The 62,700-nt window shown below is 43.7% G+C and overlaps 4 protein-coding genes across 4 annotated transcripts; 2 read left to right on the forward strand and 2 right to left on the reverse strand.

Annotated features, from left to right (window-relative positions):
• The first annotated feature begins 19,798 nt into the window (after nucleotides 1–19,798).
• trh (thyrotropin-releasing hormone) lies at nucleotides 19,799–21,172 on the forward strand. Its single transcript, XM_030785060.1, has 2 exons — nucleotides 19,799–19,988; nucleotides 20,589–21,172. Exons 1-2 carry the CDS (start codon nucleotides 19,799–19,801, stop codon nucleotides 21,170–21,172), a joined length of 774 nt encoding a protein of 257 aa, XP_030640920.1.
• Nucleotides 21,173–33,769: 12,597 nt separating this feature from the next.
• Nucleotides 33,770–43,525, forward strand: rbsn (rabenosyn, RAB effector). The gene is made up of 12 exons (XM_030783859.1): nucleotides 33,770–33,866; nucleotides 34,536–34,847; nucleotides 35,557–35,688; nucleotides 36,044–36,144; nucleotides 36,519–36,564; nucleotides 38,441–38,602; nucleotides 38,890–39,152; nucleotides 39,464–39,534; nucleotides 40,023–40,109; nucleotides 40,227–40,329; nucleotides 40,485–40,589; nucleotides 41,212–43,525. The coding sequence occupies exons 2-12, from the start codon at nucleotides 34,685–34,687 to the stop codon at nucleotides 42,325–42,327; spliced, it is 2,349 nt and encodes a 782-aa protein (XP_030639719.1). The 5' UTR covers nucleotides 33,770–33,866; nucleotides 34,536–34,684; the 3' UTR covers nucleotides 42,328–43,525.
• A 490-nt stretch (nucleotides 43,526–44,015) lies between these two features.
• Nucleotides 44,016–46,040, reverse strand: mrps25 (mitochondrial ribosomal protein S25). The gene is made up of 4 exons (XM_030784821.1): nucleotides 45,838–46,040; nucleotides 45,508–45,614; nucleotides 45,318–45,405; nucleotides 44,016–44,214 (listed from the first exon to the last, which is right to left on the reverse strand). Exons 1-4 carry the CDS (start codon nucleotides 45,969–45,971, stop codon nucleotides 44,022–44,024), a joined length of 522 nt encoding a protein of 173 aa, XP_030640681.1. The 5' UTR covers nucleotides 45,972–46,040; the 3' UTR covers nucleotides 44,016–44,021.
• A 4,682-nt stretch (nucleotides 46,041–50,722) lies between these two features.
• Nucleotides 50,723–59,405, reverse strand: nr2c2 (nuclear receptor subfamily 2, group C, member 2). Its single transcript, XM_030784447.1, has 14 exons — nucleotides 59,315–59,405; nucleotides 58,913–59,014; nucleotides 57,492–57,692; nucleotides 57,256–57,361; nucleotides 56,834–57,013; nucleotides 56,386–56,533; nucleotides 56,107–56,197; nucleotides 53,403–53,533; nucleotides 53,074–53,248; nucleotides 52,677–52,798; nucleotides 52,216–52,355; nucleotides 51,597–51,734; nucleotides 50,987–51,092; nucleotides 50,723–50,900 (listed from the first exon to the last, which is right to left on the reverse strand). Exons 1-14 carry the CDS (start codon nucleotides 59,372–59,374, stop codon nucleotides 50,726–50,728), a joined length of 1,875 nt encoding a protein of 624 aa, XP_030640307.1. The 5' UTR covers nucleotides 59,375–59,405; the 3' UTR covers nucleotides 50,723–50,725.
• Between the last annotated feature and the right edge of the window lie 3,295 nt (nucleotides 59,406–62,700).

Here is a 62,700-nt window from a genome sequence, read left to right on the forward strand (position 1 = left end):
AAAAGCGCTTTTATTCAGTAACACCAAACAGGTTATTTATTCAAACTCATGTCAACATTGTCTTACTTTAGACACTGCTGTTGTGTGTCTCCAGACTGTGGTCTGATTTCTCTTTTCCTCTTAAAAGGCTTACACCAAACATAGCAGCAGTTAACTAGCACAGACACTGGTTTTCATTCATACCATTCCATTCTCTATCTCTCCCCTCAAGTGAGTGTCAGAAGGACCAGGGATAAGTACTGGTTCCTCTGGGTTTTTCTTTACAATGGTCTTTTTAAGGAAGGTGTAGTGTGTGTGTGTATGTGTGTGTGTGTGTGTGTGTGTGTGTATGAGACGTCAGAAGACATGGCAGGAGAACAAGAAGACATGACCTTCAGAGATGACGGCATGCAGACATCATCTCTATCCTCTGTCTACTCTCTGTCATCAGTTTCCCTGCTATCAACCTCCTCATCACAAATATCACGACTAATCTATCAACCTCCTCATCGCACATATCACTACTAATCTATTTATGCAGCATAGTGAGGAAACAGATCCATAACTCATTGTTCTCTCAGGCACACACACACAAACGCGCACACACACACACACACACACACACACACACACACACACACAAACACATCCTCCCTCTCTGATGAAGCTTATCTCAAGCATGCTTTTGGACTCTGACTATGGGACATATTGTTGGCTTGGGTTAGTGCTTTTGTTGAAGCACAATCGCCTGAATTTTACCGTAGAGATCGGATGTTAAAATACAGTTCTGCCAGCAGAATGAGGTGTCTAATGAAAAGAATTGGATCTCTGTGGAACACTGCATAAATTATGTCCATGTTTGGTATATCACAAACAAATCTAAATTAATATAGACAGTTTTGTGAGAACAGGTGAGAGCTCTATTTTTCATAGAAATTTTCCATTCATTTATTCATGTAATTAGTCCCAAGCTGTGTCTACTGGCCAGCTGTAGGGACATTAACAAGAAAAAGCATTTTTGTAGAGGAGTGAACGACAGAGAGAAAGAGAGAGAGAGACAGAGTGAGCTGAAGGGTGTATGACAGTTGCATTATGTGAAAATGAAGAGAGGAATGGGTGAATGAAGAGAGGAGTGAGTGAATATTGAAAAAATTGAGAGAGAACAGAAACAAGAGTTAATTAGCAATGCAGCAGAGGAGGAGTGCTAAGTAATGGATAGAATTCCTTAGTGGGACACAGAGAGACAAGAAAAGAGCAAGAGAAAAACAGCAGCGGTGGTAAGGAAGGAGAAGTGGTGGAGTGGGGAGCAGGTGTCCAGCTGTAGGAGCCATCAGGGGCTCCACAGAGACATGTATTTTTAGAGAGAAACACAGGAGGAGCCTACCGGAGGGATGTTTTTGTAATAAAGGAGGTGTGTGGAAGTGCTGGAGGAAAACTAGGCAAGAAAGGTGTGTGCATGTGTGTGTTTTTTTAGAGATGGGCACACACTCGTCCTGCACTAAGGAAGTGTTTAGAAGCTCTGAGCATTTGTGTGAGTCTCTCTCTTTCCCTCTCTCTCTCTCTCTCTCTCTCCCTCCCTGTCTCACACACACACACACACACACACACACACACACACACACACACACTTTAATAACCCTCTGTGATCTCTCTCTTTCATTTCTCCCTCCCTAGTGTTGCAGTCTTCCCCACATACTCACACTTTCTTTTTCCTTTTTCTCCTCCAAATTGCATCCAAATTGCCAAAAAATCAGAGAATCACAAATACAATATCATAGTTGTTCCTCTCTTACAGATGAATTCAAGAGCTCCTCAAGTCAGAGAGGGACAGAGAGACAAAGGGAGAGGGAGAGAGAGACGGACAGAAGAAAGAGTGTGAGAGTGAAGAGAGAGAGAGAGAGAGAGAGAGAGAATGAGAGGGGGGGGGCAGTGAGTTCTAGGTGAGGATAAAGCAGAGGATGACTCACAGATCAGCCCTGCTGCTGCTGCCAAACTGAAGCCTTTAACCTCGTTAAAGTAATGATCCAAACACACTCATGCCTAAACCTAAGCCCCTGACAATACAACCATGTATCATTTTAATATTTGGAACAAGGCCGAGATGTGACTATGGAACAGAGACAAATGTATGAATTACAGTGCTCCTGGGACAGATATTGCGTATGTGGAGTGGGGGTGGGGGGGTGGGGGTATTTTTGGGTATTTGTGGGTGTATGTGTGTGTGTGTATGTGTGTGTATGTGTTTGGCTAGTACCATCCATCTGAATGAGTGAGTGAGACACATAGCCCTGAAGAACACCATCAGGAATACCTAAAGGTAGAGTCAGGATCTACCCACCAAGATCTAAATGCCAGTATCTGCTACATCTGCTCAAAGGTTTCTTATGATTGGCAGAGTGTCTGTATGGAAACAACTGTCTGTTTTCTCTTGGGTGGATGACTTTCAGTGAAGGGTCCCTTGATCTCCCCCTGCACATCGGTGCTCACTCATGGCTAAACAGTGTGGTTAGTGTTCTTGACGGGTGAACACAGATACAGACAGTGTGGTCAGTGTTCCTGACAGGTAAACACATATACAGACAGTTTGGTCAGTGTTCCTGACGGGTAAACACATATACAGACAGTTTGGTCAGTGTTCCTGACAGATGAGCACATATACAAGCAGTGTGGTCAGTGTTCCTGATGGGTGAACACATATACAGACAGTGTGATCAGTCTTTCTGATGGGTGAGCACATATACAGACAGTGTGATCAGTCTTTCTGATGGGTGAGCACATATATAGACAGTGTGGTCAGTGTTTCTGGTATGAAAGATGCAGCTCCATTCACTTATGCTGAATGTTATTATTATATCATCACCCTGCTCTACAGTTTCATTTGGTTAGGATATCAGGATGAAGAAATTCCTGAGGATGAATGCTTTAACTGTTCCTCATGACTGTTCTTCATGACTGTTCCCCATGACTGTTCATCAAGACTGTTCCTTGTGACAGATACAGTTGGGGGGGGGGGGGGGGGGGGGGGTAATGTAATTACATATGTATTTATTGCAACTCTAATATGCAAATGTTTATCACATTTTGTGTCATGTTTTAAGATAAATAACAATATGTCATTTTTTTTACATTTGGAAACCTGTGCCTCAAATGCCTGCTTCCCTTTTTCTCTATTTTTTTCATCCCCTCCCTTACTTTTTGAAATTTTCTTGTCCATGGCTTTCGTTGGCCACGTCATTGCTGTGTGCTACTTTTAACTTAGTCTAGAATGTTAACTAACTTGGTTATGACTGGCCAGTGAGCCCAGTCCCGGAACACACACGCAGCACGCTCTCACGCCCTCCCCGAATGACAGGCACACAGAGAGGGCCGGGAAAGAGACAGAAAGGGCCAGTAAAAACTTTAGGGACTTTTTGATGGTCCAGCCTACCAATGCAGCAGCCCACAGGGATCTGTCATGGTATGCCTGATGGCCAGTACCCCACTGTTATGAAGAGTGTGCTAGTCATCACTGACACAGGTACTATAGTCCTGAAGCAGTAGTGGAACATTAGCTTTGACTGATGGGGTAGTCTTCAGAAGTTTTAAGACAATGTAAGATAGTAAAAAAAATATAACCAATAAAATGTAATAAGATTTTTAAAACAATTTTTCAGAAACATAATTCCACAAATTCATGAAATTATTCATTTCCAACATGCAAAGCATATTTCAGGAATAAAAAACAACACATATATTCTGCCCTTATATTCATGGACTGTTGCAGTAGTTATGTGCAGTGTTTGTAACTGAACCATTGTAACTGATATATCTGAACGTGTAAAACATTTATAATTGAAGTAAGATGATATGATTCTGGCTATAATTTTTCTGTATTGTGTAGATGTCAGCACGCGGCAGTGTGGGAAGCCCTGGTGATGGAGATGTAATCTAGTGGATATTTACACTCCAACCGTAATCCAGAAGACCTGTTTCTAATATTCAGACCCTCGCAAAGACACTCACTGGCCAAATTGTGTTAGGTGAGGACTGGAATAATATATTCACCAGGAAGTCAGATCTCCAGAAAGGGGAACTGGTTGGTGCTCAAATGGAATGCATGTCAGAGAGACAGAGTGTGTGTATTTCTCTTTCTCTCTGTGTGTCTCTCTGTCTCTCTCTCTGTCTCTCCCTCTCTCTCTCTTTCTCTCTCTCTGTTGTGGATATTGAGTCATAGAGACTCAGGCTCTCTGTCAGCCCTGTCACATTCAGATATCAGGACATCAACTCTTTACATGGAAGCAGCAAGACAGATGTCTCAGTGTCTCTCATCGCCTGTCCTCTCACAGCCTGCTCCCATGCACACACACACGCACGGGTGCACGCGCGTGCACACACACATACACACATACACAGGTGTCAGGGGAGAATACAGGCGGATCAACAGACTGATTAGTACTGGATGAGACAGAGAGGAAAATCTCTTTTGTTATGAATGTGTAATAGGAGTGGTGTTCATGTGTTACTAACAGAGGAAAGGAAGAGTCAGAGACACAGTCATTTCCACTGTGACCCCTGCAGAAGGAGAGACAGCCAATCAGTCACTGAAATTAAGAACAAACATATGCATCCTGGGCAAATACCAGGTGTGTCACTGGCCGTTTGGGGCTGGTGAGCTGGCACTGTGAAGTACCAAAAAGAAAAAAGTAATCCCAAAGCAGCCGCAAGACACAAGATAACAGCCTGTGTGTAAATATCCCAAAGTCATTGCTGTCCAACCAAAACTAAAACTGACCTTTTCTTTCCATTACATCACATTACTGTAATACAACACACATACACACCTCCCCCACACAGCCATACACACACGTCCATACACACACATACACACACACACACACGAAGACGCACACACACACACACACACGTACACAAATCTGAAAGATTCAAAGAGAAACACACAATGTGAAATAGGATAATAAAAAAAATTTAAAAGGGGGAATTTTAAAACAAAGCCATTAAGGTAAAATCCTTACAGACTAGGGCAGTCAAGTGTGCTAAATTCCGTCACAATGATTTTCCACTCTAAGACCGAGACAGGACCAAGGAAGACGGCAACAGTCAGACAGTGGTCAGGAAGCAGGGAACAGTCAGACAGTGGTCAGGAAGCAGGGAACAGTCAGACAGAGGTCAGGAAGCAGGGAACAGTCAGACAGTGGTCAGGAAGCAGGGAACAGTCAGACAGAGGTCAGGAAGCAGGGAACAGTCAGACAGTGGTCAGGAAGCAGGGGACAGTCAGACAGTGGTCAGGAAGCAGGGAACAGTCAGACAGAGGTCAGGAAGCAGGGAACAGTCAGACAGTGGTCAGGAAGCAGGGAACAGTCAGACAGTGGTCAGGAAGCAGGGAACAGTCAGACAGAGGTCAGGAAGCAGGGAACAGTCAGACAGAGGTCAGGAAGCAGGGAACAGTCAGACAGTGGTCAGGAAGCAGGGAACAGTCAGACAGAGGTCAGGAAGCAGAGAACAGTCAGACAGAGGTCAGGAAGCAGGGAACAGTCAGACAGAAGTCAGGATGGAAGGAGCGGTAAGGTAGAGGTCAGACAGAGAGAAGAATCACGCTGCAGTCTTGTGTTTAGGTTAGTTTAGTCAGGAACTCTTTGGAGGTTTGCTCAAAATCACAGCTTCTCCACATTTTGTCAGTCAGTGAAATGTGAATATTTTAATAATAATCAATAGCTTGTACATGAACCCACCAGACGACAGCTAACGTCATGTTATTGGACACAATGCCGCTGTTCTTACTCCTACAGTATTAAACAGGTTACATACTCTGTCAACACAAGAATAAGAATTAGAGTAATATGTTTATCTTGTCTTGAGGTTATGTTTATTAATACAGAAACAGATTTCAGACAGAGGCTAGTTTCATTCATGTTTGTTCTGCTATACTGAAGTGAGCTGGTACTAATGAGATGTTCCAGCAATACAAAACCAGCAGTGTTGAATTAATTCCTACAGAGTTCATCTGGATCCATTTTCACTCTAAAAGCATTAAACTGGTTCAAATTAAAATGTTAAACTGGATGTAGTTTAACTCTGTTGGAGTTAGTTTAACAGTCCCAGTTTTCTCAGCTTAACACTGAGATAGTACTTACATAGAGAGAGTACGAAAGGTGTGTACAGAGAAATAGCTGAAAATCGGTGACTCTCAGACAGTGAAACTTGTGTTGAGCACCACTCACTGTGGTCCCCCCCACAGAGTTATGCTATGGAGTGAGAAATGGAGTGAGTGATGGAGTATGAGCGATAGAGTGAGTGATGGAGTATTGGTTGGATGAGTGAGTGTGTAGATGTGTGTTTCTGCAAAGAATGATTGAGTCATTGACTCTAAATGCTTGAGCTGACCTTTGATAACAAAACCAAAACACAAATCTCTCTCAGAAAGCAAACCATCACACTTCACTCCTCAAACAGCAGCCTCTGAGCCCATGGAGAGGAGAACAATAACAGAGACAGAAAAAAGATCACCCAGGAGAAAATAGGGGTGTGCATGTGTATGTGAGAAAGAGAGAGCAGGAAAAGAATCAAAGAAGAGAGAAGTCTCCAAAAGGGAGAGATTGAGTGTGTGTGTGTATGTGTGTGCATGCGCGCGCATGTGTGTGTGTGTGGGTGGGTGGGTGACAGAGAGTGTGAGAGACAGAGAGAGGTAGCTATAGAATATAAAAAGAGAGATAGAGACACAGACACGTCTCAGGAGAGCAAAGAGAAAAATAAGAAGAAACCAAATAAAGGCGAAACTGCACCGCTCACATCCCTCAGAGAACATTTGTCTTTGTTTGACTGAGTTGTAAATTATATGAATCACTTTCCTGAGACTCAGTCATGATGTAATTCCTCTCTCACCGATTCCTCTGCGCTCTCTCTCTCTCTCTCTCTCTGTCTCTCTCTCTCTCTCTCTCTCATGTTCAGAGAGGTGATTCATGTTTTAACTCAAATGTCAGGGTTTCCTTCACACTCCCAAAACCAATTTTACAGATGCCTGGGTGAGACTGAAGCACACACATCTAGATGCACACACATACACATCTGAATGAGCAGCCACACACACACACACACACACACACACAAACTCACGCACACCACAAACTATGACTTTATCTTGGCAGGTTGCATGAATTCTGTGGATAAATAAGAAACTGGAGATGGAGAACAGAGTCAGTACTGCAGAGAGTAGCTCCTCACCGTGACTTCTGGCCCAGTCTGACACTGAGGCCTGACGACTCAGTCTGAATCACGGTTCTTGGCTTGGCAATGTTAAATTGATTGGATTCATTAAAGTGATTGATTTGTATTGCAAAGAAACTAAGTTCTCCGTACTCAGGATACACATTCCAGAATGAGTGTGTGTGCATGCGTGTGTGTGCGTGTGCGTGCATGCGTATGTGTGTGTATGTGTGTGTGTGTGTGTGTAAATTTTTCTTCAGTCACTCAGTATGTGTCTTTGTAGCCTTTCATGCAGTAATTGTGTCCTCACCAGTCTGAGGTTTGCATTTTATTAAAATCAGTTTACCTTCTCCTAAGCTCAATACGGCTCTAAATGCTTTCAAAAGATTTGACACTATACTGTAAGGCGGTCTTTTACTCCAAAGTACAGCCAGATGTTCATCCATCTGCCAGGCCTTTTGTCTCTTCCCCTCTTCCTTTCCCTTGCACAGATACGTTCTCTCAGGGAGGCCCCTGACAAAAGGTCACTGATCAATCAGAGCATACAGTGCACAAAGCTGTCTTCAAAACCCAATCATTTCACTTAGAACTACATCAGGTCCATTCACAAAAGACGCTTCTCAATCCTGACAGACAACCGGCCACAATCAGACAGAGAGAGGAGGTATGTGTGTGTGTATATGTGTGTGTGTGTGCGTGTGTGTGTGTGTGTGTGTGTGTGTGCAGGCCATTTTGGTATGGTTGTCACATTTGCAGGGGACAGAATGAATGGACAGTGTTATGCCAAGCGAATGCAGAACAGTGTGTGTGTGTGAGTGTGTGTGTGTGCGTGTGTGTGTGCCCGCGTTTGTGTCTGCAGGAACGGAAGTCTTGACGTACACCAGGCAATCTGCAGAAACTCCTTCATATCTAAGGGACTGTGTGATTGTTCAGATTACAATATGGCCAATCAAAATGCCATATCTCCTGCTATATATCTCATTTTCAGTTCAACAATATACAATCAACAAATACCTCAGTGTATCTCTATAGAGTGTGGTAGTCATCATTAGCATGTCTCTGAAAGTGTCTCTGTCTTTGAAAACTTCAAAACTGTTTAAAAACTGTCACTTTCACAAAACTGATTACAAACACATTCATCAAAACTTCACTAAACTATTAGCTTTATGGAACAGGAAAAAAACTTTGAATAGTTCCCTGTGATGGGGAGTCTATGGCAAGTGTTTAAATCAGATCTGAACTCTTGACCATTCATCTGTTCTGAGCTTGGATGATCATTGACTTTCTAATAGAGAAAATACATATTTAACCCTAAACAACACTGACACCTTAATGACCGTCACTAGACAAGGCCAGACGCGCCCATCGCTTTAGAGGATTCAATTTAGAGATGAACACAAAAACCTCAACTGCCTCTTAACCTTTTCTGTTCTTGACCTTCAGAGCATTTTGCAAACATTTATCAGACAGTCAAGAGGCTGAAAGAATACAATAATTATCTGTCAAACGTGCTCTTTACAAAATGGCTGCCCCCCAGCTCTACTCTGAGGTAATGAGAAAAGGAGAGAGGGAGGTGAAGAGACAGATAGAAAAAAAGAGAGAGAGAGAGAGAGAGAGAGGGGGAGAGGGAGAGGCAGAGAGGGAGAGAGACAGAGACACAGAGCGAGAGAGAGAATGGTTGCATGTCAGAAACACCCAGTGTCAGTGTTGCCACCAGAGAGGTGTATTGTCTATTGTACGTTTACAAACTAACCAGTCTCAGTCGGACATATGTAACCACACTAATGGTGATAGCATTTTTACACAGACAGCTACAGACTCATAGAGAACAGCAGAGACCCAGGTGTTGAGCCCAAAAACGTTACCCACCTCAAGGGAGAACAGAGTGGCCCACCCCCTGTGACAGGCAGGTTGGCTGGAGACCCCTAGGTTCTCCACGATCCCCAACCTCCAGTTAAAACACTCAGAGGAGTTCTCATTTCTTCAGTTCCCACGGCAACACAGAGGTGACGCATTATATCCTAACCCTTCCACAGGTCAATGCAGAATAAAGAATTAGATTAGCACAGATTAGATTAGTTTAAAAAAGAAAAAAACATGCTAGAACTCTTAAATAATTACCACTGTTTAAGGTTCAGATGCATTTGAATCATTCACAGAGACGTATGGGCAATCAACAATTACAGGAAATCTTTAATAAATGGAACTGAACCGAGAACAAGAGACTTAGTCGTGATCCAATTTAAATGTTTTCAACAGACAACTGCATCCCCAGAGCAGGTCTTCTCACAAAAAGCTTTCCTTATCTGCATTCTCTGGTTGGAAAACAATGTTGCATATGAAGGTAAATATACACTTACTTTCTGAGACATCACCAAAAGCCCTTGAATCAACTGCACGTGTTAGATTCAGAGACAGGATCAAATGACCGATGTTTAAGTTACCTGCTGTTTCCCTTTTCTTATGACACATTGTTTTAGTTGTCTGCAATCCCAGATGGCTTTGTTACTAACCAGTTGGAGCCTTCGGTAGCAAGACCTGCACTTCTGAATAACTCTAGCACTAACATTTGTATTTTTTAACACATACACACACACACACACACACACACACACACACACACACACACACACAGACACACACACACACACACACAGACACACACACACACACACACACACACAAACATATATGTTGTCTGCTGTGTTGCAGTGTGAAGATGTGAATGCCACAGTGCAGGGAGGTTGCTTTGTGGAGCATAATCTTAATCAGGCCTCTGAGGTTGACTATACCTCTGCCCAGTCAGGGACCAGGAACATGGCATCTTCCATCAGGAAGCTTTCTCTCCCAGCTATCCATGCAACGTTTTTTACACCGTATTCTTTGTATGTGCGTGAGAGAGACAGAGTAAGAGAGACAGAGAGAGAGACAGAGAGAGAGAAAATGTGTTTTCCGTGTTTGTGTGGCAGAGGGACCTGGTTTTTTAGAGCGTGGTTGGTGGTGGCGTGTGTTTCCTGTCGTGAGGGTCATCTTGGTCGCCGTCTCTCTCTCTGCAGGCCTCCGCTCCAGCCCAGACTCCCATTGATCGCTTGGCGTAACCAGCCGATCACACTCAAAACCACATCGCCCCAATCAAGCAGGACCCAGCACACCTGCGTCTGCTGTGCCCTGACTTGCCCAAACTGAGCAGAGCACGGAAAAGTGGGGGGATGGGAAGAACTGGGGGTACAAGTCTTATCTGTTAGGATAGATATGGACAAGATAACAATGTGTCATTTCAAAGGAAAATGATGGATACCTGATATCTGGAACCTTACACTTGCAAACAATACAGACACACACACACACTCACACACACACACACACACTGAACAAATCTACACACAAAACAACCATCAGTATCAGTCATGTCCGGCCAAATCAGTTATTCATTGGGGGGTGGGTGTGCTTCAGCAAAATTATTACGTTACAGCTGGTGTGCCCCCTCCTAAGACAGGATTAGACTTTTCACTGACTAAACACAGACAGGGCTAGATGTTTCACTGACTAAACACAGACAGGACCAGACTTTTCACTGACAAAACACAGACAGGACCAGTCTTTTCACTGACTAAACACAGTCAGGACCAGACTTTTCACTGACTAAACACAGACAGGGCCAGACTTCTCACTGACTAAACACAGACAGGGCCAGACTTTTCACTGACTAAACACGGACAGGGCCAGACTTCTCACTGACTAAACACAGACAGGATGAGACTTCTCACTGACTAAACACGGACAGGGCCAGACTTCTCACTGACTAAACACGGACAGGGCCAGACTTCTCACTGACTAAACACAGACAGGATGAGACTTCTCACTGACTAAACACAGACAGGGCCAGACTTCTCACTGACTAAACACAGACAGGGCCAGACTTTTCACTGACTAAACACAGACAGGGCCAGACTTCTCACTGATTAAACACGGACAGGGCCAGACTTCTCACTGACTAAATACAGACAGGGCCAGACATTTCACTGACTAAACACAGACAGGATGAGACTTCTCACTGACTAAACACAGACAGGGCCAGACTTCTCACTGACTAAACACAGACAGGATGAGACTTCTCACTGACTAAACACAGACAGGGCCAGACTTCTCACTGACTAAACACAGACAGGGCCAGACTTCTCACTGACTAAACACAGACAGGATGAGACTTCTCACTGACTAAACACAGACAGGGCCAGACTTTTCACTGACTAAACACAGACAGGGCCAGACTTCTCACTGACTAAACACAGACAGGATGAGACTTCTCACTGACTAAACACAGACAGGGCCAGACTTCTCACTGACTAAACACAGACAGGGCCAGACTTCTCACTGACTAAACACAGACAGGGCCAGACTTCTCACTGACTAAACACGGACAGGGCCAGACTTCTCACTGACTAAACACAGACAGGGCCAGACTTCTCACTGACTAAACACGGACAGGGCCAGACTTCTCACTGACTAAACACGGACAGGGCCAGACTTCTCACTGACTAAACACGGACAGGGCCAGACTTCTCACTGACTAAACACAGACAGGATGAGACTTCTCACTGACTAAACACGGACAGGGCCAGACTTCTCACTGACTAAACACAGAGAAAAGGAGGTGTAGAGGAAGGGGTAAGAGTGTCTGTCAGAGAGAGAGAGTGAGAGAGGGAGAGAGAGAGAGGGAGAGAGGGAGAGAGAGAGAAATGTAGAAAATTGTTAAATGACTACAGGTGAATGAGCTTGAAAAAGAGGAGGATAATCTAAAATCTGAAGGAGAGCAAAGGGGGAGACCATGTGTCCATCTTAAGACTAAACCTCATTCCAGTTAGTTTATGAGGATATAGTGAAAGAAAGGGAATGAGAAAGTAGATTAAAGAGCCCAACACATTAGTGCTGCAACACAGACAATATTAACTTATTCAGACAATATTAACTCACCTAACACTAGACCCAGTTTGCTGTTTGTATGTTTCACTGATTGGTTTGTTGGTTTGTTTTGTCTTGTTCTGTTTTTACAAAACCAGACTCACTTCAGAAAGGCAATTTATCAAGACCAAACTCCCCTTGTAAAGCCTATTTTACCATCTTGCCACAGCTGTGGAGAATCTCACACCTGAGGTACCACTGAGTAAGTCAGACAAAAAAAAAAAAAAGTTTCAAGTCTTCCAGTGATTCCATTAAGCAGTCAGAATGAGGAGGAAATGATCAGCACACCGCTGAGAGAGAAATCAGCTGAACTCTCTCACTGCCAGTCTGCCTTCACCAAAAAACAATTTGTAATATTATCACTAAGCGTTTTGAGAGTGTTTTCCAGAATACAAAGAGATGTCCTACAATCACAGCTCATTAAAGAGTGAGTCCCACAGCAGAAACCCAGCTCTTGGAAATGTATCTGCCTGATCCTGAGCTTACATGGAGCTGAACTGATTACATGCTCTAGAGGTGTTTTGGAGGTGTCTTCAGTTCCAGAGGTGTTCTGGAAGTGTTCTGAAAGTGTTCTGGAGATGTTTAGAGTTCTGGGGATGTTCTAGAAGTGTCTTGAGTTTTGGAAGTGTCTGGAGTTCTGGAAGTGCCTACAGTGCTAGAGGCTCTGGACCTGTTCTGGAGTTCTAAAGGTGTCTGGACACCTGAGGATGATGGGAAGACCCAATGCCCCACAGTTTTTATACATCTTATTTTTAATGATAGCTTGTATTGCAAATTTTCTGTTCACTCTCCATGATTCTGAACGTTGCCAGTTAAAGAAACAGTCCAAAATAAAAATTCTACATACATAAACGCACCTTGTCAGAAAAAAGGTAAGTATGCACCTGAACACACACTGAATGGCATCAATAAACCGTATAACGCTGGTAGATCACATTCTTTTCAATCATATCAGAGGACTCATGAGTAAACAAAAGAGCCGTGATTCCTGAAATGATGGGTAAACATAAATATTGCTACCAGTAAACTCAAACATATGGTCTCCACACCACAAAGGGTCAAAATATGCAAACAGAAATTTGATACAAACTTAAGGACACTTAAATGTACCAAACTATAGAGAAAAATAATTTTAAGCTCTGTGTGTGTGTGTGTGTGTGTGTGTCTGCGTGCCTGTGTGTTTGCGTGTGTGTGTGTGACGGTGTGATGACATTCTGGTGAGCATCTCTCAGCCTCTTAGCACTGTCTCACAGATCAAAAACACATTTGAGACTAACCAATATAAATGATCTATAATCGTGTCAATATTGCAATATTACACTTCTAATATTATGCAAAAAAGTCTACGAGCCTGATTCAAGGCTGCAGCCAACTTACAGAAATTATTTCATTTTTCTTTGAATTTAAACGTCTTTTTCCCTCCTTCCATGCTGTTCCTGACTTCTGTCTCCGTCTGTCCCCCGGGGGCAGTGAGCAGAGCCCCCACATTCAAAAAAACTCATCTTCCCATTATTTATACTCAGATTTCATCTCTGCCTGCTTCCACTTTATCACAACCCCATTACGGCCCAATAACCTGAGAGACGTCTGGCTGTTTCAACCCATACAGACGATGATTACGCCACCGTTCAACCTCAACAGGTCCAGTGCCTCTCTTATCCCCTCCCTCACGCTCTCACCGCTTCTCTTTCTCATTAGGTCTATCATTCACTGTCTTCTGTTTTTTTTTTTTATCCATGAGCCTATTTTACCAACTCTCTCTCTCTGTAACACACACACACACACACACACACACACACACACACTCTCTCTCTCTGGGTGTAATAACCTTTGATTGATCTGATTTTGGAGTCTCTGTACCGGCGCCTGTCATTTAATTCAGAGTTTGGACACTGCACCTAACTGTGGTCAACCAGAACACAGCTCTCCAGACTTAAAAAAAGAAACTGAAGAAAAATGAGATTAGCCAAACTGTTCAAACTGTTTTTGTGCCAATATCTGTGGGGAAAGAGCTGTAGATGCCCAAAGAGAAAAGAACACAATGTACTCAAGGACAAGCAAAAATGCAAATTGTTTCTTTTTCCAAACTTCCAAATACCTGAGTAATAAATGCATATAGCAGAAATTACTGCCTTTAAAATGTATTTAAAATGTAAAATTCACTAAGCACCTGTTTTGTTGTTGTTGTTTTTTATTCTGAAGGTTAGGGTTCCACTTGCAGTTGTGAACTGAGATCATTTATTTTTAATGTCTTCCTGCCAAAATGACACAAAAATATCTGAAAGCATTTAGAAACCTTTCTAACAAAGCATTTCATTGCTTTGATAATTAAAGCATTAACAATTAACTATTAACTCATACCTTCTCAAAAAGTGGATTGATTCAGGAGAGCTGAATGAGCAAGTGCACATTGTCAAAGGTCAAAGAACTCCTTAATAAAACATGTCTCCAATGATTTATTACACTCTTTCTAGTGGACATCTGACATCATCAGACAGACAGACAGATAGATAGATAGATAGATAGATAGATAGATAGATAGATAGATAGATAGATAGATAGATAGATAGATAGATAGATAGATAGATAGATAGATAGATAGATAGATAGATAGGTGCATTGAACAGTGTATTAAAGAGTATTTATGCAGCTGCAAAGTGAATATGTTACCACACAAAGCTCTATATCATAATTCAGAGACATAAATGCAAAGGTCAGCCAAAGCACCATAGCAACATTCTACAGAAATCATAAATTCAGTTATAACTTGCATGGTGCCTGAGAAATGCTTTGGTTTGGTCAGTGAAAGAGGAGAAAAATCCATGGATCTCTCTGCGAGTGCTGTTCTTTGGGTGCTCTCACCCAGAATTCTGATGTGTTTCCCTTGGCCCCTAACTCCACCTCCTGCTACCTTACTCCCTTAAAACATCCTCTGAGAAACTGTTGGCCACAGTAGCTGTGGCGGTCCACTGTCTGCTCTGCAGGTGACAACACTGCTGGAGAACGTATCAGTGATGAGCTGTCTGAGTCAAGCGCTTGTTCTAATGACACACTTCAACAGAGAAAGAGCCAGAATACACTTGGCATATTTCAAAACCACAAGTGCACTTGACTCTCAAGTATTTCAATATAAATTAAACACAGTCAACACCAAGAGGCACTTTATTATTTCATTATTTCAAAAGTTTACTTAGGTAACATTAATATTTATATTTGAAGAAAACAGAATATCTGAAATGAAACAACCACTACAAAATGTAAAAAGAAAATTAAATTAAAAAAACATACTGCTGGTGCATTTGCAAATTCTGTTTATTTTGCATTTCCATAGAAATCAGTGGACTTCCCACAGTCTGTATTTAAAAATCTACAAATTAAAAAAAAAAAAGAAAAGAAATGAATATTGATATTTTGTGAATTGTATTCTCTTGTAGTTGTCTCCTTAAGTAACCAGAGAAGCCTGTGCCTTGTCAGTTAGTCTTAACTGTGAGCGTGTAAATGGATGCTGTCTTCATTCTCCCAAAAACAAGGAACAGTTTGGAATAGATCTCATTTAACAAATGATAATGACCGGAGTTATAAGATAAGATAAGATAAGATAAGAACAAATGAACAAATGAACTAAAGGATGAATGAAAATCATTATCTGTAATTTCAACAGGAATAATCGCCGGTCCTCTCGCTCTCTGAGAAGTATCCCATTATGAAGAAGTGAAACAGTTAACTTATCTTTCTTCCTCCACAGACTTGGCACACCATGCTGCGGGAGTCACGTAATCTTCCTAGCCCTACATCAGCTCTGGCTGCTCTGCGTCAAACTGCTGCTGTGTTTTGAAGCGTGGCTGTGTGACTAAGACTGTGTCCAGTCCAAAACACAGCGCTCCCCTGACCCCTGACCCCTGACCCCTGTGCCAATTCCACCATGACATGGCCTTGCAGCTGTCAATCACACACTGCCATGGTGACCCCCTCTGTCAGGGAAATGTCACATAGGGTAAAAACAGTTTCTTTGTGTGTGTGTGTGTGTGTGTGTGTGTGTGTGTGTGTGTGTGTGTGTATGTGACAGACTAAACTAGTGTCATGTATCTTCACACCACAATGGGTTCAGAGGCAGCAGGTTTACTATATTTGGTTGTTTGTGTTGTGCTCTGTCTGGTGTTGTCTTTCTAAGGCACATGTGTGTTTGCGTGCGTGTGTTTGTGTGTGTGTGTGTGTGTGTGTGTGTGTGTGTGTCTGCTTGGATAGCGTCTCTACCAGATAGAAACCGAGGTGTTTCGAACACTGCTGTCCACATCTGTCCAAGAAGCACACTGGGTTGGAGTGTTTCATGAAATCTTTGAACTTTTGGCCAACTGGACAAGAAAATAAAAGCTCTCTTTGATGGGTAACACTCTGCAGCATCTACTTTTATCTCCTTCACTGTGTTCTCTGTGTTCCCTTTTACATTACATACATTTTCTAAACAAACATATGTCTAATTAGGCTGGTAAAGCAGTGATGAGTGGTTGATTCTTTGTGTGTTGGGACTGATCATCAACATGTATAAGGTAACTGGTCTCATTTAGATCTGTCAGAATATGTCAAGGTCAGAAATAATTTCAGGTGTTCTAAGTCTGGTGTGGCCGAGTATTTGAACTACCGTTAAAAACAGTGATTTCCCTGTTTCTCTGGGTGGTTTCTAGGAACAGGCTTGGGTCCACTCTATGAACAGTATGATATTTAATGCGTCTTGGGGTATGGGAGGAGTGTCACACCCCTAGACAAAGCCGAGAGCGAAGCTTCATTAGACACAATCCTACAGGCCTGTGTGAGAAAGGCCTTTAATTTCCCTGCCAGAACATCGGAAAGGTCTCCACTGTTCCTATCTCATCTCAATTTCAAATAAACAACAACTCTTGGAGAGGGTTGGAGATGAGACAGAGAGAGAGAGAGAGTAAGGGTGAGTGTGTGTAAGAGGAATCATTTCTATCGCCTGCAGAAGCTTGTCGTTAACACCCTCAGGCCAAACCTGCCCTCTAATTGTTAGGTTCATGCCATCTCTAACAGAGCTGAACTTCTGCCGCTTTTGTGCCAGAGAGAACATGCTGATAAGTGGGATAAAGCATCTTTAATTACTGCCTGCAAAGTTTACAATGAAGGCTGGGCTCAAGGAGCTTCCCACTGAACAGAATTTACAGATGAAAGAAAGAACCACCTGCAAAATGGGACTCAACTGAGTAAAAGTGTTGATATTATCAGCTATAATTAGTAAATACTTTGTAATGACAATTCAGGAAACAGATGAAAATTAGTTGTTGCTTTTTTCACAGATCTGCATAAACTAACAGCAAATATGGCATGGTGTAGCTAATGCTAATGTGAAAATGTCTGTTTCAGTGACTTACACTCACTTTTTATTTTTTTCTTTCTGTTGTTTAGACAAATATGGTAAATCAAGTAGAACAATCTGTGAAGTCCCTTAAATTCAGTTTTTCATTCAAAGTGCAAAAAAGCAGTAAGTGAGACCTGCAGAGACAGAGAGAGAGAGAGTTGAGAGAGAGAGAGAGAGAGAGAGAGAGAGAGAGAATACCTACCAAATATTCACTGAAGAGAAAAAGAGACGCTCATTAAAACCATGATCCTGTATGATGTCTCTCTCTGTCTCTCTCTCTCTCTCTCTCTCTCTCTCTCTCTCTCTCTGTCTCTGTTAATACTTCAACTCACATAAACAACCAACTGCTTATTTTTTCCTGCAAACTATTTGTCACAAGATTAATTGGGAGGTGTGTGTGTGTGTGTGTGTGTGTGTGTGTGTGTGTCTGGCTGCAATTACCACTTCAGGAACACAGATCTTGACAGTCTTTGACTGGTTGACAGATTGGTCTCTTAGGCTCTTTGGTCTGATCTCCACATTTGCTAATTGTGTGCTACTGCATAGTCTGTGTGTGTGTGTGTGTGTGTGTGTGTGTGTGTGTGTGTGTGTAATTCTTAAAGGCATTTGAATCATTCTTTTGTTATCATTGCCTGAGTGTGACAGGACGTTGCAAGACCAAGGGGAAAATGCATTATTTACTTCGCCATAGTAAATTTATTTTGTCTGTGTGTGGGTTGCACTTAAGGATTTACGATTTATTTTATGCTTCAGTCAGTCATCATTTTTATACACTTGGCATCAGTCAGGAGACCTCTGAACTTGGACTGCACTTGACATAAAAATATTCAAATTCCCTTCTTGACCCTTCTGCTCTCTGACACGAGTCGTTTGAAAGCTAATTTTGTATTAGCATAAGAAAAGTGACCGATAGTATCGTCTTAACACTCTTAAGCACGGTGACGTCTTTATATAAAATACTAATATGATGGGTATTGACAGGCTGCAGAATTGGACGTGACAGCGCATTTAGAGGCCAGATTTAGTCTATTACACGGTCTCCGTCCCCCGCCGCCAACTTCCAATCAGCGAGTCGACTGTACGACTTTGTCCAGGTTTGTGGAGTGATCTGAGCGCGCATAATGAATTCACTGGGACTTTATGGAAAATGAACAGAAGATTATTTGCTTTGCAGAGTAAGTTTGTGCGGCTCGAAGCGATTACGGGGCTGTCACCGGTAAGAACGCCGATGGAATTGCAGCTGTGTCGAGGGATAATTTGATGGCATTGACATTTTAATATCGTTGCTGTGACGCAGATCCTCCTGTGGTTTGGGATTCAAGAGGTGGGAAGCCTATTCAATGTAAACGCGGGACGCAGTTTGCGTAATTTTCCCAAGAGAACTCTTTCTTTGACAGTCTCTCAAACTTTCTCTTTTACTCACTTACTTATAACCTTGTTTAAACTTCATTTAGCATTCATACGTTTCATACTCCAATTTACCCTTAAATATGCCATATGGTTAAGAAAAGAGAGCATTCAGCATTTATTACCTCAGAACATAAAAACAACCACCAATCACAATCACAGACTCTAGTCTGATCTTGAGTGGACAGTTGACATTAAAAAAAAGTTTGTGATAGACATAACTTCATCAGCTGTTAAAAAAAATGGACTTGACATGGTGACATTTTAGTCTATTTTATGAATGACTCGCATTCGCCTACATTCGATGCATTATCGCAAACACACCGCCCCCTCAGGATGTAGACCACATTGCACACCGGTCCAAATGATGGGTCGGTGACATCAAAGGTACGAAGGTTCCCTTTAGATTGCGGCAATGTGTAAGGAATGACGAGGGTGTGGAGCGACTATATAACGAAGAATACGCGACTTCACGGAGCACAACACTAACCTCGGCCTCACCGGGTCATCGACCACAAGAGCCGCCGTTAGTGAGGACACTTCACGGTTAACGGAGATTTCCAAGTTCACTACGAAGAGGCTTCACGCAAAGGGCTACAAGAACACAAATAAGCCTAAAACTAAAGGTGAGAGAGAACTAGGATACGCATAACTTCATACAATTCTTTTTACTAATTGCAGTTCTTGTTATGTGTTCACTAGTGTAGACTCTTATGCCTTTTATGATGCACACTTTGATTCTCAAGCAAAAAATATAGAAGTGCTAAGCGTGCAAATCTGTTATTTTATGTGAAGTTTAAAGTTTAAAAAACGTAACGATTCGTCAAATCTGCTCGCGCCATGACTTTTTTTCACATTGCAGGCACGGCTGGAGTTACCATGAAGTCTGCGTACCTGATCTTCCTTGCGTCTCTGACGGTGTGCAACCTCACCGTGAACCACGGCCAGGGCATCCCCGGCGAGGATGACCCGGGAGAGCGCCCGACTCTGAACGACATCTTACAGCACGCGGAGAGCCTTCTTCTTCGGTCCATTCTCAAAAAAATAGAGACCGAAGACAGCGTAGACGGTATGCAGCATATGTAATAACGCTTCCCCTGCGTAAAGTTATTTTTTCGCCACATAACTTTAGTTTGGCGGGAAAGAACTGAAAAAAGAGTTGCGGTCTGTTGCAATTGCGCTCACGGAGCACTGCGATGAAACAATAAATAAAGGCAACGTTTACATGTATTTTTCTCTCATATCTAACTGAACTGCCAGACACTGACTGTGATTTCATGCGGAGCTGCTAATGAGAGGCACTAACAGTTCGTTTTAATTATTAATTTCATGGTACATTTGCCTGATGTTTTGGAAGGTTCACACTATGTTTCTTGTCAAGGGAATTAAAGAAATTTTAGCATTTGTACTTGAAATTTGTATTTGATCTCTTGTGCTATAAATGAGAACACCTATCCTGAAATCTAGCGCTTTTTCCTATATAAAATATAACTATTTAAAATATATATTGACGACAAAGAGAAGAAAAAAGTTATAGAACTGAACACACATTTTGGTGCGCTTTCTCATCTCCAACCGCACCGAGAAAGGATACGCATAATAATTTCCTCTTTATTTAAACGTGTTGTCCAATTTAACAGAATACTGAACTGATCTTTTTTACTTTCAGAATCTCTATCATCGCAGCCGGAGTGGGTCGAAAAGAGGCAGCATCCGGGGAAAAGACAGCACCCCGGAAAGCGCGAGGAAGACGACTATGAAGATTACGCAGATCTTCAGAAAAGACAACATCCCGGGAAGCGCGAGGACGAAACGAACGCGTTCACTGAAGTTCACAAAAGGCAGCACCCCGGAAAGCGTTTGGTGTTTGAGCAGATAACGGAAAATCCAATCACCCAGAACGCGCTCTTCGGCGAGCTCGCCAAAAGGCAGCACCCGGGAAAACGGTACTTGACGATGTTCAGCAAACGGCAACATCCCGGCAAACGCGAAGATAACGACAGTGAGTTGGGCACAGACGACCTGTTGGATATGGAAAAACGACAGCATCCGGGGAAAAGATACTGGGATGATTCAAACCCAGAATTAGAGCCCAACTGGAGTCCATGCGACGTAACGGACCCAGCGAACTGTAACAAAGCCAGTCTTTTACTTGAGTTGTTAGATAACGTGACCAAAAGTCGCGTTGAGGAGAAGAGGCAACATCCAGGGAAAAGGTTAGTTGTAGACGACGATTTAACGGAACAGGAATAGGCTAGTTATGATGAGAGAGTGTGTGATTGTGATTACAAAAGCAAAATGTATGATTTTCTCCAATTAAAACAATTATTCATGACACACAAGAATAGTTAGGTTATTAGTAAACACAGTATTGCCATGCCAGGCCACTTGAGATTAAGATGTATTTCCCACGGCACGCCATTCTCCCGACGCGCTAAATCTGAATAAAACACAAGCTGCACAGACATTTCCGCCAAGTTGTTTGTTCATTTGGTAAAATATAAATAGTCCAGTGTTTTCCAAAGCAGACACAAATTTGTTGAGTAAGAGAAGTGTGGTTAACTTTTGTGAATCCTTCCACATAGCAGTTACATTTTCAACATGAATAAGCCCTCCGTAGATTTAACCCAACCCAAGTGCCAATAGTTGGGGCGCGCTTAGCCCTCTCCTCTTTTTATTAAATTACTATTTGAAATAAAAATTGCACTCAAGCGCAGACTTGTTTTTACAGTGCAACAGGTATGTTAAACAAACAGCCAGTTTTCAACATGCGACTCATTCGCTACAGTACTTTGCGCGTAATGTCCACTTTTGCTTCAGTTTATGTGTTGTGTCAAGGTTATATCAATGGAAATACCGTCCTATCTCATGTGGCCAAGACTCGCAAGGCAGATGGTAATGTGTTCATCGACCAGTGTCGTCAATATCAACACTCATTCGCTCAAGCCGTTTAAAAATAAGTGAGTCTTTCCCTGCAAAATGAAATGGGTAACCCAATTATTTTTCTACAGTACTCTTGCATGAGTGAAAGAATGAAATGACGAATATGTCTTTCTGTAAATTATATGGCATATAGCATATCATGTAAAATACTGCTCTGTTGTACAATAAAAAGCTTTGAATGCGGATGTGTGGATTTTGGCTTTTGACACAGAAGGATTCAGGCTCCCTTTAGATTTTGTACAGGCCAGTATTTTCTTCTGTCAATATTTCTTACATGATTATGTGAGAATTATTAACTACTGTGGAAAAAATCGTGACTCTAAAGTCAGACATTGCGTGCCATCGTCGCGTGGGTTTATGTAATAGGAAGGTGATACGAGCGCGCGGAGACAGAGAGGTCGATAGATCAATTTCTTTCTGTCCTAATAAGGCCATTAGGATCCGTCTTACGTCTCATCTGTTACTGCCAGTCAATAATAGAGAGATTTCGCATCATTTAAACCGTCCCGTACTTAATTACACAGCCTGCACTCAATAAATACCAAACGATGGGTACACATGACCGCTCGGATCAATCAAGTCCTTCACCACAGGAGCACCGTTACTCCACTTTATCAGATTAATGGGAGTGGCCGATAGGCCGGTCATTGCAGGCAGAGACACGGTTAGAGAAACCGTACAGACACCACCCACATTCGCGTCTGTTCGGCAAACTTGTTTAACAGTGTGCGGCACCAGCACAGAGAGACGCGGAGGCAGGGAGATCTCACGGCGCATGGCGCTCTCTCAGGACAGCATGGCCATGGGTTCACTAATTAGCCTTTACACTCCAAAGCATACAGACTAACCGCTCGGCTATAACGGCTCGGCTCCGCCGCATCCACCACAACACCAGCGAGTGTGGGCAGAGACCACTGTTCCAGCCAATAATCATAAAAATGTTGACAGGCTTTTGATATCGACTCCCATCTGTTCGTCGTTTGAATATTTTGTCTTTTGTCATAAACAGGCAAGAATCTTCAGGACAGACTGAATCAAAACAAACCTCGAAATCTTTCCAAATGAGCGTTTGGTGTGTGGAAAGTGAAATTCTAAAGGCATTGTTATCGAGATAAACATGACATACAAATCTAACCTCATGTCATTCAGTGAAAAATAATTTGAAGCATCAAAGTGTTGGGGAATCAAACCACCAGTTGGTCTGTCTAGTTTCTGGCACACAGTAACGAGCTCGAAGCAAGCTGCGCTAATGTTTGAAATAAATGTACTTCCTAAACGAACTGTGGGGAACTTAGTGTCTGCCGGCACCATGACTTCTGTTCCAGTTTCCGGTCTTCAGACAAACACAGAATATTAGTGGGAAAATGGCTTAAAATTGGTTAAGTCTATTTGGTTTCAGTTTGGTCGTTTTCATCTTCTCTCAGAATCCCATGATAAGAGAGAATTTCAGCTTTTTCTAAATTTCTAATAAAGTTGCCTCTGTGTCTTCTTTTTCTCCATGTTTGGGATAGAGAAGGAAAAAGAAAAGGGAGAATAATTAGATTCTAATTCACTGCAGTGAGACGGAAATGCTCCTGCTTCAAGTGTTGGTCACTCTAGCACCTTCATATGGTTAATGTAATACAGACACTGCTAATGGACTTTGTCTCACACAGAAATGCCTGTCCAGAGACAGACCTCAGTACTCAAAGAGCATGATCACATTCTCCAACAAGTTCTACTGCAAAAGCACCACAGAACCCACAAAAACTGATAACAGCAAATCAAAATAAATCAAACACATAAATCATCACACACATACACACAAATGCACAAACAACCATCATAACACATAGGCTATATGCAAATGCACACACACAACTAAGACATCCAAGGATCACAACAACAAAAGTTCATATTCATACAAACTCAAAAGAAACATTAAAAACTGGTATAATTCGATGTTGATTGAAAAGATAAAACATTTCAAAGTAAACTTAAAAAATGTAAAGGAACTGATACTGCAAGTGGAGACTTTGAGGCAAATAAGCATCTGGTTTTGTGATTGTCGGATTAGAAGATGGCTGTCAGAGGAGCATTCTCCTCAGTGCAAGTTCATCTCATTCAAAGATCCATCACCAATACAGGCTCCCAGAGACCAGCCATGTGTAATATGATATTGTACTCAAGGACTCTTGGAAGGGTTTGCAATTAAACTCTGTTGATTATTCTGGTGTGAATAACAAAACTACAAAACAAACTACTTGTCCAAGGTTTCTCATCCCCTAGTGTTCCAGAGGAACATCTGCCCAGGTAAACTTTTCCTCATCTGAATGGATGAATACTTCCTATTACAGAGACCGCTAAGATACCACTGTATTCAGCTCACATAAGATGGCTGTTTGTGTGTGTGTGTGTGTGTGTGTGTGTGATCCTCAGACTTCTCTCACGTTCAAACATGCTCAAAACAGCATCCCTGTAGAGTTTAGTGATTCACTTCCCTCTGTAAGATCTTGGGAGTCTCTCACAACATATTACAAACTTGCTAAGTAAGTGTGTGTGTGTTTGTGTGTGTGGGTTGGATATACGTTATCACAAGACGTCCAAATCCAGCAGATAAATTATTTATCAGCTGAAGCATCATTGTGGGTTTCTCTGTTTGTGGGTGTCCACTCTACACCTCTGAGTTTCCTTTCCTGCATGAATGATATGCTTGCTGAGACTTGCTCTGCATGATTACCACGGTATGAAACGTCCTTACACTCTTCACTCTGTCGGGTATGTTTGTATATACAAACATATGAGGCTGCGTTTTTACAGATACATTCCCAAAGACAAATACCAATTAAGCTCCACCTTTTGCTCCCTTTCATCAGTATATATATATATATATATATATAAAATTAAATATGGGTCATTGAACGTAATATGCGACTTCATAACATTTAGTGTCAGTTTGAGTGCTGTTGTAACAAGGCGGGATTTATTTCAGGTCCGTTGTAAAACAGACAACTGCTTGTCAGACGGTGTGTCTAGTTATGCTTATACACTATAATTGCTGGAATAAAGTGGTGAATAAACAGGATTACAGGTCGCCCCGTTGATACCGATTGTGACAACAGCATAACAAACACCATTTAGCCAGTGTAGTTCCCAGTTTGTTATATTAAAGCTTGGTTTATTAGAAATTCTATGAAAATGGGATCAATTCAGTTATCATTCAGTTTTTAACAAGAAACTGTGAGTTTACGAGGAAATTCACGGACAGACAGTTCAAATACAACATTTATCCTCTGTGCTGTCTTGAAGAAAACTGGTTACCTGCCGCATTCGCCAGCCTTGGACGAAGTAAAGCGATAATCATATCGTACTGTGGATGACTAACCACAAATGAGCCAAACTACAGACATGGCAAGGAACTCCTCTCATTTACAGATTACACTGATGCTCTCTATCTAGTCAAAGTTAACCCACAATTCTCTGTAAGATTGCTCTAACTCAACAATTACCATTATTTAATATTACCACACATTTTCCATAATTTAACGTGAGGTTCCTTTCTTCATAAAATCACTTGGACGTCCTGGAGCAACCAGAGGGTTTTTTTAATCTTTAAATAAATTTATTTATTTAGCTTTTTTTCTTCACTCTTCCACAAGGAAGACAGCGATTCGGAAAATCCATGTCTATCCACCTCTTTACAGGTCTATACAGTGCCACTTTGTGGTTAGCTCTTATTATTACAAGCACTACATGGTCTACAACCTGCTGAACATTAAATTACTATGGTGATCGATATGCCCACACTTAAAAAAAAAGTAATAAAACTACTGTGACAGATTATGTTAGCGTTGTCTCACAGCTATAAGGTCCTTGGTTGGAAGCACGAACGTCCCAGGTCCTTTCTGTGTGGAGTTTACATGTTCTCCCCGTGTTTGCCTAGGTTTCTGCTGGGTGCTCCAGTTTCCTCCCGCCATCAAAGACATATACACTTGTGTGTGTTTCTTTTTCATGTAAGTACAGTGTTCTGAGACACTGAGTCAGTTTTACGCAGAAAACGAGATTAATTATCACTCTGAAGTTAACTGTAGGAAACGTCTAATGTTCGCTCGGCCTCCTGGAACGGCATGCGTCTCTATCTCCTCTGGTTTAACAACGTGCTAAAATGATTGACAAGAGAAACGCAGTCAGCCTGACAGTTGTTTGAGAATACAATGTTAATTTGTGTTAAATTTACACACATGCGGTGTATTCAAGTTAAAAGTCTGAATCGAAGCACTAGGTTAATTTTTGCAAGGTCAGAAAAACTTAGTACAGTAATCTGGTCCTCACAGCTCTGGAGTTAGCGGGGAATTTTATAGCACTCACTCGCTGAGTTCACGTGTTAATACCACAAAGAATGGTTTACACCCACTGAAAATGCACTTGTGGATATGGTATTTGACAAGTAAAAAATTAAGATTTTCTTCTTCCTTGTCATCAAACATGTAACAATCAGCTATATAAATATGTTTGATTATCCTATAAAATATTATTGATATGTTTCTTTTTCAATTGTGTCTAATTCAGACTGGTAAATAAGAAAACACAAAGATAAAGCACTGAGGTTAGCGTTTCAAAAGTCTATTTTCAATATTACATGATCAAACCCAAGCATACATTCACCCTTCACACTCACACACAGCAAACACAGTTCGTAATGCCCCAGCAGTAAAGCGCCAGCTGCGCTTTACGCGTCAGCTTCTTCACTTGCTCACAACGCACGCTCACCCGCCGAAGGACAGTCACTACGAACGAAAAAAAAACTCCGCAAAAAAGGCAAACAAAAATCCACGGAAAAGAGTCCCAATAATCCAACAGAAAGAGCAAAAGTACAATCCACAACTGAAGTGGCAAAAGGAAAAAAGAAACGATTTCACTGATCTGACAGACTGGTCCTCGGATGACACACCGTGCTCCGTCCCGTACCTCCAGTGAGTGTGGCTTTCAGATACATCCACAAATATCTATGTTTGGTGCCCTTTTATTCCACGCAGTAGTCCAGGTCTCCCGCAGACTCCCTGAGTTTTTTATGCGCCAGTCTCCCTTCCTTCTCCCTTTTTCAAAAGTTCGCGCGTGAGCTGACGGGTATGTCAGCTGACAGTTTTGACATACAGCTGACCCAGTCACACCAAAACGTAAACAAAGGATGATAAGAATATATTCACCCAAATATAGGGCTATACACATGCAGGATGGAATTATATTATAGGGATCGCCTTTAATAGTTTTTAACCATTGTACTGTTAACCTAGCCTATAAATAAAGTGAATCCTATGTCAACTTATGTGGCGGTGCTTCAAGCATCAAATGAAACATCCTTAAAACAAAAAGAGAAGTCATAAATGGCATGTGTTTGAATAAAGTCTGGTGTCTGATCAAAATTTCACTGCATAGGACAGGACAATTCCAAAACAAGTAGAAGACATTTTCATCTGCATTCCCACAAAAGGAGCAGTCAGGGGCCATATCACACCTTGGCTCTTAAGGAAGGACTTCACTGGGTAGAACTTGTGGAGAAATGTGAATGTAACATCTCTCTGACTTTGTTAGTAGATGTGAAAATAACTTCTCTCTGACCTTGTTAGTAGATGTGAATATAATGTCTCTGACTTTGTTAGTAGATATGGCACTCCCTCTTAAGGTGGAGAAGCTCCAGACACCAGCTAAAATACCACCAACCAGAAGGCATCAGAACAAACAGGAAGCGCTTCCACAACAGTTTCTTCCCAGCGGCTATCAGACTGCTTGCAAAGGACGTTCAGGCTGGAGTGAAATACCCTGCCCCCAGTCAAAACTCCTCTAACACTGTGATAATAGACTGACATCACCCCCCTACCTCCACACACACACATACACACGCACATACACATACCCCAAATCCCTCCCCGCACACATACACACCCTTCACATACACACACGCACACAAGCACCCCACACCACTCTGCGCAGACAATCACTTTATTATTTATTATTATTGATGCGTATCTTCTTACTACGGGTAATATTTTTATTTTGTATTACTTTACTGAGAGATCCACACAAGAATTCCAGTGCGCTGGTACACCTGTACCTGGGCAAATGGCAAATAAAGTCTTGAATCTTGAATATAACATCTCTCTGACTTCATTAGTAGATGTGAATATAACATCTCTCTGACTTTGTTAGTAAGTAGACACATGTAAGAGTCAAGACCAGACTTTTCATCAAGGCTCATTCTTCACTATACCATTTCAGTACAAGATTATACAGTGAATAGTGGTGATATCTGTCTGAAATACACTATACCATTTCAGTATGGGATTATACAGTGAATGGTGGTGATATCTTTTTTAAATACACTATACCATTTCCGTGTATGGGATTATACAGTGACTGGTGGTGATATCTTTCTGAAATACACTATACCATTTCAGTATGGCCCCTCCTGGAATCGCAACCTTATTGTGGAGGAGCCTGGGAGCTGTGCTGTCTGGAGCATGTAGCTAATGGTAGGGTCACCCAAGGCAGAGAGGTCTAAGGTGATCGGCCAGACAAAAAGCGATTCGTAGAGCCCTTATGAAGAGTCTTCATGGTAATATAGGTACCTTACCCAGAACAGGGAAACCCGGAGACCCCTCCTGGAGCCAGGCCTGGGAGAGCCTGCCACAGGAACCACCTGGGCTCAGCCCGAACAAGTCACATGGAACCGCCCTCTTGTGGGCCCACCACCTGCGAGGGGAGAAATAGGGACCAGGTGCGATGCCTCATGGGTGGTAGGTTGGGGCAAAGGCCCAATATAGTCTGGCTCACTTCTACGCATAGCCTTGGCTCTGGAACCAAACTCCTGGATGGGGGCTGGACTCTATCCTTCTCCAGAGTTGCCCAGGGTGAGAGGCGGTGGGCAGGTGTGGGATTACTTGTTAGCGCATGACCGAGCACCGCTGTGTTGGAGTTTGTCCCAGTGAACAAGAGGGCCACCTCACTGCGACTTCGGGTTGCAGGGGAGAAATATCTGACTGTCATGATGGCGTTTGTGCTGAACAACAGCTCAGATAACCCAGCCTTCCTAGAGGCACTGGAAAGTGTCATAGTGAAGACACCATCTGGGGACTCAGTAGTTCTACTGGGGGACTTCAACACTCATGTTTGCAATGATGGAGAAACTTGGAGGGGAGTGATTGGCAGGAAGGTCCTATCGGATCTGAACCCGAGTGGTGCTTTGTTGGACTTCTGTGCAAGTCATGGTTTGTCCATAACGAACACCATGTTTGAGCATAAGGCAGCTCACAAGTGTACCTGGTACCAGAGCTCCTTAGGCCAATGGTCGATGATCGACTTTGTAGTTGTCTCATCAGACCTTCGGCCATATGTTCCGGACACGGGTGGTGGAGCCGTCAACTGATCACCACCTGGTGGTGAGTTGGATCAGATGGTGGGGGAGGCTACTGGACAGACCTGGTAAACCCAAGCACGTAGTGAGGGTGAACTGGGAACATCTGGCTGAGGACCCTGTCCGGAAGGTCTACAACGCACACCTACGGAGGAGCTTCTCCCTGATCCTGGGGGAGGCTTGTGACATGGATCCCGAATGGACCCTGTTCAGCCCTCCATTGCTGAAGCGGCAGCTTTGAGCTGTGGCCAGACAGTCGTCGGTGCCTGTCGTGGCAGCAACCCAACAACCTGTTGGTGTACTCTATCGGTGAGGGAGGCCATCAGGCTGAAAAAGGAGGCCTTCTGGGCTTGGCTAGCTTGGGGCACCCCAAATTTGGCTGAGAGGTACTAGCACGCCAAAAGGGCTACAGTACTGGCGGTGGTGGAAGCAAAAACTCGGGTATGGGAAGAGTTTGGGGAGGTCATGGAGGGGGACTTTCGGTTGGCCTCAAAGAGATTCTGGCAAACCGTCAGGTGACTGAGGAGAGGCAGGCAGGGCCTCATGCAGGCTGTTCTCAGCAGGGACGGGGACGTCCTGACCTCAACTGAGGATGTGGTTGGACGATGGAAGAAACACTTTGAGGAGCTCCTAAACCCGACTGACATGCCCTTCACAGAGGAGGCAGGACCAGAAGATTGGGGACGGTTGTCACCCATCTCCCTGGCAGAGGTCACTGAGGCAGTTAGAAAACTCCGCAGTGGCAAGGCACCAGGAGTGGATGAGATCTGCACTGAAATGCTGAAGGCTCTGGACGTAGCTGGGCTGTCATGGCTGACACGTCTCTTCAATGTTGCATGGAGGTCGGGAAGAGTGCCTGTGGAGTGGCAGATGGGGTGGTGGTTCCCATTTTTAAAAAGGGGGATCGGAAGCATGCTCAAATTATTGGGGTATAACTATACTCGGCCTCCCTGGGAAAGCTTACTCCAGAGTGTTGAAAAGGAGACTCTGGCCAATTGTTGAACCTCAGATCTAGCAGGAACAATGTGGATTCCATCCTGGCCGTGGAACAGCGGACCAGCTCTTCACTCTTGCATGGATACTAGAGGGATCATGGGAGTTTGCCAATCCAGTCTACATGTGTTTAGGGTGCTCAGACATCCGGGAGGAACTCGGAGTAGAGATGCTGCTCCTGTGCATTGAAAGGAGTCAGTTGAGGTGATTCAGGCATCTAGTCAGGATGCCTCCTGGGTGCCTCCCTGTGGAGGTGTTCCAGGCACAACCAACTGGGAGGAGACACAACCCAGGGTTGACCCAGGACACGTTGGGAGGAGTATATATTCCAGCTGACCTGAGAACGTCTCTGGATCCCCCAGGAGGAGCTGGTGGATGTGGCCAGGGGAAGGGACATCTGGGCTGCCCTCCTCAGCCTGCTACCACCGCGACCCGGTCCCTGATGACAATGATATGACATGACATTTCAGTATGGGATTATACAGTGAATGGTAGTGATATCTTTCTGAAATACATTGTATCATCTCAGTACAGGATTATACAGTGAATGGTGGTGATATCTTTCTGAAATAAACTACACCATTTCAGTGTGGGATTATACAGTGAATGGTGGTGACATCTTATCAGGGGTGGACAGTAACGAAGTACATTTACTTGAGTACTGTAATTAAGCACATTTTTTGTGTATCTGTACTTTACTTGAGTACCATTTTTTCTCGAAACTTATGACTTTTACTCCACTCCATTTGAAAGACAAATATTGTACTTTTCACTCCATTACATTTCTGTGAAGGTTCTCGTTACTTATTACTTCGAAGCATAGCTTTGAAGTCAGCGGACGAATTTTCTTTTCTAATATGCGATAGGCCATATTGTGTTCGTCACAGGCGAAAAACCAATCACAGTAAACTACTTCTACGCTGTCAGTCAAGTTCAAAGTGCGTGCTGCATTGGATTTTTATGGATTTGCCCACCCAATTGTCGTATTGGGACCGATGTTATGTCTCAACTGGTTTTCAAGCCGGCTGGTATGCGTTCACACGCTGTGTTTGTCTAACTTTTTTCGTAGGTGGCTGTGATGTAGTTCTCACTGGTCACTTAGACAGTCTTGTTCGCCACAGTAGATATGAGATGCAACTTGAAAAATCGCGAGTAATGTGTTTGTGAATGTGTGACGAATCTGGTGACAGAGGCAGACCACAACTGCTGCTGTTAACACAGTCCGTGAATGTGTATGGGAACCAGTTAGCTTGGAAACCAGTTGGGAGGTATCACCGGATCCTGTGTGAATCCACTGTTGACGCCTACTAATAGCTAGCGAAAATGCCGAGTTAACCTGACTGACTGAAGTCCTTCCAGAAATATATGTAAAAAATCACCAAATGTTCCATGGTCAGTTTATCATTTCTGCTTTTCTACACACTGAACTTGCACACTTGCTTAATCATGATTATGATGATGATGACAATGATGAAAAAGATTTTAATGAAAAACTATAATTGTTTCTGATTTACAGAACACACACACACACACGCTGCTAGGGCTGTGTCAGAGCACTGCCATACTGTTTTGTGGGAGTGGGGTGAGGTGGGGTTGGGGTAAGGATGTTAAATTAAAAAAATGAAAATGACGAAGGCTGTCCTTTTGTCGATTCAACGGTGTTTCTATAGGCTTTGTAGCATATTCCACAAGCTTTTTATTCTACAGGATCTACAAGCAAGTCAATTCATTCAGTAGGTTGTTTCAGAGTCATAAGGTTCTGTAAATGTGTTGTGGCAACAATACAATAATGGGCTGACATTAAAAAGAAAATGTACTTTTGAATACTTAAGTATTTTTAAAAGCAAGTACTCCAGTACTTTAAGTCAAGTAAAAATTCGACTGGAGTAATATTTGACCAGGACTATTTATATTTTGACGCAAGTAATGGAGTTGTGTACTTTGTCCACCTCTGCATCTTATACAGTTCTCATTGCTCTATTAATTTGGTTCACTGTTGAGATGATAAAATCACCCAAAGCAGAATGAGAGAGAGATAAAAAAAAAATTAACAAATGGCAAACGAAAATTGTTTCCCTCAGGGGCATTATAAACCCAGACATCACAGCATCAAAATGCAACTGCATATTCCACAGTCAATGGAATTCAACATTTTCTGACTAAATCTAGTACTAGGCTACTTAGCCTTCCACTTGTATCAAGTAGTTGACAAACTAAAACGATATTATGATGCTGATAAATGATATGATAAATGATATTGTGATATTATGTTGTGTCACTGCGAAGAGGAGTTACGTTTAAACAGAAGGAGCCGACCCAAAATAAATTATATGATGAGTGATATTAAAATATTATGATGTTGATAAAAAATATGGTAAATGACATATGATGGAATGTATGGAATTATTCATTCATTCATTTTCTAAGCCGCTCATTTTAATTAGGGTTGTGGGGGGTGCTGGAGCCTATCCCAGTGCTCATTGAGTGAAAGGCGGGGAAACACCTTGAAAAGGTCAGCAGTCCATCACAGGGCAGACACACAGACAAAGACATTCATACACACATTCATATCTAGGGGAAATTTAATATCTCCAATTTGCCTAACCTGCATGTCTTTGGACTGTGGGAGGAAACCGGAGCGGACACACAAGGAGAACATGCAAACTCCACACAGAAAGGACCCTGGCCGCTCGGCCGGGAATTGAACCCAGGACTGTGAGGCAACAGCGCTACCCACTGTGCATCCATACCATCCATAAGAAATGATGTAGCAAGCAAAAAAAGTGTAAACAAATTACTTGAATGAGTAGGTGTGTCCAAACGTTTGACTGGTACTATAAATGTGTGTGTGTGTGTGTGTGTGTGTATGTTATACACACACACCCCACACACATTTATATATAATATTCAATTATTGTTATCATTTTACTTGTGTAACTAATGATTACGAAATCAAAAAATACAAGCCCTCAGACTGATTTGTGATCATTATTACAGGGGGGTGTTCCAGAAAGCGGGTTTAGTGAAAACTCACTCACTCACTCATTATCTAAACCGCTTATCTTAATTAGGGTCGCGGGGGTGCTGGAGCCTATCCCAGCGCTCATAGGCGAGGAAACACCCTGGACAGGTGAGTTTTCACTAAACCCCCCTATAATAATGATCACAAATGCAGAGGACGAAATTCCCCATGGTCAATAAAGTAGTACTCCTTCCTCTTCTTCTTCTTCTTCTTCTTAAAACTGTGCCTAACATGTAAGGAAGAGGCCGGGTCTGTGCTGTAAATGATATCAAAACTGGTATTACAAATGTGTTATGAGTAAACACTTTTTAATAAAATCTCAGTATTTCCTTATCACGTTTTTCAAACATTAATTTTACGCGTTGCAGTTCGGCTTGCTAGTTTCCGTTAGTCCGTCTTTTCGTCCCGGTTGAGGTCATTTTGTCCCTCATGCTCTGCCGTATACACTATATCTAAGTCACATGACTTGCCATGTGACAAGGCTGGGTCGCCAACCTTTCAATAGCTGAGAATTGTGTAGGCTCTTCTGGGCGAGTCTGACGGTCTGTCAAAATATTTAGATCTGCATTGTTTGGCCAGGAATTTCAGGCTTACTATCGGTAACCAAGCGATGTCCAGCAGACTTTTCATTTTTGACTTTTAATCCTGTTTTACTCGGCCGAGTTATTGTTTACATTGCACCTACTTAACGCTAGCATTTGGGTGGTTAGCTTTTCGCTAAGTGTATTGTTGTAGTATTGTTGTATTGTTTAGATTGCAAAAATATCCCCTCTCTGTTATATCAGCAGTTTTGCTCTCCTGAATACCATAACGAAATATCTGAACGTATAAAATTGTGTAACTTAAGCTAACATAGCTTGCAAGATAGGCTCCGATTTAAAATTATTAGTTTGGAAGCTACATTTCTTTTATTCTGAAAGTAAAATCATATTTATTGTTAAAAGGAACTGTTACAGGTGCTTTAATTCGACATCTTGGCATTATGAAATGCTGACTGGGCAGAACTGGAAGACGAGCAGTGTCGCTTTAGATTCAGGAGTCAGAGGTTGCCTGTAACATGATTTGATGAGTCTGCAGAGCTGGACGACCAAGCTTAATTACTTCTAGTGTGTAACCCGGCCAAGACTGAGTCTCTACCTAACGAACTGTATTAAGGACACGTGACATTCTGATTGTGATAAAAGTAACTTGTTTGGCTGTTCCATTCTGCTGTTTACTCTCCCCAGAAAATAATGAATGTACTTTTACCTGCCCCTTTTGTATTATAGGTCACATCCGTGGGGTGATGGAGGGGGTGAGGGGTGGGCGGGACCCTCAGGTAGGTGTGGCTTGAGTTAGCGAACATATCCCACCCCTGACCCACCCACCAAGTACTGTTGTCCCCACTCCTTGAGCAACTGCAGACAGGGCCTAGACCATGGCCTCCAGTTACCCTCCTCCGTTTGAGGGTTCGCCAGAGGTGAAGGAGGGCTTCCTGTGCCCTCTGTGTCTGAAGGACCTCCAGTCCTTCTATCAGCTGCAGGACCACTACGAGGACGAGCATTCTGGGGACGACCGGCATGTCCGCGGACAACTGAAGAGTGAGTCTCCTGGAAAACCACTTTGTTTTTACTCAGTCACTGTCGTAGAATCTAAAGGAATGTTTCTAATGTCTTTGAATTAAGTCTTCTCACTCAGTGTCAAACTAACAAACAAACATTGACATTTGACTCTCTTGACTAGAAAACATGGTGGAGTTTAAAAACAGTTTATCTAACCGTCAGAACACATGTTCAGGACACAAAGAGACAAACTGCGGAACTGTGACTTTTAATGTGTGTATTGTGTCTACATGCAGATTCAAATTTCTCACAGGCTGTTACCCAGTTTCTTCCATTGACCAAGACATTTGAAAGACATGTCTGCCAGGGACAGGGTCCTTAGACACCCGTTTAGCCTCAGAGATTACACAGCTCACTTGTGGTCTCGGGTTTTATTGACTCGCTTGAGGGCACAACGATAAACAACTACCTTCCTGCACAGCTTAACTTAGGAGTGAAACAAGCTGTTATTTCCTTTGCCTCTAAGATACATGTTGCTGTAGTTACTACAGTCTGACCTAATATACCCACAACATTCTTACTCAGAGAGGGGTATCGTCAGTGGGGCTCAGCCTGGCCATGGTTTGAGAATTAGGACGTGATGTAACTTTTGATGATTTTGGATATGTTCTTGTTCTTGACCTAGTAATAAAGAAATATCCTCACTGTTCAGTCTGTCTTGTTTGGTTTGTGTGTGTGTTTGTTTCAGGTTTGGTACAGAAGGCAAAGAAAGCTAAGGACAAACTCCTGAAGCGGGACGGAGAGGAGAGAACTGAGAGTAGCTATGAGTCCTTCTACTACGGAGGAGTGGACCCTTACATGTGGGAGCCTCAGGAGCTGGGTGAGACCGGGACTGCTGGCTGGACTTGGAGAGTTACTGGGACTAGTCTGGTCATATCTTAATAAGCAGTGGACTGGTTTCTCCAGCATGGATTAAGTCTAGTCCTAGACTGAACTGCATGTGAACAGAGTTCATATGTAGACAGTGGTTTGTACTGGTTTGAACCCTGTTTTAAGAGACCATCCCTGTCCTGTTCAGACTGTTTAAACACCATTACACTGCCTCCTTCATTAAGCATTCATACGTGCTGCTCTGAGGCAACAGAACACTCACTGACTTGTTACTGTTATACAATAAACATGTCACCAGACTCTTGTTTACAAAAATAAGGCCCTGTTTTATTGTGCATGTTCAGGGGCCACTCGGAGTCACGTAGACCTCTTTAAGAAACACAGGGCTGCTAGGATAGACCATTACGTCATCGAGGTCAACAAACGCATCATCAGGCTGGAGAAGGTAAACCAAATGTTCTGTTTGTGTTTACTCTCCCACTACAGTAGAGGGACCAGTATTGTAGGGAAACATGTTTAAAGTAGCATGTTCTGGACCAGCAGGATTACTCCGTTAGAGAAAAATCACTTTGGTTTGGTGTTACTGGACAGTGCTGATTTTAGACAGAATGAGGTTGAAGTCTAGTTTGGCAAACTGTACCCTAAGACCAACACATCATCAGTGGCAAAAAGTCAGTTGTATTGAGTGTGTACTTTTACATTTGCCTCAAATTTTGTTTAGTTGCTATATCAGATTTGATCTGTTTTAGTATTATGTTTACCGTTGCTCAGTTTTTATTTATTTATTTATTTATTTATTTATTTATTTTTTTTTTTCAGCTGACATCTTTTGACAGAGCCAACATGGATGCAGCATCAATCAGAGGTGAGTGAGGAAACTGCTGAGAGAAGGTTCTCATAGTTCCCTTTTCTCATGCCAGTGTGTTATAAGATGTTTAAGTCTTAGGGGGAGCAATGTCTCTTCCTGAACACAGTATAGCCAGTCTACAACTGTGTATGAGACATGAATAAATCGGGTGTAGTTCCAGGAGAGTGAAAGTGAAGCTAACATAACAAAGGGTTAACAGAATCACCAGAAAGTGAAAGGAGAATGCTGTTATGTATGTATAAAGCAAGCGGTCATAGCGTAGTAAGTCATGGCAGACAGTGCAGTCAGTGCTGTGGAACTGTCATGACACAACAGAAGGCCAGGGGTGTATTTCAGAAAGCAGGTGTAGCAAAAACTCAGAGTTAGTTAACTGCAAGAAAATAGTAAACCTCCTAGTAGAAGAGCCCTATGGCTTCATTCTCCTAGCAAAACAGAGCCATAGAGCTCTTCTGTTAGGAGGTTTGCTACTTTCTCGCAGTTAACTAACTCTGAGTTTTCACTAAACCCGCTTTCTGAAATACCCCCCAGGGTGACGCTGTGGTCCGTCTGTCAGAAAGGACTTCACCCATCTTTTTTTTTTAACAGCATTCTTCAAGAATAGTGTCCCACTAGTGTAAGATCCCTCACGACTGCTGTGCCAAACAGTCATTTGTCCATGTCTAGTGTCTATGGTGCGGTGTCAGGCTGGAGCTTTGGGAAAGGGCGTGTGGTCTCACACTGACAGCTAATCAATAATTATAATTGTGGAAGTGTAACGGTTCACCCTACCCAGCTTGGTTAATGCCTCAGTTTTTGGACCATGTTTCAGTTTGTATCACAGTTTGGCTCAAACGAAAATTGAACCAACTCAGAGCTGAAGTGTTTCTTTTAAAACATATACAAATTTAACACAAAAAGAACAAATTTAATACAAACAGCCACAAACAGCCCCACAAAAATGAGTATGAAAAACTAATCTTCAGTGTCTTTTATTTTAAGATTATTTTCTTAGAAAATGAGTGTAAGAAAACTTCACTTGTGCAGCAGTTGTTTTAAAGCTCTTCTCTGTGACAGAGGAAGAAATCTAAATATAGCCATCTATTAAGATTTTCATCAAGAAAAATGACGGCAAGATTTCCGTTGTCATAAATGACGCCAAAGCAGAAGCAGTGCCTCATCGGTGACGAGAATGAAGCTGGAGAATCCTCAGGTCCGGCACAGTCGAACAAGTATAGCAATTGGCATTTCGCCAAAAAGGCAAGCACATGGCGATTGCTAAATAATGACCGAGGCTGTTAACCTTTTCCAGATAAGAGATATAAGAAACACAAGTTTTCGCTTTGAGAGACTATGTCTGCTTTGTTCCTGTACGTGAATTCATGTATTCCAGTATAGCTTATGTTATTTACAATGACTCGGTCGACATTGTCATTAAAGCTGTAATAGTAGTCTGCTCAGTTAAAGCATACACTCATCGCATTATACGCACGACGCGTATATGTTGTCGCAGTGAGAATCGAAAAGAAAAAAAGGGGCACTGACTTCAAATTATGATTAGAGTTGTTCCTAGGGATCAAAAGCATAAACCGTGTGCAATGTTCGTCTATACCAGACATATATTTTGGTGAGGGATCACTCGTGAAAAAATATTTCACTTACAAGTGCTCAAGTGGTAAGAAATAATGCGGTTCAGTACGCACGTGCCGTTAACAGAAGCTTACTTACGACTCGAGAACCGCACGTGTCGGTACAAAACCGTTAAACCCCTGTATAGAAGTTTTAATGCTTAGCATTTAACAGTGCTTTAGTCAGCTATTAAAACAGTATGCTGGAGAGTTTGTTTGATTTCAGCTCCATCTCACATTTCCTTTTTCCTCTTCGGCGATCCTCTCAGCTTTAGAGAAATCTGTGGTATCGTGGGTGAATGACAGTGACGTACCGTTCTGCCCTGACTGTGGGGGGAAGTTTAACATTCGGAACAGGCGCCATCACTGTCGTCTCTGCGGTTCTATCATGTGTAGGAAGTGCATGGAGTTTGTTTCTCTGGATCTAGCAAGTAAGTTACTGCATAGACACACTAAAGCATTAAGCAATGAAATATAATGATCCTCAGATCATACACCACAGGTTTTTGTGTTTAATGTTTATCCATTGTTTTCTGCTGTATGTGTTTTGGGCACAAACCTCAAGATGGTTGAATCCTGTGTCAGAATCTGCAAAAAATGTTTCTCAACACTCTCCCCTCTCCCTCTCCCTGTGTGTATGTGTGTGTGTGTGTGCCCTTATGTGCATATGTCTGTGTTTGCATATGTCTGTGTGTGTGTGGGTGTGTGTTTTCTGTAGTCAAACTGACCAGTGGGACTCGTGAGGCTCTGTGTGGACAGGGCAGTCCTCGTCAGAACAGTTCTCCTGGCACAGGGAACCCTGCTGCTCAGCCAATGCCACGCCGCGGCTCCATCACCAGCATCTCCTCCGTCAGCTCAGTGCTGGAGGAGAAGGATGAAGATCGTATCCGCTCCTGCAGACACTGCATGGATGCTCTGCTCCGTCACCAACACAAGCTGGAGGAGAAAGACCATGTCCCAGATATAGTCAGGCTGTATGAGGTACAATGCATGTCTCTGTAATTCCATTTGAAATTAGATTAAAGTAATCTAATACCAGTGTTTCTGAAGTCTTTTTTGTTTTTTCCCTTTTCTATCACTTTGGAATAGTGGAAATCACAGGTTTGGAAAAGCCAGGTTTTAATGATAACTGACTTTGAAAGCAGGAGGCTCCAGTTTAGGAAATCCTTCATTTTCACTGATCTGTCATATCTTACATTTTTGCTCATTTCAGCTCTTTGTCTCTGTTGTGTTGTCGTGTTCTGTTTGGGCTGTCTTTTCTCGTTTTGATTTTCCTCTGTATTTTCCTGTAGAAACTAAGACAGTGTATGAATAAAGTGGATGAAAAGGCTCCAGAGTACATCCGTATGGCAGACTCACTCAAGTAAGACTCTTCTCCTCCTCTCTTAAGAACCTGTTTTTTTTCTTGCTCCTCTTTTCTTACACGAGGGCATTCAGTCACATCCAGACAGACAGCCCAACTCCCTCGTTTCACTCTGAACACTTATCATCAGTGGAGAGGAAGGTTTTTATTTCTGTTCAACAGAGCTTGGGTGAAATTATCAGCATAACAGATCCACTTGCAGACACAAGCATGCATCGTAGCACATAGCTTTTGTGTAAATGATTTAATACTTTGAGTGTTTCAAATACATCCTGTATTTACTGATATGAAATTATTTTACAGGATCAAAACTCATCTCAGGAGACGGGTATTTACCAGATTAGAGTTCAGTTTCATTAGAATGTGTTTGTAATTTTGATAAAGTAAATTTTAAAAGTATTTTTGGTGAGCCCAGGTACTGTAATAGCTTTAGCTCTGAAAGGTCAGGTCCTCTGCTCTGTGTGCGTGTGTGCATGTGTCTCCCACAGTGCTGGAGAGACGACCTATAATCTGGAGACAGCAGCCGGACTCAGAATGGAGGTACAGAAATACTACGAGCTCATCGATGCTCTGAGGTACACACACACACACACACACATATATACATACATACACAGACGCATGCACACACACACACACCTTCATCCACGGTTCATCAGGTTTGTAATTTTAAGTGTGTGTGTGTGTGGCAGTAAGAAAATTCTCACTCTCGGATTGAAGGATGAGATACAGCCCCATCCAAAGTCCCTCCAGCTCCAGCGAATGGTGCGCTACTCTGCAACGCTCTTCGTACAGGTGAGACACACACACACACACACACTCACACGTTCTCTCACTGTTGTTGGGTGGATTCCCAGGGTGAACCCTGTGTTTTGTCTTTCATTATGAGAATGATATTTGTAGGCACAGAGTAGCATGTGTTTCACAGTTTTTTGTCTTTCTCTCTGTAGGAGAAGCTGCTGGGTCTGATGTCTCTCCCCACAAAGGAGAAGTATGAGGAGTTGAAGGAAAAGAGAAAGGAGGAGCAAGAGAGGAGGCTCCAGCAGGAGAGACAGGTGAGGTGCTGTTTTTGTCTGAATGACTGAGGTGTGAAGATTAACAGTTTTCCACTCTGTCATGTCATAAATAAGGTATGACTGAAAAGAAATCATAAAGTCACATTCTTGGTTAAAGCGAAATGGCCATTTGTTTTAAAACAGATTTTAAATGTTAATCTGTTATTGTTGGAACATGAGAATATCTAGCACTATAAACAGAAGAAATCTCACTGAGGATAAAACATAAATTTATGGATGTTGAATCAGTTATGTCTCTTGTCTTAAACTGGCTTCACACTCTTAACCAAATCACTGATGAGAAAACAGCTACGCAGTGTTGTCTTATTCATTTACATCACACATTTGGGTATTGGATTTTCACTGTTTGTGGTACATTGTTTCAACAGTGGTCTGCTGCAGGGAACGAGATTAACTTTACATTATCTAATGACACATAGAGCTGACTATTACAAACAGTGTTTGTAGTGGCTTTGGTTGACAAAAGAGTCATAGTTTATGAACCAAAAGTAGTGTTTGTAATTATTAGTTTTTATTATTTTACTCACCCTCACACCTGTTCTCTCTTTCACCTGTTCTCCGTCTGAACTCTTCTCTCTCTCTTTATCCCTCTCTCGTCCAGGCTGCCCTGGAGTCACAGAAGCGTCGGCAGGAGCAGGAGAAATATCGAACTCTCCTGAGCGCCAACGGGAACGCCGTGCAGCCCGCCCCTCGGCCCCCCCGCATGACCAAAGCCGGGGGCTGGCTTCCGTCTTCCGACACGCTGCACACACGTGGCGAGCTAGACGACCCGCTGCTCCAGCAGATTGACAACATCCAGTCGTTCCTGCGGCAGGCCCGAGCGGCGCAGCGCACTGATGAGGTGGCCATGCTGGAGGAGAACCTGCGACAGCTTCAGGACGAGTACGACGCCCAGCAGACCAGCCGCGCCATCGTGCTGTCCCAGAGACTGGCTGAGGAGGAGCGTCTGCAGCAGAGCCAACTCCAGCACCTGGAACAGAGAGAGCGGGAAAATAAACATGCCCGGACACGCTCGCTCGACCTCACCCAGGGAGCCAACGCCAGCAAGGCGGAGGAAGAGAAGGATCAGGAGGGAGTCAGGGATGAGAGAAGGATTGAGGGAAGAGTTTCAAACAACAGTCCATTAGTCAACAGCAGACTGTCCAAGACTCAGTCTATGAAGTCATTCCCACGTCTGCCAGAAAACTCCTCGCCACCTGCTCCCTCTGCTGGAGAAACACAGAGCTGCAGCAGCAGTGCCGCGATGTCGCTAAACCCGTTTGATGAGGAAGACTCCACACCGATTGAGGAAGACCCATCAAACCCCTTCAGTACGGAGATCAAGAAAGAGCACCACCAAACAGCCAATGAAACAAGAGACTACAACCCTTTTGAGGAAGAGGAAGATAACGCTAAAGAGGAGGTAGACGCAGGACAGGCAAGTGGAGCGGGAAACCCTTTTGAAGATGAAGATGATGACGAAGATAAGGGTAACCCTTTCAGAGAGTCGTCCGACACGACACCTGCAGTTTCCACCAATCCCTTCGATGAGGATGACGATGGGACAATAGCAGATGACATCATCGAGGAAGAGTTACTGATGCAGCAGATTGATAACATTCGCGCGTACATCTTCGATGCCAAACAGAATGGACGCACGGACGAAGTGGAGCTTCTATCTGAGAACCTGCGTGAGCTGCAGCGCACCCTGCAGGAGCAGAAACGAAAAAAACACTGACCTTCTGAACTCTGCCTCTGCTCAGTTTTCTCCTCATTTCAATAAAGTTTGGAAGTGTCAAAGTTGAAGATCTTTTGTAGAATAAGATACTAACAAATTCATAAACACTCTCAAAAGGTGAAGGCCAGACCTGCTTTGGCAGTGCTACCGACTGCCAAGCACAGAAGAAGCTGGAATACACACAGGTCTTTGCACCCATATCTTGACCTGAACTGATGTAAAGACTTAGTTGACTGGGATCAAATGGGGATCAGTGATCTGTTTGTCTCGTCACAAGCCGAAGAGAACAAAACAACCGCATCGTTATCACATTGGATAAAGTTCAGATGCATGGTCTGTGAGTAACTGGAACAAACCTCTCCGATGCTTTAACGCTTTGCCTTGGAAAACACTGCACTCATCTTCAACATTGCCACCGTTTAAGCCATATGAAAAAACAAACTAGAAAAACCAACATCTTCCCTGCTGTTCCAGGAGGAGTTCTCCCAGTTCAGTTTTTGGGGTTCACTAATGATTGGAGTAGCACTAAAATGACCAGTCCAGCTGTCAGAGTGTCCAGAACATTCCAAAGGAGGAATGCAGACCCTCTGGAAACAACTCTGACTGTAGTAACATAGGGCTTGAGTGAATTCATGCAATCGCTTGTGTCCCAGATCTGATGTTTTTTAACCTTTGCCTCCTGGCACACACTCAGTGGCTGTGGTAATGCTAGATGTGTTTTTAAGTCGTATTTTAGCTTGATTTGGCCTAGCTTACTTTGGTTGTACTTATGTCATTGTCAAATCCATCTTGATGTTTTTATCTGACAAACACTACACAAGCTCACTTCTAACACGTGTAACTCTGGCCTGTCCCAGTCAGTCCCGCACAGAGACACAAGTCTCGATTGATCGCAGTGTTACAGTTTGCTTTACTAACTGTTGCTGTAATATTTTTGTCATGAGTTTGAGCAGTATTTTGTGTCGACTGTTTATTGCACACCCCACTAATAAGATAGAAGTGGCACAGTGGAAGAATGGGGCAAGTTGTCTGCATATGAAGTTTGACTGGATGTTGACAGTAATTAATCTGTGGCTAATGTGAATGACTTGCTCTGTAGCTCGTGAGTAACGTTGCCTGTCCAGTTTTAGAAATCCCAAAAAATGTCACATGCACTAATTAAACTGACCAGTGGCACATCACTGAATGTGCAAATATATGTTTATTCATGTGTGTCTATTTCATTTCAAAATCAAGTTCATTATTTGCCCAGTGTCCTCTGTAGATAATGCTCTTTATATGGTTCTTTAAGATGAATGAGGAACCCTTGTATCAAAGTTGCTCCTGAGAGACGGTCCAGACTGGTGTTGGCCAAACTGGGCTCGTTTCACCATTTAACAGACCAGCGTTGGCCAAACTGGGCTCATTCCACCATTTAACAGAATTTTTTCAGTAACCTGTCAGGACTGGTCAGGCGGGCTTGTAGCCTGTGTCAAACGAACATGACAAAAGTTTACGGACGTTAGATGAGATCACACAAATCCAGCTTTATGATACTCTAAGACCACACACAACACAAATTTCTGTTTTAGTCATTTATTTTACAAAAAAAGCAGAACATTTCAGCAAAGCTTTTGACTTACATGGCAACCCCCCCCCCTCCAACCCCATGCCCGGCAACCCCCCCATCCAACCCCACCCCACCCCCCCGTTTCTCAGTCCTCTGAGCTGGCAGCCATTTTGGCCCGGTACTTTCCTGTCATCTCTTTGGGCAGAGGAACCAGACCAGGGTGGGGCACCTGGCCCTCCACTTCACTCATACACTCCCGCAGGAAGTATTTTTTCGGACCAAAATTCGCTGGATTTGAAGACTCCATCTTGGCAAGGACTTCTGCCTGCAGGACTTTTCTGTGGGGAGAGAAATCGTGTCAGGCAGCGCGCATGTTTCAATATGTTTATGAACGTTAGCGTATGCAATAGACAAGTAAACGCAAAGATGAAAAAAAAAACTTAAAAAGATCACTGCTGACCAAGCAGTTAGCCCTGGTTATGAAACACATTAGCCAATCAAAGACGGCATGGTGCTCAAATGGTGCAGCTGCTCATACAACACTTTAGCCGAGTCTGGATTCACTGCTGCTGCCCAGATTTGGAGACCAACAAGTTCAGAGTGCGTTTTCATGAAACACAATGACTTCCATGTGGAATCTCAGAGTTCACCTCATTCAGTTGGTGTGTGTCTCTGGACAGTTTTAGTCTTCACAACTTACGTAGGCTCTGTTCAGACAGAGCAAACTCTCACCATCCTCCCTAAAAACCCTAACAATACAGTACTGTCTGCTCACTGAGGTACTGAGTTTTGGATTCAACTGAAAGCATAAGAAATGCTGACATAATATACTCACACACACAAAAAAAAAAACTAAGGTAAAGTACTTATGTGTGGTGTACTTGTAGGGATGCAGTAGTCATTTCCAAGTGTATTTAAAAGCACAGTGAAAGGAATGCACAACAATAAAATGCATGTCTTTGCTGTAGTGAACTGTACTTTTCCTAATTTAATGTTGTTCAGTTTTGTATGCACTGGTTTCCAAGGTTCTGAGTCAAATTTTGCATTCTGTGGACTGTGTTTGGAGATATTTGCTACATTGGACAACTTTAGGGAGGCAGGTCTGTTGAACACGTGGAATTTTTCTGGCACCTGAGTAAATTCACCCATGATCTCCACTTAAGCATATCTATAAAACACGTCTTAATGATTGACTTCAAAAAGAAAAATCCGTCATATTAAGACACCAATCAATCTCAGGTCCGATGCCCTAGTAAAGGTGACGCTGATGAAATGTTCTTCTCAGAGTGACAAAATGTGGTGAAGTGAAAAATCAATATTTTAAGATGCACTTGAATAAAATTGTCTAAAAAATGAATGACTTGAGTGAAGCACCGTCAGTATGTAGTCTATTTGAGTACTGTGTTTATCCTTTGATACTTTCGCCTCTGCAGGTACTTACTCTGACTTCCCCAGGATCTTCTTAACATGCTGCGTTATTTCTTTATGATCTTTACCCTCGACGTCGACTAACACCTGTTCTCCATCATCTACACGAAAGACAGGACATCGATTAGCACACAGGATCTCCGGCACAAATCTAGGAGCGAGCTTAGCTTCGACAGGCACCCCAGAAATGTTTTGACACTTACCGAGATAAAATTTGAGAAATGGCGTCGGTGTAATGTTTTTGAACATCATAATTTGAACCCATGGGTTTTTGTACTGAATCTGAGGCACGTTGAAGAACACAAATTTCCTGTAACGTTAAACAAGTGACCGTCACAACACAAATTGATAGCTAACTCGTGAGCGACAGTGTCTACTTGCTGCCCAGATATAAGAGGCTTATATCTGTTTTCTCACATTAACTCATCTGTTCGACGCAATAAGTCATAGTGAAGTTAGTTCTATGTATGCATCACAACACAAACTGTTTTGACTGGAAATATAAGATGAAGTCAGAAGCAGACAGTGTTGACCTTGCGCCGTCGCTCAGTTCTCCATGCGTGTTGTAAGTAACTGTCATAATCTTCACGGAATTTTTGAAGACAATTTCTCCTTTTTGAAGATACTCCAGAGTTCTTCTTATCGGAAACCGACCCTTCATCGGCATGATTGCAATTTGTTTTAATTCCCGCACTAGCGCTGCCAGTAGTCGTTTCTCATGGCCCTCGTTCCGTTTATCTGTTCTTCTGTGTTGTGGTCATGGGGCGTTGACACAAGCTGCGACGTACATAGCCATCTAGTGGACTGGAGTTGGAACATGATTTTTCACAGTTTGAGCCTCATGATGTTTTGTCTTCTGGAGATGAATTAAGATCAAAACACAGAAACTTTTTAAAGAGATTACTACACAGACTAAGCCACCGAGGGCATATGCATATACACATTATGAACAAACAGTCTGGCCTGTTTATTAGGTTAATCAATTCACTAAGATGGATGACTCTTACAGATGGTGAGTTGTGAAGCCATGGTTTCTCAGATAAAGTGGAGAGACAGGCATTACAGAATCCAGTTACTGCTGTTCAAAAGTTCAAACTGAGAAATACACAGGTGCCAGACATGTCTGTTTCAGTACCTCATTAATGGGTGCCCACCTGGGCTTGTCACACACCATAGAGTCTAGGGTTAACAGAAAATGGAGTGACAAACAGAAAACACTCAGTCAGCATCAGTGCTGTGGGTGAAAACACCTCACTAATTAGAGAGATCAAAAGAGAAAGGCAAGAATCACGCGTGCTGACAGGTAGTCCATGATCAGGTGAATAATGTCCCAGAACAGCACCTCAGAGCACACAGTCCTTATCACTGTTGAGTTATGGAGACCAACAACAGGTTCCACTCCTGTCAGGTTAAAACAAGGCACAGCTGGGGTGGGCATGTGGTCTCCACCGCGGGATGTTTGAGGAGTAGAAAAACGTCACCTGTCACCCAGAATCCCGGTGACATTATATTCTGTTGATGGTAGACTCAGCATTTGGTATAAGAAGCTTGGTCCATGGATACGTCCTGCCTGGTGTCAGTGAGTGTGGGGTCCAATGGTGTGGGAATGTTTTCTTGATCTTTGATACCAGTGCTACGTTAATGTAACGTTCAAACACCACAGAATATTTGTGGTTTATCTTTTTACGACCTCAGAACAGTCCCAGTACCATCTCACAGAGCCTCACTATGGTCCCAGTACCATCTCACAGAGCCTCAGAACGGTCCCAGTACCATCTCACAGAGCCTCAGTATGGTCCCAGTACCATCTCACAGAGCCTCACTATGGTCCCAGTACCATCTCACAGAGCCTCAGAACGGTCCCAGTACCATCTCACAGAGCCTCACTATGGTCCCAGTACCATCTCACAGAGCCTCACTATGGTCCCAGTACCATCTCACAGAGCCTCACTATGGTCCCAGTACCATCTCACAGAGCCTCAGAACAATCCCAGTACCATCTCACAGAGCCTCACTATGGTCCCAGTACCATCTCACAGAGCCTCAGAACAGTCCCAGTACCATCTCACAGAGCCTCAAAACAGTCCCAGTACCATCTCACAGAGCCTCAGTATGGTCCCAGTACCATCTCACAGAGCCTCAGAATGGTCCCAGTACCATCTCACAGAGCCTCAAAACAGTCCCAGTACCATCTCACAGAGCCTCAGTATGGTCCCAGTACCATCTCACAGAGCCTCAGAATGGTCCCAGTACCATCTCACAGAGCCTCACTATGGTCCCAGTACCATCTCACAGAGCCTCAGAACAATCCCAGTACCATCTCACAGAGCCTCACTATGGTCCCAGTACCATCTCACAGAGCCTCAGAATGGTCCCAGTACCAGGACAGAGAGTCAACAGAGCATCTCTGGGACGGGACAGAACGGACTGTTTACAGACTGAACGTGTCACTGTCTAGACAGCTGGATCTGTGTATCACCATTGCATCAGCACATACCAACATCCCTCTGGAACATTGCCAACACCTTGTCCAATCGAGGCAGTTGTGGGAGTGAAGGTGCATGTGCTCTAACACTACACAGACCATAACCCTGGCTGTCGTGTGTACCAGATAAAATGAAGCAATTGGTGTGTGTTACATATGGGATCCTTTTATTTTTTCCTTCTCCAGGTTCCTTAACCTGATAAAGGCTGATGATGTACAGAAATGCAATAACATCAATATTTTCATTTTTCTTTTTTTCCATATGGGCATTTGCTCAATATACAGCAACTGTATCTAGGTTTCAAACCACCATGAGGTAGAATAATTACTCAATAAATGTCCATATTATTCAAACATGAGTACGTGCTGCTCCTTCAGCAGTTCACTGTGTGGCCCATAACAGGTCGCTGAATAAAAGGCGTAGAGCAGATGCTGTTAAATATGAAAAAAGACAGAAAAATAAACCACGTTCAACATGAGTACAAGCTGACAAAGTTTATATGAATATATATATATATATATTTAAAAAAAAAAAAAAAAAACACCGTATGAAGGCTTTCACTGACGAGACACTAAACGCTCTCCTCCACTAACACAAAATGAACTTAATGAACTTAACCAAACAATGTTAGAATTCATTGCATTGGACAATCTAATAATACATCCACGTCTGGCAGATGTTTTCTTCTTCAGCAACAACATTTAGGGTCCACAGCTGTACAGCATTTAATAAAATGCATAAGCTATTGCATGCTTTATAATGCACCAAACACAAAAAAGGCTTTTTTCTGATCTCTGTTAGCCTTACAAGAGGATGTTTTCTTAGAAAAACATTTATGAAATAATAATAATAATAATTAAAAAAAAAGAAAGAACATGCACTCATTTTAAATGACGTTACATGTACTACAAAGCTCATTTTACATTGTATTAATACACCATTAAGAAACAGTCTTAGTGGGTTTTTAACCCAGAGATTTAAGTAACATACAGTACATATACAATTCTGATTAAAAATAAGAATATCCATATTTCAGATTTTTTTTTTGCCCCAACAAATCAGAGCTTCATTCACAAACTAAATTTGCATTTGCAAAGTCATGTTAAAAATTCCTAAGTGCATGATTGTACTCTCCGTACATTTGACTCTCTACTTTAAATTTATTTCAATAAACATAAATTGAACATGTTTTAATTTTCCAACATTTGATGTATAGCTCACACCCGACTGGCATGTGATAAGAGTGAGTGCTGGCGTACTGTGATGCGATAATCTGAACATCCAATGGAAACCCAATATCATCAAACTGTATGATCAAAGACCAAAAAAAGGACAAGTGGTTACCCAACTAGGATGGTGAATCAGGGCAGAGAGAAAAAGTTCCCATTTTTGTGTGAACTAAAATATGAAAGAAACGGGGAAAAGCGCAGACAACCATGCTCCCTCACAGTGAGCAGGATGAGCAGGGTGTGAGAGGCAGAACAGAACAATAAATAAACCATCAAAAGGCCATTAAACCATACACCAGTTCATCTTCTCACAAACAATCTGATTGTCACAAAAAAAAAAAACACACAGCATATGATAGAAATAAGATGGACTGAAATATAATTTCTTGTTCACATGTATGTTTCCTGCAGAGAACTGAAAATGAACAAACCTAAGACATATAACGATTGCCAAAAAGCTAGGCCTGAATGATTCTGAAAGTGACTGTGAAGCCATACCCAAAGCCTCGAGAATTGAGGCGTGACAGACAGATGTAAAGTGGTGATGAAAAGAGCGTAGCGTTGTGAGAGCTTCAGGCACAGCTCCTCTGGACCGGCTCCACTCAACACAGTCACAGAGACATACTCTCGTCCCACAACACCAGCCCTCACTGAGACCAATTACACCTCCAGCCGTGGTGAAGTCACGTCAGGCTGACTGACTGGGCTCAGCGGCAGACACATGGCTTTGCATTAGCTTCATCTGCACATTAAGGTTCACGGTTAGCTGCTATAGGACAGAGACAGACAGCCCGCCTTGGTCTGCAGATCTGGCAGCTGTCAATCATCCAGGCCTGTAAAAGACCTCAGGACAAAAGGACAGTCTCACACACAGACACACATACAGACACACAAAAACACACACATACACACATCAGGCTTCTCTGAAGACTGCGGGTACCCTCAGTGAGTTTGTTAGTCTAAAGAACTGAGCAGCAGTGCGGTGTTCTGTATTGACTTCCATTCTGACATTCAACTGAGGATTGCTAAATCACTGGATTTGATATAATAGCTTGGAAAAATCCACTGCAACTGAGGATGTTTTTGAATTTTTTTTTTCAGGGAGAAAGAAAGCCTTAAATACGAAGCTAGCAAACATTCTCAAAATGTTTAAATAAAAGTTTTTGTTTGAATACTCCTGAAAGGAAAGTCTATTTTTGTCAGGTTTTCCAAAGATAAAAATACAGACTATGGGAGTCAGAAGAACTAAAAAGTCTCTCAAAAGAACTGAAACACATTTGTCTTAGGGCAAATTCCAAGCACATCAACCTTCAAAGCAGGAACTTCAAAGCAAGAATCGGCATTGCGTGAGCAGAAAAGAAAATCTAATCTGTCTGATAAGAGAGAGCAAGAGAAAACGGTTCTCTTAATTTTGTTTGAAGTAATATGTAAAAATGAACGAGGAAAAGAAACACAACAAAGCAGTCTGTATGTGGAGCTGAGGATGATGGGAACTGTAGGTGTAGATCTGGTGATGAAAGAGAGGTGTGGAGATGGCATGTTGTAGTCATGATGTGATCTGGTCATGCTGTTGATCCGGTGATCTGGTCATGTGGCGGATTGGGTGATCTGGTCATGTGGTGGATTGGGTGATTTTGGCCTGCAGTGAATCCAGAGACCCCCTATCACGCTGTGGATCCAGTGATCTGTTTCACCCAGTGAGGCTGTCACGCGGTGGATCCGGTGATCTGGCTGTTGTAGTCGGCGGTCTCCATTTTAAGAATGTATGGAATAATGCTGTCGATAGGCACGTTGCCGATGAGCCCGGTGAAAAACAACTCCTCTGTGATGCTGGAACTCATCAACCGCAGCGCAGGAAGACGCATCAGGATACGAGCCAGCCTACCAAGCCAATCAGACACAAGGAAATCAGGCTGAACCACCAATCAGAGACAAAAGTGGGGTAAGACTGGTGAAGCAGGGAGTACCTGTATGTGTCCTCTGGATAGGTCTTCTGCACATAGTCCTGCAGCTCCATCTGGGCTTTCTCCTGGAACTTCTCTATCTGGCTGCTGTTGCTCTGGCCTGGATGGTCTGAAGAGTGGGGGATGTGAATAACAGTACAAAGACAGTACCACAGGGCAGTAAAGACTGCTCCCACACAGGCTGACACACACAAACACAAACTCACAGCTTCTACGCTGGATAGGCAACGAAACTTGGCTACAGGCTAATGTTAGGCACCAAAGTGCGTTTTTTTCAGATGTTTTACCCTGTTTTTACCCCAATTAACACAACACTCACATGTCACTCATATGCTTGTGCGCACAAGCTCAGAGAACTAACGGGAAGCTCCACCGATAAAGACAGGGTTTTTTCCCCACTCTTCTCCTAGCCTGCTGAAAAGCTTCCTGTGGTTTGTTCATTCATGTCAGCTGCTTCTTAATGCAGTTAGTGTTTCCATAACAACATATCAGTCATGGGATCCAAAACCACAAGACAGAGCAGCACATCAAATGTCCCTCGCATGTTTATTTAAGCTCAGCGCACAGGACAGGTCTGTAGGTCCAACTACTCGCTTTACAGAGGCACACTCACCTGGGCTGAACAGGACGATGGCCTTCAGGTAGGCGTATTCATAGCCGTCCGTCTCCAGCTTGGCCATGCTGTTACAGAACTCCTGCAGTTTCCAGATGTGCTCCATTACCAGCCTGATCCGTTCCCCTGACAGCTTGTCTGAGAAGACACACAACTCAAACCCTCAGAAACAAGGACTCACCTCACAGGTGATGGTGTCCTCAAATGTCAGTGCTACTGTTTGTCACGTTATACTACAGCAATGAACGATTCTGCATTTTATTAAAGAACTAGTCGCATAATGTAAACTCATTTAACATGCATAAGCTGATCTGTGGTCTGTGATGTGGCATAACCTGGGTGAGTGTGACGTAAGGATTAAGAGCTTGTATAAACTGATCTGAGGTCTGTGATGTGGTATGAGGTGAGTGATTATGGTGTGCCATCCTACATGTATAAGTAATCTGAGGTCTGTGATATAGTACAAGCTGAGTTAGTGTAACCTGAGGGTACAGATATGCTTTAAGCTGTTCTAAGTTCTGTGTTGTGGTATAAGGTGAGTGTGAAGTGAGGGTAGAGATGTGGTATAAGCTGATCTGAGGTCAGTGTTGTGATACTCAGTGAGCTGAATGTGCCATACCATCCTGCATGTTGGTCTGCAGGTGGCTGACGATGGCAGCCAGAATAGTGGACAGATTCATGGTCTGGGCACACTGAGCGAGTCCCAGAGTAAACAGTTCATTCCAGCAGGCCCGCACCAGAGATGTGTTACACTCCTGACTGCAACACACACACACACACACACACACACAAACAAAAACACACAGACACAAAACATAACACACACACACAGGGAAGAGTTATATGCACCTTTAGAGGAGATAAAGTACAGTATATAAACCCACACCATCACCAAGCTTTTTTCACTTGCTTCTGTTCTATCCATCACTCTTTTTGCACAGCACACAGGGAACACCAAACCATGGACTGACCGTAGACTTCAACTATTTTAGTTCCACTTCATTTGTGATTTCGAAGACCTTATACACACTAACCATACACACGCACAAATACAGGACAGACGCACACGCAGGGTCTTACCCAAGGGCGAGGAAGGCAGGGATGGAGCGTGCCCAGTGCATGGAGAGAAAGAGCAGTCTGGAGGCCGATTCACAGATGTAGTGAACATTTAGATACTCGGGCATTGGACTGGGCATGGTTAGCTACAGACAGATGGAGAGACAGGTAGACAGACGGACAGACAGATAGATGGAGAGACAGACAGAGAGACAGACAGGTAAACAGAGAGACAGATGGCGGAACAGACAGAGAGATAGACAAGAGTTAACGTCATTAGTGCGTCCCTAGTCACAAGTGACATTCTGATTAAAGCAGATTCTGATTTGCAGAGGGCAGGTGAGACGTCATGACAAAATCACAGCACAGCATAACAAAATACCTGTTAGTGTGTTTGCTGGCAGCTGGTATCTATTCTCACCTTGAAGTTTACGTGTGTGTCGGTTAGCAGGGGCCCTTCCACCTCTATAAGGGGCGTGACCTGATCCCTACTGATCACCTGGATGGTGGCTCCGCCCACACACTCTGCCTCGGTCAAGTGCTGCCCCTCCCCCACCTCGCTGGGATTCAGTGCTTTAGCAAGAGTATCAAAGGCACTGTAAACACACAGACACACACACACACACACACACACACACACAGACTTAACAAACCTTTATCTTACAAAAACAAACATATGTAAACTCACATGCACATCCAATAAAACAAATAAATAGACAGAAAGAGAGAGAGACAGAGAGAGAGGAGTACCGTGTGATTTCGCTGGCTGACTCCTCCTGCTGGCTGTCTGACGTATCTCCGTTATTAAGTGATTCGTTCAGGTTGGCCAATGACGTCACCACGTTAGCCAGCGTCCCCAGGTCACCCTGACCTGCCTCTGTCTGAACAAACACAGGAGCAACTCTTCATAAAAAAACCCCACATCTCTACCCATCATCCCTTACCCAGCCTGAGAGTCTGATGAGACCAATACTAACAGCACTGTGAGGAACCGCCACGTCACAGCACTGTGAGGAACCGCCACGTCACAGCACTGTGAGGAACCGCCACCTCACAGCACTGTGAGGAACCGCCACGTCACAGCACTGTGAGGAACCGCCACCTCACAGCACTGTGAGGAACCGCCACGTCACAGCACTGTGAGGAACCGCCACGTCACAGCACTGTGAGGAGCCGCCACCCCACATCACTGTGAGGAACAGCCACGTCACAGCACTGTGAGGAACCGCCACGTCACAGCACTGTGAGGAACCGCCACGTCACAGCACTGTGAGGAACCGCCACGTCACAGCACTGTGAGGAACCGCCACCTCACAGCGCTGTGAGGAACAGCCACGTCACAGCGCTGTGAGGAACCGCCACGTCACAGCGCTGTGAGGAACCGCCACCTCACAGCGCTGTGAGGAACCGCCACCTCACAGCGCTGTGAGGAACCGCCACCTCACAGCGCTGTGAGGAACCGCCACCTCACAGCGCTGTGAGGAACAGCCACGTCACAGCGCTGTGAGGAACAGCCACGTCACAGCGCTGTGAGGAGCCGCCACCTCACAGCGCTGTGAGGAGCCGCCACCTCACAGCGCTGTGAGGAGCCGCCACCTCACAGCGCTGTGAGGAGCCGCCACCTCACAGCGCTGTGAGGAGCCGCCACCTCACAGCGCTGTGAGGAGCCGCCACCTCACAGCGCTGTGAGGAACCGCCACCTCACAGCGCTGTGAGGAACCGCCACGTCACAGCACTGTGAGGAACCGCCACGTCACAGCACTGTGAGGAGCCGCCACCCCACATCACTGTGAGGAACAGCCACGTCACAGCACTGTGAGGAACCGCCACGTCACAGCACTGTGAGGAACCGCCACGTCACAGCACTGTGAGGAACCGCCACGTCACAGCACTGTGAGGAACCGCCACGTCACAGCACTGTGAGGAACCGCCACCTCACAGCACTGTGAGGAACAGCCACGTCACAGCGCTGTGAGGAACCGCCACGTCACAGCGCTGTGAGGAACCGCCACCTCACAGCGCTGTGAGGAACCGCCACCTCACAGCGCTGTGAGGAACCGCCACCTCACAGCGCTGTGAGGAACCGCCACCTCACAGCGCTGTGAGGAACCGCCACCTCACAGCGCTGTGAGGAACAGCCACGTCACAGCGCTGTGAGGAACCGCCACGTCACAGCGCTGTGAGGAACCGCCACCTCACAGCGCTGTGAGGAACCGCCACCTCACAGCGCTGTGAGGAACCGCCACCTCACAGCGCTGTGAGGAACCGCCACCTCACAGCGCTGTGAGGAACAGCCACGTCACAGCGCTGTGAGGAACCGCCACGTCACAGCGCTGTGAGGAACCGCCACCTCACAGCGCTGTGAGGAGCCGCCACCTCACAGCGCTGTGAGGAGCCGCCACGTCACAGCGCTGTGAGGAACCGCCACCTCACAGCGCTGTGAGGAACCGCCACCTCACAGCGCTGTGAGGAACCGCCACCTCACAGCCACCCCACATCACTGTGAGGAACAGCCACGTCACAGCACTGTGAGGAACCGCCACGTCACAGCACTGTGAGGAACCGCCACGTCACAGCACTGTGAGGAACCGCCACGTCACAGCACTGTGAGGAACCGCCACCTCACAGCACTGTGAGGAACAGCCACGTCACAGCACTGTGAGGAACCGCCACGTCACAGCGCTGTGAGGAACCGCCACCTCACAGCGCTGTGAGGAACCGCCACCTCACAGCGCTGTGAGGAACCGCCACCTCACAGCGCTGTGAGGAACCGCCACCTCACAGCGCTGTGAGGAACCGCCACCTCACAGCGTTGTGAGGAACCGCCACGTCACAGCGCTGTGAGGAACCGCCACCTCACAGCGCTGTGAGGAGCCGCCACCTCACAGCGCTGTGAGGAGCCGCCACCTCACAGCGCTGTGAGGAGCCGCCACCTCACAGCGCTGTGAGGAGCCGCCACCTCACAGCGCTGTGAGGAGCCGCCACGTCACAGCGCTGTGAGGAGCCGCCACCTCACAGCGCTGTGAGGAACCGCCACCTCACAGCGCTGTGAGGAACCGCCACCTCACAGCGCTGTGAGGAACCGCCACCTCACAGCGCTGTGAGGAACCGCCACCTCACAGCGCTGTGAGGAACCGCCACCTCACAGCGTTGTGAGGAACAGCCACGTCACAGCACTGTGAGGAACCGCCACCTCACAGCACTGTGAGGAACCGCAACAGCCTGGTCTACAGTTCTCCAACACTGAGGAGAAAAGCACATGCTGTGCAGTGACATCCTAGAGATAAGGAAACCAAAATGAAAACAACAGAACAACTGCAGCTATGGACTGCACAAAACCAGAGTCTGTCAAATGTAATGCTTTGAAAAAACATTCTCTGTCAGGTATGGTGTGAAAAAACGTAATTAATGAACATCAGAAAGACTGCTTAGAAAGATTTTAAAAAGCTGTTACCTTGGTGTCTGTTGCTAAGAGTAATGTTCCATCGGCCTGAATGAGAGGCTGTTGGATGTTGACAAGCATCCCGGGGTCCAACAGACTAGAGCTAGAATTTAATTCAAATACAAAGCACCAATCAGAGACTGAGGCTAAACACAATCCTCTCTTACAAGACCAATCAAAGCACTGGGACAAACTAAACCTTCTCTCAAATGACTGATCATAGCAAGGGCTTATGTTAACCATTTCTGGTTTTATTTCTATTTATTTATTTTTATTGTGCATGTGTCTAACCGGGAGCCGTCCTTGTCGGTGATGAAAGTGGGCGTGGCTATCAGAGGACTGCGCAGGTCTTTTCTGATGTAGATCTTCTCTGTAGATGCAGCACAGTTAGCCGGCTTCTCTCTGGGCAGGTCTATAGGTTTCCGCTCACTCTGAACCGCTACACAACACACACGCACATACACATACACGCACATACATGAATGTGAATGTGTGTGAAGTTCTCACCACTGGTAGCTTACACACTTATTATATATACTACATATAACTCTGCTCAATTTTCCCTGTCTAAACAGATACAATATAATTTACCAACCTCTATTCTGACACATTCTGTATTCTGGGGTTAGTGCATCTGCATGCACACATTTTGTGTGTGTGCGTGCGTGTGTGTGTGTTGTGTGCGTGTGTGTTGTGTGCGTGTGGTTGGGGGGGGGGGGGGGGGTGTTTAAATGCTCACACTCCATCTTCATGCCCATCTCCAGGCATTTCCTTAGCCTGCAGAACTGGCAGCGGTTTCGATGGTGCTTGTTGACAATGCAGTCTTGGTTACTACGGCAACTGTAGGTGAGATTCTTCCGGACACTTCTTTTAAAGAAGCCTTTACAGCCTTCACAGCTGACTGCTCCATAGTGTCTTCCTACACACACACCCACACATACACAAACACAGAGGTACAAAGCCAGATAAGCAGAAGATGATGTAAAAGGTTATGAGAGGAGTGCATTTGGATACAGACGAGAAAGTGAGGAAGTGTGTTTGTATGTGTGTGTGTGTGAGAGAGGGAGAGAGAGAGAGACAGACAGACAGACAGACAATGTGGACACATCTTTATGGCATGTAAATTGTGTTGTGGGTATGAGTCAGTGTGTGTATGTGTACCTGAGGCTTTGTCTCCACACACGACGCAGTACTCTACAGGCTGTGGTCTCCCCACCTCCCCTCCTTTACCCAGCAGTCTCTCCACCGACACCGCATCAGTCACAATCTGCAATACACACACAAACACACACACATTACATATTCTCTCCTACCCTATGAGAAAGGCACAATTCACCAACCAATGAGTGTGTGCATGAGAGAGAATGTGTGTGTGTGTGTGTACACTGTGTCCATGCCTGTATTCTGCCGGGTACTAGGCTGTCAGCGGTAGTGAAGATGAGCTGTTTGGTGCTCTGGTTGTCGGGTGATGTAAGGATGACTTTCCCTGCTCCGCTGCCATCGGGCGTGGCCAGGATGAACTGCTGCTTGGGTGTACTGGACGGGTCCACCGCCGTGACAATCTGGATCTTCTGACCTGTCTGCTGGTCTGTCACAATCTGGTGGAGACAGAGACAGAGAGAGGGGGTGGGGGGTGAAGGGTTGTGTCTTGACGTAATGTTATCCTGCAGTGTTGGGGCACAGAAGGACTACATGGTTTATGTTGTGGTTGGAATGTTAGTACATTTGGATGTCTAACATGGTGACAGTCAGGTCTGGCATTGGTTAGTCTGTGTGTGTGTGTGTGTGTGTGTGCTGTCTGAAATGTGGTGTAAAGTTGGCCTAGTGAGGCTGTGTGTGTGTGTTTGTGTGTGTGTTTACCTGTATTCCTTGAGGAGTGGTGTGTATGTGTGTGTGTACCTGTATTCTTTGAGGAGTGTGGTGTGTGTGTGTTTGTGTGTGTGTGTGAGTGTGATTGTGTGTACCTGTATTCTTTGAGGAGTGGTGTGTATGTGTGTGTGTACCTGTATTCTTTGAGGAGTGTGGTGTGTGTGTGAGTGTGTGTGCGTGTGAATGTGATTGTGTGTACCTGTATTCTTTGAGGAGTGGTGTGTATGTGTGTGTGTACCTGTATTCTTTGAGGAGTGTGGTGTGTGTGTGTGTGTGTGTGTGTGTGTGTGCGTGTGAGTGTGATTGTGTGTACCTGTATTCTTTGAGGAGTGGTGTGTATGTGTGTGTGTACCTGTATTCTTTGAGGAGTGTGGTGTGTGTGTGTGTGTGTGTGTGTGTGTGTGCGTGTGAGTGTGATTGTGTGTACCTGTATTCTCTGAGGAGTGGTGTATATGTGTGTGTGTACCTGTATTCTTTGAGGAGTGTGGTGTGTGTGTGTGTGTGTGCGTGCGTGTGAGTGTGATTGTGTGTACCTGTATTCTTTGAGGAGTGGTGCGTATGTGTGTGTGTACCTGTATTCTCTGAGGAGTGTGGTGTGTGTGTGTGCGTGCGTGTGAGTGTGATTGTGTGTACCTGTATTCTTTGAGGAGTGGTGTGTATTTGTGTGTGTACCTGTATTCTTTGAGGAGTGTGGTGTGTGTGTGTGTGTGCGTGTGTGTGAGTGTGATTGTGTGTACCTGTATTCTTTGAGGAGTGGTGTGTATGTGTGTGTGTACCTCTATTCTTTGAGGAGTGTGGTGTGTGTGTGAGTGTGTGTGCGTGTGAGTGTGATTGTGTGTACCTGTATTCTTTGAGGAGTGGTGTATATGTGTGTGTGTACCTGTATTCTTTGAGGAGTGTGGTGTGTGTGTGTGTGTGTGTGCGTGCGTGTGAGTGTGATTGTGTGTACCTGTATTCTTTGAGGAGTGGTGACTGTGGGGTCTGTGGAGATTATCTGAATGCGCTGAGGGGAGGCATTCATAACTGAGTTATCTGATGAAGAGGACTGCACCTGCAACACACACACACACAAAACTTAACCACAGTCATAACACAGACATCATCATCATATGCAGCAGACAAGAGTGTTTCAAATGACCTCTCCACCTGAAGGTCAAGATATCTGTGTTTCCATGGCAACCAGAGAGTCAGGGGCAGCAGGAGTGTTTGGGTAGAATACACACACACAAACACGCACACGCACACACACACACTCTCTGTAATAATAGCAACCCTGCTTATGAGGTGGAGTGCGGATAAACCACTGTTCTTTGCACAAGCACAGTGACTAATTATATGGATGCTTTCTCACCTCTGTGACTTGCTCACTAGCCACTATCTGCTGAGCCAGCACCTCCATGTTGGTTGTCATGGCGATTTAAGATCATGAACGTACCTGTCTGAAGAAAGACCAAGATTTCATCTGTCAACATCAGCACCGCCTCCACCCTATGGACAACATGTGTAATAAATACTGTCTGTACATATTACAGCTCTGCTCTCATGTGTTCAGTGGACAATACATTACCACTGCAATATGAATCAAGCCTATAGCAAACAGTGCTTGTGACCCCAGCCTAAACAGTATTATGTACTGTTACTGTAAGAGGATCAAGGCTTTAACAGGGAACCTTGCCTGTATTAATACATGGGACAGTTTGAACATTTTACATTCTTTGTAATTCAATATCCGACAAGGTTTTCCTTAATTATTTCAACATTTTATTTTAGTGTTTACCAGCATGTTGTGTTATTTACAGTAACTTTATCTCACATGCCTTTTTGACAGTACGACTCACAGAACTTTCATATACAGCCTCTATGGGTTAAGGTCATGAAAGTAACTCAACACCATAACACCTATAAGAGCAGCAAAGGCAGACACTGATTGGCTGTCGGCTCCTGTGAAAACTAATGAGAATGGTGTCAACTGCAAAACACAACACATTTAAGACCTTGTGATGGCTGGAAAAAAGTCTCTGTCTCAACTGCTTTGACATTTTAAAAGCATTTGTTTTGTGTTAAATGTTGAAACATCCCTCACCGTTAAAGTCCTAACACAACTCTGTGGTTTTATCTGCACTTAAGGTGACTCCAGTGAATCAGCATGCTGGATACAGAATTACTGAAGGATACAGGCTAAGTTCTTAGATACTGAAATGCTCTCAGACATACAGACAAATAAATATCGAAATAACCAAAGGGTAATGTGAAAAAATACCCTAATTCACAGAAGTACTACAACACTAAAAATAGAACTCAAATCTACACCCGAAAAAAAGGTAACCGACGGAGAGACCATCACAGTTAACGGAAAATACACAAGTAAATATTGAAATGAGGCCATTAAACCAAAAAGGGCAATCAGTTGTCTTAAACAGGCCTACAGACCAGTGTCAGAAAAAACATTTTGTTTCAACTGAAATGTTTAATGATACAGTTAATCTCTGGAATAGGTTCATGGGACTGTCTGACCCGACAGTTGCCGCTATTTTGGGCGGGTTTACGTGGGGTACAATCTACACCTCCCAGGAACCAAACCTCTCAAAGGACTAATCCAATAAACATCCTACACGATTATATGATCTAGCGCATTTCCCCAAAATTCTATTTTTATGACAATCGCGGTTTATCATTTGATACCGACAACAGAGTGTATGACACTCCCCTCCCGAACACTTGCGGACCGATTCAAAGATCGAGTATCGTTGAGGTCAAACTGATACAGTGAAGGCAGATTTTAGTTTAACCTGAGCACGAATAAATCGGAGTAAATTTCACTTTAGAGTATGACTTGAGGGTACCAAATTTTGCCGACAGTTGCTTTATAGCTCCTGTGCAAACGTGTCACTTCAAAACCATTACCAGAAAATTGCTATTTTGCAACAGCGTGATATTTCCAATATAGCTGTACAGAAAATTAAATCAATACTGGAAAATTTCATTACAAATGCAGTCCTAGTTTCCCGGTTACTGTGATTCATCAATATTGCCTTTACTGGTATTTGTGGAACGGGCCTTGTAAGAGAAAATAAAATGTTTCTTTGGTTTATGAAAACATCGTAACAGTTGTAATCTTTTTTGCGTGAGTTAATCAACATAATCATTTCCTCTTGATCAATAATCATTTTGTATTAAGAATTCATGACTATATAATCATTTATATTAAAGTAAATGTATGAAGTTCTTTTATAAAGATGTGATCTGTAATGGAGGAATAGAAAGGTAAATTGAGTTGTCTCTGCGCAGAGTGCTGATGGTCAAACATTCAAGGTTACATGCTGTGAGCCTTTTTTGGAGAAAATGAGGAGACTGTGTTCGAACATAGCCAAGGGCACTATGCTAAGATGAAAGAGTGCTCTCATTCATTCTTTGTATTCTCTAACAAGCGCTCATTAATGTTTGTCTATTTATCAATGCAGGTGCTCATGTAAGATAGTATTCTCATTTATTTTTGGCCTAGGTCAAGGTGTCAGTTTTTGATTACGTCATTAGGAAATGAGGGTGTCAAGCAAAATAGGCAAAGAAGATGGGAAGTCCTCTAATGACTGTCTTGACTACCATTGGATAATCTTTGACATTATTTTTGTACAACTATAGGTGATGTGTGTCGATTAGTTAGCCACTCCCGGGACCGGCTCCGTTTGTTGTATGCTTTTTTGAGTTCATGCAATAAACGCATCCTGCATCAGACTCTGAAAACTTTGATCATCTTTTTTTTAAGAGGGTGAACAGTGTAGCTGGATTCTCGGCCATATCTGGCTCAGGCGGAGAATTCTCTCCCACAGCCGGTTAACAATTCCTAAATTGTCATGTTCGCTTTTTCTCAGAGACACCTGTCCACCATGCATTGTAAATTCAGGTGTGCATTCTGAAGATGTCAAACCAACGGTGTAGGCTACTATCCACAAACACAAGACAGTTCAAGAGGTTCGAATAAAGAAAACAAAATATAATATAAATGAACAAACATTAATCTACAATTAATCCATCTCTGCTACACCCTGTTTTTCAGTCTCCTAATACTGTTAAGCACATTCAGTTAACTACATTCTATCGCTCTACTGAGGTAGCTCAATGGTCTGGCGAAACAGCTGAACCGACACTAATGTCTTATCAGTGATTGGGTCTCAGCATTGTACATCATAAACTCAATCACGGATTGGTCAACTGGAAAGTCAATTGTTCGCTCTGAAACGCACTCAAACCCAAGAAAAAAGCGGAACAAAATGGAGAGTCTGGCAATTCGCCAACAGCACTGCACGCAACCATTTATCTAGCCTAAATGTTTACAGTGTATTTGCAATATTCAGATGCAAATTACTTGTCATAATTGTCATTAATTAAAATGTGGCGAACAAAAGACATGTCCGCCATGGTGTTTATGAACTCAGCTCAGGATAAAACCACCCACTGTCCCCGAGATGGCAAAGGTAAAAGGGTCGAGTTCATCTACGCGATAGCTGCGCTAGCATGCTAACTAACAAGCTAATTTACTGTCGTTGATGTATTGGCACTTCGTCTGTTGCACAAACCCAGCTGCTGTTGCGTGAAGCATAGGCCAACGGTCGTCTTTGGGACAAAACTGTCTGATGGGTCAGACCTGAGAACGAATCTTAAACATATCGGATATACTCAGAGTCTGCACGTAGGTGCTGCTGGAACACGATGGGACTGGGGAATTGACAGCACCGCCCA

This window comes from Chanos chanos, chromosome 9, assembly GCF_902362185.1.
Source record: "Chanos chanos chromosome 9, fChaCha1.1, whole genome shotgun sequence".
NCBI lineage: Eukaryota > Metazoa > Chordata > Actinopteri > Gonorynchiformes > Chanidae > Chanos > Chanos chanos.

What these genes read in the sequence shown, in the direction of transcription:
- nr2c2 (XM_030784447.1), bottom strand. Translation starts at nt 59,374, where the DNA reads ATGACAACCAACATGGAGGTGCTGGCTCAGCAGATAGTGGCTAGTGAG. An exon ending in CCACTCCTCAAAGAATACAG is followed by an intron (nt 57,693 to 58,912) that starts GTACACACAATC and finishes TGTCTCCACCAG; the next exon opens with ATTGTGACAGACCAGCAGAC. An exon ending in GTGTGGAGACAAAGCCTCAG is followed by an intron (nt 57,014 to 57,255) that starts GTACACATACAC and finishes GTGTGTGTGTAG; the next exon opens with GAAGACACTATGGAGCAGTC.
- trh (XM_030785060.1), top strand. Translation starts at nt 19,799, where the DNA reads ATGAAGTCTGCGTACCTGATCTTCCTTGCGTCTCTGACGGTGTGCAAC. An exon ending in GACCGAAGACAGCGTAGACG is followed by an intron (nt 19,989 to 20,588) that starts GTATGCAGCATA and finishes TTTTACTTTCAG; the next exon opens with AATCTCTATCATCGCAGCCG.
- rbsn (XM_030783859.1), top strand. Translation starts at nt 34,685, where the DNA reads ATGGCCTCCAGTTACCCTCCTCCGTTTGAGGGTTCGCCAGAGGTGAAG. An exon ending in ATATAGTCAGGCTGTATGAG is followed by an intron (nt 39,153 to 39,463) that starts GTACAATGCATG and finishes ATTTTCCTGTAG; the next exon opens with AAACTAAGACAGTGTATGAA. An exon ending in GGCTCCAGCAGGAGAGACAG is followed by an intron (nt 40,590 to 41,211) that starts GTGAGGTGCTGT and finishes TCTCTCGTCCAG; the next exon opens with GCTGCCCTGGAGTCACAGAA.
- mrps25 (XM_030784821.1), bottom strand. Translation starts at nt 45,971, where the DNA reads ATGCCGATGAAGGGTCGGTTTCCGATAAGAAGAACTCTGGAGTATCTT. An exon ending in GAACTGAGCGACGGCGCAAG is followed by an intron (nt 45,615 to 45,837) that starts GTCAACACTGTC and finishes TTAACGTTACAG; the next exon opens with GAAATTTGTGTTCTTCAACG. An exon ending in ATTTCTCAAATTTTATCTCG is followed by an intron (nt 45,406 to 45,507) that starts GTAAGTGTCAAA and finishes TCTTTCGTGTAG; the next exon opens with ATGATGGAGAACAGGTGTTA.